The sequence below is a fragment of the Muscardinus avellanarius genome (assembly GCF_963383645.1).
Source record: "Muscardinus avellanarius genome assembly, chromosome: 4".
Lineage (NCBI taxonomy): Eukaryota > Metazoa > Chordata > Mammalia > Rodentia > Gliridae > Muscardinus > Muscardinus avellanarius.
In genome coordinates this window covers 70,309,098-70,368,860 of record NC_137789.1, presented here as the reverse complement: position 1 = coordinate 70,368,860, position 59,763 = coordinate 70,309,098, and the positions used below count along the sequence as shown (strand labels likewise).

At 38.3% G+C, this 59,763-nt stretch overlaps 1 protein-coding gene across 1 annotated transcript; it reads left to right on the top strand.

The window, feature by feature from the left end:
• Positions 1-541: 541 nt before the first annotated feature.
• On the top strand, positions 542-54,953 carry MCMDC2 (minichromosome maintenance domain containing 2; the record flags this gene model as incomplete). Its single annotated transcript, XM_080695334.1, has 14 exons — positions 542-635; positions 728-858; positions 928-987; positions 2,871-3,066; positions 3,910-4,032; positions 4,153-4,257; positions 15,583-15,708; positions 17,629-17,866; positions 30,530-30,735; positions 39,888-40,054; positions 41,414-41,593; positions 46,268-46,410; positions 51,672-51,781; positions 54,787-54,953. The coding sequence occupies 14 exons, from the start codon at positions 542-544 to the stop codon at positions 54,951-54,953; spliced, it is 2,046 nt and encodes a 681-aa protein (XP_080551460.1).
• Positions 54,954-59,763: the final 4,810 nt, after the last annotated feature.

The following is a 59,763-nucleotide window of genomic DNA, read 5'->3' as shown; positions in this document are numbered from 1 at the left end:
CCCAGTACTTAGGAGGCTGAGACAGAAGGATCACAGGGCGAGGTCAGCACATGGTGACTTGGTGAAGGGGTTTCAAAACAAAAAAAAATTAAATAGGGCTGGAGGTGAGGCTCAAAGGTAAAATGTCGTTGGTTTCCACCCCAGCACCACACATATGCAAAAAAAAAAAAAAAAGTATTTGAGGCTGATTAGTGTAGCTGAGTGATAAAGCACATGTTTAACATATGTGAAGCCCTTGATTCAATCCCAGGACCACCACCATCACCTTCAAAAAGAGGGGGAAATGTTATTTGGTAAAAGAAAAAGTTTTATTTCCCTTTGTGTAGGAATTCTTTTACAATTGGAAATGTTACCTAGTTTTATTTTACTCTCAATTATAGGTTTAATAGTTTTATAACATCAGAGGTCTTCAAAAGTCAATTTTCTTTATTTTTTATTCCTAGGTTTTCCTCTCTTTTACATGAGTTTATCACCTGCAGTCTTTATCGGCAACTAATGCCTTAATTAGTTGGTAGTAGAAAAAATTATTAACTAGGAGAAAATGGCGAATCTAAAAATGAAAGAGGCAGCCCTTATCTATCTTGATAGAAGTGGAGGTCTCCAAAAATTTATAAACGATTGCAAGTATTACAATGGTATGTTCAGTAAAGTTGACCTTATATTTGAAATATTTAAATAAACTTCAACATATAATTATCCTAACTTTCAAAATTGTGTATTTTCACAGATTCAAAACAAAGCTATGCTGTCTATAGATTCAATATTTTAATAAATCCTTCTGACATTGTCGAATTAGATGCTGAACTTGGAAATCACATATTACACCATCCTTTAAAAGCTGCTCAAGTTTTTCAATCAGTAAGTGAAAGAAAGAAAGATTTTTATGCTTCATGAAATTTTTGGTAACTTGTTTGTTTGACATCACAGGTCTGTTTTATTGCTGTTAAGACTCTCTCATTAATTGGACAACTACAAACTGAAACTCAAGTAAGTTTCAATTAACTTTAACAAATAAAATTCAATGACTTATACATTAATATTTCCTATTCATAGTTTTTTGTTTGTGAAAAAGTATACTACATTGTTCAAAGTTCAATGGACCTAGCATTCGGGAGGCTAAGACTGGAGGATAGTAGTTCGCAGACAGCCTCAGCTACTTAGGCTCTTTGCAACTCAGTGAGACCCTGTTTCAAAATAAAGGATTTAAAAAAAATAGGAGCCTGTTTCAAAATAAAGAATAAAAAATTTGCAGACATTTTGCTGGATTGGGAGGATGAATCAACCATTTCCTAGAATTAACTATTTCCTCCTTTCCGCACTAAAAGGAACCAGTGGGAAAAAAATATTTTGATATCACAGTAGTGTTCTTTGTTTCTGGGTGGACATTTTAAAATTATTATTATTTTTTTGTGTGTGTGGTACTGGGGTTCCTGGAAGCCCTTCTGCCTCGGGGCTACACTCCCAGACCTATTTTTACATTTTCATTTTGGAAACAGGGTCTCCTAAGCCAGCCCACAGCTGGCTTCGAACCTGCGCCATCCTCCTGTCTCCGCCTCCCAAGCGCGGGGATTACAAGCGTGCGCCACCACGCCCGGCCTTAAATTATTTTTAAATGTGCCAAGAAATGTATATTTTTAAAGAAAAATAAGTTCATAATATAGTCTTAATCAAAATGTTAGATTATGTTTTTTATTTCATTAACTTTTTTTTGTGGTACTGAGGATAGAACCCAAGGGCCTTCTACCTCAAGGCTACTGTTGGACCTGACGGCCCCCAGGAAGCACGCACCCTCCCAGTAATCACTCACAGGCAGAAGTCGATGCAATTTGCAAGAGGTTTTATTATGTCCAGCGCTGGGGTCGCCTCTCAAGTTGAGGAATCGACCCTTAGCAACAGATGTTGGCAGCTTTTATACACTTTAATTACAGAGGCGTGGTTAACATTAGGTGTTTTATTATCATTGGTTCTTATTTCTAACCTGTCTCAGGATTGGGTGGTTTGGCCAGAGATAACATTTTTTAGCTCTAATGACAGTTTGTGGTAACCAAGGTCCTGTTATTCTGGTGAGTGGAAAGTCCCTGAATTGTTACTTTTGTCTTCTAACAACGGTTGATGGGGAGCTAGTTCCTGGAACACAGGGAAGTAAAGTCCTAGTAACGGCAAGTCCCAGTACCTGCAAACAGGGGCACTGGGGCGGAAAGTTCCGAATGCCGAGGCGGTTGGGGTACTGGGGTCCTACACTACATGCCCAGACCTATTTTTGTATTTTTTTTTATTTTGAAACAGGGTCTCAATAAGTTGCTGAGAGTCTCACTAAACTGCTGAGGCTAGCTTTGAACCTGCAGTCCTCCTGTCTCAATCTGCCAAGTACTGGGATTACAAGCATGTGCCACCATGCCCAGCATCATTAACTTTGTGTGTGTGTGTGTGTGTGTGTGTGTGAGAGAGAGAGAGAGAGAGAGAGAGAGAGAGAGAGAGAGAGAGAGAGAGAGAGAGAGAGAGAAGAGAAGAGAGGGAGGGACTTGGAATTTAACTAAGGGGCATTCTGTCTCCAAGCTACACGCTCAACCTTTTATATTTTTTGCCTTGAAACAAGGTCTTACTAGGTTGCTGAGAGTTTTGCTAAATTGCTGAGGCTGTCCTCAAACTTTGGTTCTCCTGTCTCAGCCTCCCAAAACTGGGATTACAAGCATGCATCACCACACCCAGATTACTTCTTTAATTTTGAAATTTTGCTCTAAGGCTTAAAATTTTGCTAACAACACTAACAAATCATTTACTTGCTTTACTCTGCAATATACTTACTGTATGATAAAGCAAATTCAATTGGATTTGTAATTTTATCAATACCATTTTTATGTTCTTACCAGATTAATATAGTGCTGAAATTAACACATTTACCTCTTCTGCCAAGTTATCACCTTGATCTTTGTGAGTTTCCATTTGATTATACATCTCAGAGATTTTATATGATGCAAGGAATTGTGATTGCCTTGACAACAGTAACCAAGTATACACAAGGTGCAAGATTCCTTTGTTCAGATGAAGCATGCCCTCTTTCAAAAGGTAACTATAAAAAATAAAATCTAACAGCAAACAATTTGTTTAGTTCCAAGCCATGCTTATAAGTTGCTAGATATTCACAAAGTAGAATGAATATAAAAATTTGATATTTCCTAATGTTTATAAATTTACTTTTCATAATCTTGAAATACATTCTCCCCCTTCACAATTTAACAAGTGCTCTTATACTGCTGAAGTACTTGTTTTTCTCATACATTATATACTAACTGTTTCTGCTGTTCCCTCTTCATTGTGTTGCTGTGTTATCTTAACCCTTTAGTTTAACTAGTTCAGCCCTTCTCTAGAGCATCTTTTCTATCTCCCAGCCATTGAGTTGGATGCCCTCCTCTCCTCTCTGAACATTCTTCAAATGAATTTCACATATTGAAAATATCTGGCGGACTTGGTGCTGCATGCTTGTAATCCCAGCATTTAGGAGGAGGAGACAGGAGGATCATGTTTCGCAGACAGCCTCAGCTATTTAGTGAGGCCCTTTGCAACTTAGTGAGACCCTGTTTCAAAATAAAACATTAAAAAATGGGGCTGGGAGGGGTGTAGCTCAGATGTAGAATGTCTCTGGATTCCACTCCCAGTACCGCAAAAAAAAAAAAAAAAAAAAAAGAAAGAAAGAAAATAGCTTTCTCATTGCCACATATATTGCTTGTTTAAGCATCCATTTTACCAGTGCCTTAGGACAGTGCCTGGCAAAAAATAACCATGGAATAAATAATGGATCTACTCTGAACCCAAGTACAAATTGAATTAATTATACCTTGAATTAGAGTAATAGTGATTTAAAATAGATAAATCTGAAAGCAAATTTAGCTTATGACTTTTTTTTTTCAGGATTTCAGTATATAAGAGTACACATGCCTGGTGCTACAGAATCTGCAACAGTAAGAAATGACTTTTTGTGTAATCTATGTTCATCTTCACTTCAAGAAGACAGAAAATTTAGAGTACTTGGTGGTAAAAAGAAAAGCTCTTATATCTTACAATTATAATTTTCAAAATATATCATATTTTAATGTGAATTAAATTGAATTGAATATATTCTAATAACTAATTTGTTTTGTTCTTTGCTTGAAGATAAACAGATAGTTGAAATAATTACCACAAAAGCACTTCATGCTTTTCAGGGATATTCTAGAAACCAGCCATTTAGGTTTCAGTCTCTTACAATTTTCCTAAGAGGTATGTAAATTCTGTTTGAACTCAAATTACTATAAGATATGGAATTGACTTGCTTATTCTTATGTATTATAAATGTACTTCTCTATCTTAAAAATTGCAAATCATCTTATTCTTGAGTGTTTTTGTTTAAAAGAAATATAATTAGCTAGTATATTAATTATTCATTTAGGCATACAGTCACTTAAAAATATATCAACACCTGCTACGTCCTGAGTGTTATACTAAGTGCCAGGGTCACAGTCATTTTAATGTAAGTATCCCCCATTATTCTATATATACATGTCTTATACTGATAACAGGATTATTGAGCTAGAATATAAGCTTCAAGAAAGTAGAGACTTTGGGTTTTTTACTTCTCATAGTAAAAATGTTATTTGTTAAATAAATGAATGAGCATTCACATATTACTAATTGTTGAGAATTGTGTGGGTAAGTACCTCTGTGTAGACAGTCTATCATGAAAGAGAAAATCATGATCAGTGTCAGTCACTGGAATAAGTGAGTCTGTATTGAGAAGCCAGTGTGTAAAAATGAGGGTGGGACTCATCAACTGGAGACATTAAAACTTCAGAAAGCCAGATGAGGTGGCACACGCTTGTAATCCCAGCATTTGGGAGGCTGAGACAGGAAAATCATGGTTTGCAAACAGCCTCAGCTATTTAGTGAGGCCCTTTGCAACTGAGTAAGACCCTGCTTCAAAATTAAGAATAAAAAATAGGCCCGGGAGTGTAGCTCAGAGGTAGAATGCCCCTGGGTTCCATCCCCAGTACTGAAAATTTAAAAAAAAAAAAAAAACTGTTCAGAAAGAGAGATCTTGGAGATCTTGCATGGTGATGTATACCTATTATCCTAGTTCTTGGGAGGCTGAGACAGGATTGTAGGTTTGAGGACAACCTCAGCAACTTAGCAAGACCCTATTTCAAAATAAAAAAGACTAGGAGTGTAGCTCAGAGGTAGAATGCCCCTGAATTCAATCCCCAGTACCAAACACAAAACAAGACAACCATGTACATATGGGAAACACAGTAGTTAGGAAAGTCATGACTCAAGAACTCTTTTCATATGCCTGTAATCCCAGTATGTGGGAGGCTGAAACAAAAGGATTGCAAGTTCAAGATCAGTCTCAGCAACTTAGTAAGACACTCAGAAACCTATTGAGACTATTTCAAAATAAAAAATAATGGTTGGGTGTGGTGGCACACACTTGTAATATGAGTACTTGTGAGGCTAAGACAGGAGGATTGCAGGGTTGCAGCCAACCTTAGCTACTTAGTGAGGCCCTCTGTAACTTAGTGAGACCCTATTTCAAAATAAAGAATAAAAAATAGGGATGCGGATATAGTTTGGGTTAGAATCCTCCTGAGTTCAATCCCTAGTACCACAAAAAATAGAAATAAAAAAGAATTCGGGTGTGGTGGAGCACACCAGTAATCCCAGTACTTGGGAGGCTGAGACAGGAGGATCACAGGTTCAAGGGGAGCCTCAAGAATTAGTGAACTTCTCATCAACTCAGAGAGACCTTGTTTCAAAAATGAAAATAAAAAGGGCTAGGAATATAGCTCAGAGGTAGAACAATCTGGGTTTAATTCCTAGTAACATAAACACACACATACACACACACCCTCTTTTCTCAATGGGATAGACATGTAAACCCAGATGACAATAAATATTTTTTACATAGCAATTACTATGTGCCAGGCATTCTAATATACATATATATAAACTTATTTAGTTATAGCAACCCTATGAAGTAGGTTCTGTTATTATCTCCATTTTATAATGTGAAAACTGAGTCACAGATAGAGAGGTTAAGTGACTTGTCTAAAATCACACAACTAGTAAGTTACACAGCCAAGAGTCAAACTCTGGCAATCAGCCTCAAAGCCTGTACTTTAAATTACTTCATTAATTATATACTATATATAATTATATACATATAAACCATACATTGCAATATAGAAATATAAATGGCTATCCAACTATTGTAGAAATCCTTTTCTCTAAATAAAACCCTTCAAAAGAACCCAAATACATGTTTAAAATTAATCAAGTAGCTGAGCATGGTTGTGCACCCTTGTAATCCCAGCATTCAAGAGGCTGAGACCAGAGGATTCCAGTTTGCAGACAGCCTCAGTTACTTAGCGAGGCCTTTCACAACTCAGTGAGACCCTGTTTCAAAAAAAAAAAAAAATAAGACTAAACCAAGCATAGTGGCCCACGTTTGTAATCCCAGCACTTGGGAGGTTGAGACAGGAGGATTGTGCAGGTTCAAAACCAGCCTTAGCTACTTGGTGAGGCTCTCAGCAACTTAGTGAGACCCTGTTTCCAAATAAAGTATACTAAAAAAAAAAAAAAAAAAAAGGTCTGGGAGTGTACCCTTGGAGTAGAAAGCCCATGGGTTCCATCTCCAGTACCACACACACCAAAAAAAAAAAAAAAAAAAAAAAAAGACTAAAAAATAGGGCTGGGGGTATAGCTTGGAAGTACATACATGCCCCTGGGTTTCATCCCCAGTACCGCAAAATATAGAAAAAAAAATCAAGTAAAAGCAGGCCTTTTGGGTTGACATCAGAAGAGGTTTGCTAAATTCCCAGCCTCTTTGTCTTTCTCTTGACCTTTAGTGACCTCATGACATACACACCTAACTCTGAAATTCCATGTAATAGTTGAAAACTATTCATTTAGTGAGATGATTGTCTCTGTATCTTTATTTTCCTTTTGTACTTCAATTTTACATTTTGTAGGGGCTTTCTGATGGAACCCTGGGGCATTCAACCTCAGAGCCACACCCCCTGCCCTATTTTTTATTCTTTATTTGGAAACAGTCTCACTAAGTTGTGGAGGACCTCACTAAGCAGCTAAGAATGTCCATGAACCATGAACCGTAATCCTCCAGTCTCAGCCTCCCAAATACTGGGATTACAAACATGAGCCATCATGCCCAGCTCTGTAGGGGCTTTTTGTTTGGCTGTTGGTTTGGGGTTTTAGTGTTTGTTTTTGTTTTTCCTTTCTCAACTGTAGAGCCTGGTTCTTACCTTTTAGGTCTAAAAGGTACATCAGTATCCTCTCTAGAGCTAAATAGGTGGGGAGAAGAAAATCACTATTTGATCTTCTGTACAGAGAAAACTTAACCCTTGCTTTCCTTGTAAACCTTTCTTTTATAGCTTAACTGCTAACCAATATCTAACTGTGGAATGGAAGATTAAAATTTTGAGTATATTTTTATTTTATTTTTTGCAGTACTGTAGATGGAACCCAGAGGCATTCTACTCTGAGCTATATCTCAAGCCCTATTTTTTATTCTTTACTTTAAAACAAGGTCTCAGTAAGTGCCTCACTAAGTAGCTGAGGCTGGTCACAAACCTGTGATCCACCTGTCTCAACCTCCCAAGTACTGGAATTACAAATGTGTGCCACCACACCGAGCTTTTGAGTGTTTTTTTTGTTTTGTTTTGTTTTGTTTTGTTTTTTGTTTTTGTGGTACTAGGAATGGAACCCAGGGGCATTCTACCTCTGAGCTACACCCCAACCCTATTTTTTTTTAGCCTTTTTTTTTTCTGGTCTGGGGATAGAACCTAGGGGTATTCGACCTCCGAGCTACAACCCCTGCCCTATTTTTATTCTTTATTTTTTGAAACAGGGTCTCACTAAGTTATGAAGGGCCTCACTAAGTAGCTGGGGCTGTCCATGAGCCACAATCCTCCGGTCTCAGCCTCCCAAATGCTGGGATTACAAGCGTGCACCACCACACCAGCCTTAAGTGTATTTTTATTTTTATTTATTTATTTATTTTTATTTATTAATTTTTGGTGGTACTGAGGTTCCTGGAAACTCTTCTACCTCCGGGTTACACTCCCAGACCTATTTTTATATTTGTATTTGGAAACAGGGTCTCTTAAGCCAGCGCAGCTGGCTTCAAACCTGTGAGATCCTCCTGTCGCTGCCTCCCAAGTGTGGGGATTAAGTGTGTGCCACCACGCCCGGCTTAAGTGTATTTTTAAAAATAAACATTGATTGAATGGCGACTGCGGGATGCGGCACATCTCAGTAGCTGAAACAAATAAAGTTCAACTACTAAGAAGGCAGCGTCTAGGCAAGCAAAATACAGTTTATAAACCAAAACAGAAACAGGAAACCACAGTGGAAGGAATTTAATAACTCTGAACTATGAGACCCATTGCAAAAAAACCCAAGCTCAGGACACACCTGCTACGGACAGGCCACTGGCACCACCACGGGCCATAGGCCCAAACCGCATATCTGATCTCTGGCCAACACCAGTACAGCAGCCCCAAGAACTTCAGAAAAATAATCCAAGTGCTTGAAAGCAGCCACAGACCTCCAACATCTTTTTTTTTTTTTTTGGTGGTACTGGGGTTCCTGGAAGCCCTTTCTACCTCTGGAATACTCTCCCACGGGCTACACTCCCAGACCTATTTTTTAACTTTTTTATGTGGAAACAGGGTCTCTTAAGCCAGCAAGGCTGGCTCTGAACCAGCGTGATCCTCCTGTCTCGCCTTGCAAGCGCGGGGATTACAAGTGTGCGCCACCATGCCCGGCTGACCTCCAACATCTTAAGCGGCAAGCAGTGCCAGAACCAAAAGCCTATGTGCTCACCAAAGGTGGCTCCCGCGGCAGCACAGCAAGCTCTTCAGAGACCCGGAGCAGGACTAGGTAATCGTGTGCGCCCAGAAAAGCCGCAGGAACCAGCAGCACAGTGAGCCCTCCAGAGACCCAGCCAGATAACCATATGTGCCCAGAGAAGCCGCGGGACCTGCCACTAAACCCAGTGGGCTAGCCTGGTTGGAACCTCCAGAGACACAGGAAAGGTGCTCAAGGCATAATACCTGCACAGAGTCACAGGGGGTTGGGCCAAGTCTATATTAGATGCCCTCCACACAAACTGGCAGAGGCGAGAGAGGGGTTTAAGCAGAGACTGTGTTCAAAAGCTGACAATAGAGTACAGAGCAAATAAGAGACATTGGAATATACTCCAGAATCTACCACAGTGATCAGACATACAGATATTACACAAAACCCATATTTGTAAATTAGTAGGACTGGTTTTTGTGTTGTTGTTGATCCATTTTTTTTCTTTTCTTTTATGTGGGTTTTTTGTTGGTTTGGTTGTTTGTTTTCTCACATTATCACTAGTTCTTTTTATTTTATTTTTGTCCTTTTTTATTTTTTTCTCTTCTCATTTCTTTTTTCTTTTGTTTTTTTCATTGATGTATAATTATTAGCTTTTGTATCTTGTTTTGTTACTTTATTCATGTTTGTTTGCTTCTTCCCCCATTTCTTTATTTTCCCTTACTGAATCTCTATGTTTAACATTCAAGGTATTTCAAATCTCCATACTTAAATACTCTACTAACTACAAGAGTCCTACTATCTAACCTTCTCTCATTTTCAACCAGATACTACCTTAATGTACTTAAATTCTTACTCAACCTAATCATATCCTCTACCTTACCCAAATTCTGTACCCATCACCTCAGCTTCTCCCCCATTATCCAACCCTCACCATTGGAAAAAGCACTGCTTACCTGCTGACACCTCTAAATTCCTAATAAGATTGGATTAAACATAATACCCACAAAAGATGTGAGGACATCAAAAAAAACAAGCCTGAGATCCTTGAAAATAAGAGAACTAGGAATAGTGAAGAGACAACAGAAATCATGAATACTGACCTACAAGAAATATAAGAAGGGGAATTTCAAATCCTGATCTACAATATGATGAAAGGCTTCAAAACAAGTGTACAGAAAATTAAAGAGGAAATGGAGACACTAAGAAAGAATCAGAAAGAGGTCTAGAATTAAATGAAAGAGTCAGTAAATGAAATGAAAACAGCAACAGAAAGAAATTCTGGAAGATTAGATGAAATGGAAAGTAGAATATCACTGTTAGAAAACAGTTCGTTTTAAACCAAAAACAGTCAACAGCATACAGAAGTCATTACAGTAACAAAACCTAAACATCCAACAACTATGGGACAATATGAAATGTCCTAACTTACAGATAAAAGGCATTGAAGAAGGGGTGGAGGTACAGACCAAGGGCATTCATAATCTCTTCAGAGAAATAATTTTAGAGAATTTTCCAAACATGGAAAGAGACTTATACCTATATGTCCAGGAGACATATAGAACATCATTAAGACAAGATTAAAGGACATACCCACACCAAGTAATAATCACAATGACCAACATAGTGGCCAAGTAAAGAATGTTAAGAGCAGTGAGAAAAAAGGAAGGGTGGCACATAGGGGCAAAACAATAAAAATTACCCCACACTATACAGCCCAAGTCTCAAATGCCAGGAGAGACTGGTATGATGTGATCCAGACCCTGGAAAAAAACAACTTCAAACCAAAACTGCTATGTCCAGCAAAATTAATATTCAAAATTGATGGAGAAACAAAAGTGTTTCAAGATATGCAGAATCTCAAAAAATTCATGAATTCAAAGCCAACACTAGAGAAAATACTTAAAGAAATAAACCATAAAGAAGAAAAAAGCAATTTTCAGAATCAGAGAAGAGATGAAGTTGATCAACAGGGCATCTAAGTAAAAAAGAAATAATAACAGGATACCAAAGGGAAGACAAAACACAAAATGACAGGAAACAAAAATCAGATTTCAATAATAACTCTGAACATCAAAGGACTTAACTCACCAGTCAAAAGACATAGACTGAACTGGATGTGGTGGCGCATGCTTGTAATCCCAGCATTTGGGAGGCTGAGACTGGAGGATGGCAGTTCGTGGACAGCCTCAGCTACTTACTGACACTCTCCACAACTTAGTGAGAACCTGTTTCAAAATAAAGAATAAAAAACAGGGCAGGGGGTATAGCTCAGAGGTCAAATGCCCCTGGATTCCATCCAAAAAAAAAAAAAAAAAAGACATAGACTGGCAATGTGGATTAAAAAACATAATCCAAATATATGTTGTTTGCAAGAAACTCATCTTACAGCCAAAGACATTCACAGACTGAAAGTGAAAGGATGGAAAAAGATATATCATGCTAATGGAGACAAAAACGGGTAGGGGTAGCAATGCTGATATCCAACAAAACAGACTTTAAACTAAACCACATCAGAAGAGATAAAGCATGACACTTACTTTGGTTAAAAGGAACAATCCACCAAGAAGACATCATGATAGTAAATGTTTATGCCCCAAATGTGGGTGCAGCCACATTTGTAAAACAAACCCTTCTGCACATCAGATCTCAAATAGATCCAAATACAATAATATTGGGAGACTTCAACACACCTGTCACACCACTAGATCGATCTTCAAGGCAAAAGATGAGTAAATACTCTTTAGAATTAAAGAAAACTATAAGCCAAATGGACCTAATAGACATATACAAAATATTTATATAGAACAACAGAATACACATTCTTCCCAGCAGCCCACAAAGCCTTCTCCAAAACAGATCACATCCTGAGCCACAAAGCAAGCACCAGCAAATTCAAAAGATGTAATATAATTCCTTGCATCTTTTCAGACCATAATGGAATAAAAGTAAAAATCAACAAGAAATCCAAAAGAAACTATTTAAATACATGGTGATTGAATGATACACTATTGAACAATAAGTAGGTGAGATCAGAAATTAGGGAAGAAATAAATTTTCATAATAATTGAAAATAGAGAAACAACTTACCAAAATTTATGGGACACTTTGAAGGCAGTGTCAAGAGGAACACTTATATCATTGAGTGCCCACATAAGAAGAACAGAGAGTTGCCAAATAAACAACCTAATGACACATCCCAAGAACCTGGAAAGACTACAACAGTCTAATCCCAAAGCCAGCAGAAGGCAGGCAATTAATAAAATCAAAGCAGAAACTAATAAGATAAAGAAGAAAAAAATAATTTAAAGAATCAAAAAACAAAAACCTAGTTCTTTGAAAAGATTAATAAGATTGACAACCCCCTGGCCAACCTAACCAAAAGAAAGAATCAACTCAAATTATTAAAATAAAAAATGAAAAGGAGATATCACCACAGACAGTGAAGGAATTTAAAGGATTACCAGAAACTATTTTGAAAATTTATACTCCAATAGCCTGGAAAACATGGAAGAAATCATTAGATTTCTAAGCACATATAACCTACCTAAACTGAACCAAGAGGACATAGCAAGCCTAAACCAACCAATAGCAAGCAAAGAAATAGAAACAGCAATAAAAATTCTGCCATCAAAGAAAATCTCAGGCCCTGATGGGTTTCCAGCTGAATTCTACAAAACCTTCAGTGAAGAACTAATCCCAGTACTTCACAAATTGTTCTGTGAAACTGAAAGAGATGAAATTCTCCCAAATTCCTTCTATGAGGCCAGTATTACATTAATCCCCAAACCAAATAAAGATACCGCAAGAAAAGAAAATTACAGACCAATATCCTTGATGAACATAGATGCAAAAATTCTAAACAAAATACTAGCCATATGCATTCAAAACTATATCAAGAGAATTGTGCACCACAACCAAGTTGGTTTCATCCCAGAAAAGCAAGGCTGGTTCAACATATGCAAATCAATACACATTATTCACCACATAAATAGAATTGTGAACAAAAACCACATGATCATATCAATAGATGCTGGAAAAGCATTCGACAAAATCCAACACCCATTTGTGTTAAAAACATTGAAGAAAATTGGAATAGAAGGAATGTATTTCAACATCATTAAGGCAATATACAATAAACCCAAAGCCAACATCATTTTGAATGGGAAGAAACTGCAAGAATTTCCTCTAAAATCAGGAACAAGACAAGGATGCCCACTATCACCACTCCTTTTAAACATAGTCCTCAAGACTCTTGCCATAGCAATAAGACAAGAGAAGGAAATCAAAGGAATTCAAATAGGAAGAGAAGAATTAAAACTATCCTTATTTGCAGATGACATGATCCTTTATCTAGAAGACCCAAAAAACTCAACCAAAAGACTACTGGAGCTGATTAACCAATTCAGCAAAGTTGCAGGATACAAATCAATCTAAAGAAATCAGTTGTTTTTCTTTATGCCAACAATATATCTACAATGAAAGAAATGAAGAAAACAGTTTCATTCACTATAACCTCTAAACCAATAAAATACCTAGGAATAAACCTAACCAAAGATGTAAAAGACCTCTATAACAAAAAAATATAAAACATTAAAGATAGAAATTGAAGAAGATGCTTGTAATTCCCGCTTTTGGGAGGCCGAGACAGGAGGATCTCACAGGTTCAAAGCCAGCCTCAGCTACTTATTGAGGCTCTCAGCAACTTAGACCCTGTTTCCATAAAAATAAAATTGGTCTGGGAGTATACTCTGGAGGTAGAAAGTCCCTGGGTTCCACCCTCAGTAATAAACAAACACACACACACACACACACACACACACACACACACACACACAAAAGAACCTAAAGAGAGAGCCTACACAATGGTAGAAGATCTTTACCAGCCACCACTCTGATAGAGGGCTAATATCTAGAATATACAAAGAGCTCAAAAGACTCTACCAAAACAAATAACCCAATCAAGAAATGGGCAACTGAACTGAATAGACACTTCACAAAAGAGATACAAATGGCCAATAGATACATGAAAAGATGTTCAACATCATTAGGCATCAGGGAGATGCAAATCAAAACTGCACTGAGATTCCATCTAACCCCAATCAGAGTGGCAAGCATAAAGAAATAAAATAATAACAAATGCTGGCTAGGAAGTGGGGAAAGAGGAACTCTTACACTGTTGGTGGGAGTGCAAACTACTTCAGCGGAGTGCAAACGAGTTCAGACACTATGGAGGTCAGTGTGGGGATTCCTTAGAAAACTGGGAATAGATCCATCATATGATCTGGCTGTACCTCTCCTGGGTATTGTCCAAATGGGTTGAAATCAGAGAACTACAGTAACATATGCATACCCATGTTCATAGCAGCACAATTTGTAATAGGTAGAATATGGAACCAACCTAGGTCTCCATCAACAGATGAATGGATTGCAAAATTATGGAAAATACACACAATGGAATTCTACTCAGCTATAAAGAAGAACAAAATCATGTCATTCACAAGAAGATGGAAAGACCTGGAGAACATTATGTTTAGTGAGATCAGCCAAGCACAGAAAGAGAAGGGACTTATGTTTCCTCTAATATGCCCAAACTGAGGAGTATTAGGGGTACCAGAGTGACTCCAGATAATGGAGGAGAAACCTCACCAAAACTAGAATGGAAGGATAGGAGAGGAAGAAGGCTGAGATTGATTAATGAAAGAGCTACATCTGAATTTGTGTAAAAATATAAATGTAACATGATTGACTTGGAACTCATTATTGGGAAGGGGAAGTGTGGGGGGGAGGGCACCAAGCACATTCTGAATATATGCCATTTTTAATATGTTTCATATAAAAATAAAAAATAATAAAAATAAATGCAAAAAAATTGAAATCCAGATGTGCTGGTGCATAATTGTAATCCCAGTTCTTGGGAGGCTGAGACAGAAAAATCACAGGTTCAGCAACTTGTGAGGCCCTCTGAAATTTAGTGAGACCTTGTTTCAAAATAAAAAATAAAAACAGGATGGGGGTATAGCTCTGAGGTAGAAGACCCCTGGGTTCAATCCCCAGTACCACAAAAAATAGAATAAAATAATAAACATTGAACTCACACTAAATCTTTGTCAATCTGTAAGGTATTAGAAAATAACCTAGTGTAGTATATAAGGGTAGACTTTGGGGGCAGGCTGAATGAGATGTGAATATTACTAGTTATTGCCTTGTACAAGTTACTCATGCTATCAGTGTCTTCATATGTAAAATGAGATATGAATATCCTGGTGTCACATGTTTCTTGAAGACACTATGTCACATGCCTCCTGTTGCACACAAGTATCAAAATTTACCAGCAATAAGCCAGGCATCGTGGCACATGCTTGTAATCCCAGCATTTGGGAGGCTGAGACAGGACGATCGTGGTTCTCAGACAGCCTCAGCTACTTGATGAGGCCCTCTGCAACTCATTGAGATCCTGTTTCAAAATAAAGAATAAAAAATAGGGCTGGAGGTATAGCTTGGAGGTAGAATGCCCCTGGGTTCCATCCCCAATACCCCCCAAAATAAAATAAAAAATTTAACAGCAATAAAACTGCCTCAGTTTAAATTGTTACCATTGTATATTGATATTATAGTAAACAAGTTAAATATTTCATTACTAATTCAATTGTTACTGGTTCTGAATCTCTGAACTATATAGTCATGTTTAAGTTTCATTTAGTGAATACTGTTTTCTGTGTTGAATCATTTTAGATGAATTAGTGAATAAAATGAATATAGGCAATGAATATAAAATTATTGGAATTCCAGCCTGTGTCAAAACTTCACAAACTGCTATCTGTATAGAAGCAAACAGCATCACTTTTTGTGATCCAAAAGGTAAGAAAAATTATATATTAACAAATAGTTAGCCAGGAGTAGTGGCTGAGACAGGAGGATCTTAGTTCACAGCCAGCCATCAATCTCAGTAATTGGGAGGCTGAGACAGGAAGATCAAAGGAAGTTTGAGGCCAGCCTCAGCAACTGAGCCCCTGTTTTAAAATAAAAAATAAAAATGACAAGGACTAGGGATGTAGCTGAAAAGTAGAATGTCTCTGGGTTCAATCTCCAGCACTAAATAAACAAATAAATAATGTTGCAGAAATCAAGCACTAATGGGCCACAGTGATATTTTTATATTTCCTACTGTTAATTATTTTAGGGTGTTAGTAACAGAACATGACTTATTTGTATACTTCCTTATGATAAACTCCAGAATTACTACCCAGATTTAACCACCAAAATGTTGCAAGAGCCTCACTAAGGTAAGCCTCAGTCCATGAGTATCAGTGAACAGAGAAAATCATGATGACATCCATGATGGAAGCCCAAGAGGAAGGAGAAAAGGACTGGGTTATTCATGCAAACCATTCCTCCCAAACTGACCAGTTGGAAAAATAAATCACTTAACCTTTTCAAGAGTTGGAGAAAGTCAACAGTGGGAGAGTGAAGACGATCTAGAAATTTATAGTGTAATACAGCACAATGCTTTCAAAGTAGTAGGTCTAGAAATTTACAATACACTACAGCACAATGCTTTCAAAGCGTAGATCTAGAAATTTTATAGTACAATTCAGCACAATGCTTTCAAAGTATTGGAATATAATCTTTTCTTTAAAGATTTCAGAACTTCCCATTCTTCTCATTAGTCTTTACAGAAGTTAATATCCTTTCAAACACAGAAAAATAGTAGTAAATTCATAATAAAGAAGCTCCATGAGCTAGCTGGGTGTGATGGTGCACACTATAATCCCCGCACTTGGGAGGCGGAGACAGGAGGATCGTGCAGGTTCGAAGCCAGCTTTGCTGGCTTAAGAGACCCTGTTTCCAAATAATAATAATTAATAATAATAATAATAGTAATAATAATAATATATACATACATATATATATAGGTCTGGGAGTATAGCCCGGAAGTAGTAGAAGGGTTTCCAGGAATCCCAGTACCACAAGAAGAAGAAGAAGAAGAAGAAGAAGAAGAAGAAGAAGAAGAAGAAGAAGAAGAAGAAGAAGAAGAAGAAGGGCAAGAATTGAAGAAGCAAGCAGCTCTATGATATCCTTTAAAAGAGAATTGAAAGAGGAGGATCGTGGTTCACAGATAGCCTCAGCTACTACTTAGTGAGGCCCTTTGAAACTCAGTGAGACCCTGTTTTAAAATAAAGAATAAAAAATAGGACTGGGGGTATCGCTCAGAGGTAGAATGCCCCTGGGTTCCATCCCCATTACCACAAAAAAAAAAAAAAAGAAAGAGAAATTTGCCTTAAACGCACAGTCAATCTATGTAGGTACAGGGAGGTGACTACTTCCTTTTATTACATTCTGTGGGATGGAAAAGATAGACAAGAATGACCTCTGATCATAATTTAATATAATTATAAAAGTTTGCATATAACATCATTAAAAAGTATAATTTCATAGTATTTTGAATAAATAAAATCAAGGATGGGGGGGTACTGGGGATGAAACCCAGAGGCATTCTACCTCTGAGCTACACCTTCAGCTTTATTTTTTTTCTTTTTCTTTTCTTCTTTTTTGCACATCTGGGGATGGAACCCAGGGGACTTCAACCTCCAAGCTATACCCCCTGCCCTTTTTTAATTCTTTATTTGAAACAGGGTCTCACTAAGTTGCGGAGGGCCTTACCAAGTAGCTGAGGCTGTCCGCGAATGGCAATTCTTCTGTCTCAGCGTCCCAAATGCTGGGATTACAAGTGTGCACCACCACGTCTGGCCAATTGCTGTTTCTGTTACTTATTTTCAGCTCCTTCAGGAATTAGTGAGAACTTCAGATGTCTCCTCTCCTTGACTTCTAACTCATGCTGGAAGTTTACAGCAATACTTGCCAATATCTTTGCATCAGAAATTATTCCTCCTGGGACTTACAATTTGCTCAAACTCTGTTTGTTGATGAGCTTAGTACAGACAAGTGACCATAACAAGAAACTAGAAGATTTTCTGGATATTTTAATTATAACAAGTGATACTCTACTTGTAGACAGGTAAAATATATGCAAAGAACCTTTCCAAATTAGAAACTGATCATAGAGTTGCATAAATCCTATTAGTATCATCACTAGATTACTCTGTAGAATATAAGTATTGTAAGTATTTAAATCAGCTTTTATCAGTAAAGTCTGGAACTTAAAGATGAATTGAAAATTAGAATCATCGCTTTCAGCTGGGCATGGTCGTGCTCATTTGTAATCCCAGCACTTGGAAGGCTAAGACCGGAGGATCGCAGGTTCAGCCAGCACATGGTAATTTAACAAGAGCCTCAGCAACTTAATGAGACCCTATTTAAAAATAAAAAGGCTGGGGGTATATCTCAGAGGTAGAATACCCCTGGGTTCAGTCCCCAGTATCACACCCACACACACAAAAAGAAAAGAGTTGTTGCTTTCAATGATTTCCCCATTCAGACCTTTACAAATAAACTCATCTTTCTCAGGCTTCCTTTTCCCCATTCCCTACCTCAATGTTTAGTGTTCAGCTTCTCCCTAAAAGCCAACAAACTATTTTATTTTTCTTTCTTACAGATTTCATTAAATAATATTGATTCACTGTACACCAATGAGGCTGGAAGAAAGACCAAAATTACTGGGATCTTTTGTGGGGGGGAATCAGAATAAACTTCTCTTTAGCATTTTGGGGCTCCCCACTAGCAAGTACACTTTTTTTAAAGTTACTTAAATGCTCATGAAGTTTTTTTTAAGAAATTGCCAATATATTACTTATATTGATATCTTATATGCAATTCTAAACCAAAATAAATTTGTAGAATGAATTTAAAATTTTTAAAACTTTAAATTAACATTAAATTAACCTAACATATGATGTTTTGCTAAAATTAAATCATCACTGGCAATGTAAATATGGTGTCAAAGCTACAGCTTGCACTGATTGATTCCTCTACTAATAGAGCATAAAGTATTTGCTTCCTCAGGCTCTCCAACTCTGAGTATTGTCAAACTTTTAAGTTTTGCCATCTGTTGGGTGAAATGGTGTTTTATTTTAATTTTAATTGGAAATAAATTTCAGCATAATTTGGAGCTTATTAAATACTTGCAATGTTTTTCTACAAACTTCTTGTTCTTGACCTTACCTATTTTTTTTTTTCCTCTCAGTACTGGGGTTGGAACCCAGGGGCATTTTACCTCCAAGCTATACCCTCAGTCCTAATTTTTTATTCTTTATTTTGAAACAGGGTCTCACTGGGTTGCAAAGGGCCTCATTAAGTAGCTGAGGCTGTCCAAGTACCACGATCCTCCTGTCTCAGCCTCCCAAATGTTGGGATTACAAGCGTGCTCCACCATGCCAGGTTTCTGCCCATCTTTTATATTGAAGTTGTTAATGTTTATTACTGAGTTATGATACCTGTAAAAAATTAAGGCCTTTGTTATTCTTTATCATCAGTCTTTTGGCTTTCCTTATGGTGTTTGGGACTGTATGGGAAATTGATTTCTTATTTCTCTTAAAAAATTATATATAGTGAAATAATTAGATCATTATTATTATTAAAAACAATAAATTTTGACAAATTCATACACTCCTATAACTACCACCAAAGGAAGACAGAATATTCTTATCATTCTAGAAATTTGTCTCATTTTCTCTTTCAGATGGTTCTTATTTCCACAGGTGATTTCTGTTATCATAGATTAATTCTTCTTTTCTTGAACTTCATATAAGTGGAACCATAAAATGCATTGTTTCTGTGTATAGTCTCCCTTGCTCAATATAATATTGTTGAGATTGATCCAATTTTGTATACATCAAGAGTTCATTTTTTTGTTTGTTTTTGTTTTTGTGGTACTGGGGATGGAACTCAGGGGCGTTCTATTTCTGAGCTAAACCCCAGCCCTATTTTTTTATTCTTTATTTTGAAACAGGGTCTCACTGAGTTGCAAAGAGCCTCACTAAGTAGCTGAAGCTGTCTGTGAACCACGATCATCTTGTCTCAGTCTCCCAAATGTTGGGATTACAAGCGTATGCCACCATGCCCAGCTAGTTCATTGTTTTTATTGATAAATAGTAGTTCATTATACGACTATACCACAATTATCTCTTCTAGTGATGAAAGTTTTGATTTTGCATGTTTTGAATATTATGAATAAATCTGCTGTAAACTTTTATTTTGGGTGGTAATGGAATTGAACAAAGGGACATTTTACCTCTGAGCTATAGCTATATCCCTATCCTCCCTCTCTTTCTTTCTTCTTCCTTCCTTTCTTTCTTTCTCTCTCTCTCTCTTTCTTTCTTTCTTTCTTTCTTTCTTTCTTTTTTGCAATACTGAGAATGAAGCCCAGGGGCATTCTACCTCCAAGCTACACCCCTAGCCCTATTTTTTAATTCTTTATTTTGAAACAGGGTCTCACTGAGTTGCAAAGAGCCTCACTAAGTAGCTGAGGCTGTCCATGAACCGCGCGCGATCCTCCTGTCTCAGGGTCCTGAATGCTGGGATCAAAAGTGTGCATCACCACACCCAGCTTCTTTCTTTTCTCTTTCTTTCTTTCTCTCTTTCTCTTTCTTTCTTTCTTGTACTGGGGATTGAACCCAGGGTCATTCTACATCTAAGGCCTATTTTTTATTCTTTATTTTGAAACAAGTTCTCACTAAGTTGTGGAGATCCTCACTAAGTAGCTGAGGCCGTCTTTGAACCTGTAATCCTCTTGTCTCAGCCTCCCCAGTATTGGGATTACTAATATGCACCACCATGCCTGGGTACTGTAAATTGTGTGTGTGTGTGTGTGTGTGTGTGTGTTGCTAGGCCATACACATGTTTGGGTAGTGCTCTACCACTGAGCTATATGCCCCTAGCCCTGCAGTAGGCATTCTAACATAAGTCTTTTTGTGGATATGTGCTTTCTTTTCCTTTTTTCTTTTCTCTCTCTCTCCCTCTCTCTCTCTCTCTCTCTCTCTCTCTCTCTCTCTCTCTCTCTCTCTCTCTCTCTCTCTCTCTCTCTTCCTCTCTCTCCCTCTCTCTCCCTCTCTCTCTCGCTTCCTTCTTCCTTTCTTTCTTTTTGTTTTGTGTGTGTTGTACTGGGGATTGAATCCAGGAGCATTCTACCTCTGAGCTATACCCCGAGCCCTATTTTTTAACTTTGAAACATAGTCTCACTAGGTTGATTAGAGTCTCACTATTTGCTGAGGCTATCCTCAAACCTGTGATCCTACTGTCTCAGTCTTCCAAGTACTAGAATTAAAGGCCTGTGCCACCACTCCCAGTTTAGACGTGTTCTCTCTCTCTCTCTCTCTCTCTCTCTCTCTCTCTCTCTCTCTCTCTCTCTCTCTCTCTCTTTGCGGGTCTGGGGATGGAACCCAGGGGGGCATTCTACCTACGAACGAGCTACACCCCCTGCCCTATTTTTTATTCTTTATTTTGAAACTGGGTCTCACTGAGTTGTAGAGAGCCTCACTAAGTAGCTGAGGCTGTCCATAAACTGCGATCCTTCAGCCTCAGCCTCCCAAATGCTGGGATTACAAGCATGCGCCACCACGCCCAGCTCTAGGCATATGTTTTCATTATCTTGAGTAAATACCCAGATCATAAGGTAGATTTAAGTTTAGCTTTTTAAGAATTGACAAGCTGGGCATGGTGACACACACTTGTAATCCCATTATTTGGGAGGCTGAGACAAAGTGAATCACAGGTTTCCAAGCCAGCCTCAGCATCTTAGGGAGACCCCCTGCAACTTAGTAAGATCCTGTTTCAAATAAATAAAAAAAATAAAATAAGGCTGGGGTGTAGCTCAGAGGTAGAATGCCCGTGGGTTCAATCCCTAGCACACATATAAAAAGAAATTGCCAAACAGTTTTCAACAGTAGTTACTCTATTTTACATTCCTACCAACAATGTAATAATTCTATCTGTCCCCATTCTCACCAACATTTGGTGTGGTTAGTCTTTCATTTTAGCTGTTCTAGTAGATGTGATATGGTATCTTGTGGTTCTAAGTCGTATTTCCCCAGTGACTATTGTGTTTATTGGCCACTCATATGTCTTCTTTTATGAAATATTTCTCTTAACTTTTCTTTCATTTTTTAGTTGAGTTGTTCTAGATACATGCCCTTTGTCATCACATTTATTACTGTAAAATTTTTCTTCCATTCTAAAACATGTTTTAGCCAGGCCTGGTAGTGCATGCTTATAATCCCAGCATTTGGGAGGCTGAGATAAGAGGATCTGGGTTCACGGCCAGCCTCAGCTATTTAGTGAGGCCCTTTGCAACTCAGTGAGACCCTGTTTCAAAATAAAGAATAAAAAATAGGGCTGGGGTATAGCTTGGAGGTAGAAGGCCCCTGGGTTCCATTCCCCAGTACCTTTTTTTTTTTTTTTTTTTTTTTTTGCGGTACTGGGGATGGAACCCAGAGGCCTTCTACCTCTATTTTATATTTTATTTGGAAACAGGGTCTCACTAAGTTAATGAGAGCCTCACTCAGCAGCTGAAACTGGCTTCGAACCTGTGCAATCCTCCTGTCTCAGCCTCCCAAGCGCTGTGATTATAAACGTGCGCCGCCATGCCCAGCCCTGTAAAAAAAAAATTTTTATTTATTTATTTTTTTTTGTGGTACTGGGGTTCCAGGAAACCCTTCTACCTCCGGGCTATACTCCCAGACCTATTTTATACTTTTTTTTTTTGAAACAGGGTCTCTTAAGCCAGCATGGTCCTGCATGATCCTCCTGTCTCTGCCTCTCAAGCGGGGATTACAAGTGTGCACCACCACGCCCAGCAAAAAAAAAAATTTTTTAAAGTAATTTTACTTTTTTACATTTATTTATTTACTTATTTACTTATTTATTTATTTATTTTTGGTTCTGGGGATTGACTCCCAGCCCTACTTTTTTGTATTATTTTTTTGCGGGTCTGGTGGTGAAACCCAGGGGCATTCGACCCCCCCAGCTATACTCCCTACCTTATTATTATTTTTTTTTTGAAACAGGGTCTCACTGAGTTTCAAAGGGCCTCATTAAGTAGCTGATGCTGTCGGCAAACCGTGATCCTCCTGTTTCATCCTCCCAAATGCTGGGATTACAAGTGTGTGCCACCACGCCCAGCTCTACTCTTTATTTTGAAACAGGATCTCACTAAGTTGCAGAGGGTCTCCAAGCTGGATGTGAACCCAGATCCTCCTCTCTCAGCTTCCCAAGTACTGGGATTACAAGGGTACACCACCCGGCTTAAAGCATGTTTTAAAAAACTTTTATTGATGCATTGTAGTTATGCATCATAGCTTCAAACTGATATTTATATACCCACACAGCATCTTTTGATGTGTTTCTTTCTGTACCCCAACCCCTCTCTGTGCTCCTTCCCAGTACATGCTAGTGAGATTGGTAGTGAAACATTTATATACAAACAATGTTATTTGGTCTTTTTCCTTTCTCAAGCTTCATTTTTCCCTTCCCCTATTCCCTCTCCCAGTTCCCTTCCACTTTTCTACTGGTCTCTCCTCATTCTCCTCCCTTTCCTTTCCTTTTCTCTCTCTAGCTTCTGTATATGAGAGAAGACATGTGGCCCATGATTTACTAAGTCTGACTGATCTCACATAGCATGGTGTTTTCTAGTTCCATCCATTTTCCTGCAAATGATGTACTTTTGTTTTTTATTGCTGAGTAAAACTCCATTGTGTATATATGCCATATGTTCTTTTTCCATTTACATATTATGGACATTTAGATTGGTTTCATAACTTAGCTATTATGAATTGTGCTGGGTACACATGTGCTGGGTAAACATGGGTATGCATGTGTTACTATAGTGTTATAACCAATTCTTTTGGAAAGATACTGAGGAGTAATTTAGCTGGGTCATGTGATGATTTCATACAGATCTCCCTAATGGTTGTACTAATTCACACTCTCACCAATAGTATGTAAGTATTCCTTTTTCCCCACATCCTTGCCAGCATTTGTTACTATGTATCTTGAAGATTGTGATTCTGACTGGAGTCAGATGTATTATCAGTGTAGATTTGATTTGCATTTCCCTGTTTGCTAATGATGATGACCATTTTTTGCATATTTTTGTTGGCCACTGGTATTTCTTCTTTTAAGAAGTGTTTATTTAAGTCAACTGCTCATTTTTTTTTTTTTGTAGTACTGGGATGGAACCCAGGGGCATACTGCCTCCGAGATACACCCCCAGCCCTATGTTTTAGTCTTTTTACTTTTGAAACAGGGTCTCACTGAGTTGCAAAGGCCCTCACTAAGTAGCTGAGGCTGTCCGTGAACCGTGATCCTCTGGTCTCAGCCTCCTGAATGCTGGGATTACAAGCATGTGCCACCACACCCAGCTAATTGCCCATTCTTAACTGGGTTACTTTTCTTGATATTTTGTTTTAGTTCTTCCTATATTCTATATATTAGTCCTCTATAAGAGGAGTAGCTGGCAAAGATTTTCTCCCATTTGGTAGGCTCTCTTTAGACCCTTATATCTTTTGCTCTACAGAAGCTTTTTAATTTGATGTTATCCCATTTATCGATTCTCAGTTTTGTTTTCTGAGCTTTGGGGATCTTATTTAGGAAGTTTTTACCAGAACCTATGTATATTTTGGAGAGTTGGTCATGTGTTTTATTCTAATAATTGAAAAGTTTCTGGTCTACTTTTTAGGTCTTTGATCCATCTTAAATTGACTGTTGTATGGGGTGAGAGATTAGAGTCTAATTTCATTTTTCTCTCTAGGGGTATCCACTTTTCCCAGCACCATTTGTTGAAGAGGATGTCATAGCCAGGTGTGGTGGTGCACGCTTGTAATCCCAGCATTCGGAAGGCTGAGACTGGAGGATCGCGGTTCGCAGATAGCCTCAGCTACTTAGTGAGGCCCTCTGCAACTCAGTGAGAACCTGTTTCAAAATAAATAATAAAAAAATAGGGCAGGTGGTGTAGCTCGGAGGTCAGATACCCTTGGTTTCATCCCCAAACCCCCCCTCAAAAAAGAAAAGGCTGTCATTTCACCAGCATATGGTTTTTCATTCCTATGTAAAAATTCAACTGTAGAAATTTTGTGTAAAAATCAACAAAATTTTTGTGGGTCTGGGGATGGAACCTAGGGGCATTTGACCTCTGAGCTATATACCCCTTGCCCTATTTTTTATTCTTTATTTTGAAACAGGGTCTCACTAAGTTTCAGAGGGCCTCACTAAGTAGTGAGACTATTTGCAAACTACGATCCTCCAATCTCAGCCTTCTGAATGCTGGAATTATAAACATGCGCCACCACTCCCGTCCCTACCATGTTCTTGAATAGGCAGAATAAATACTGTCAAAATGGCCATACTACCAAAAGCATTCTACACATTCAGTATAATCCCTATCAAAATACCAATGTCATTTTTCACAGAACTAGAAAAATTGTTCCTAAAATTCATATGAAATAACAAAAGAACCAGAATAGCAAAAGCAATTCTGAACAATAAGAACTGTTAGTTAGCTAGAAGGCATGGTGGTGTACACCTGAAATCCTAGTACTTGGGAGACTGAGACAGGAGAATCACAGGTTTTAGAACAGCTTCAGAAATGTAATTAGAACCTCAGCAACCTAGTAAAAGACCTTGTTTCAAAACAAAAATAAGCTGGGTGTGGTGGCACACACCTGTAATCCCCGCGCTTGGGAAGCGGAGACAGGAGGATTGCACTGGTTGGAAGCCAGCCCCGCTGGCTTAAGAGATCCTCTTTCCAAAAATAAAAAAGTATAAAATAGGTCTGGGAGTGTAGCCTGGAGGTAGAAGGGTTTCCAGGAACCCCAGTACCACCAAAAAATAAAAATAAAAAAATAAAAAGGGCTGGAGATGTAATTTAGAGTTAGAATGTACCTGAGTTCAATCTCCAGTAACACACACACACACACACACACACACACACACACACACACACACATCCTTCACATCCTTATTTCAAATTATACTACACAGCTGTGCCGGGGATGGTGGTACATGCTTGTAATCCCAGCATTCGGGAGCATTGCAGTTTATGGTTTGTGGACAGCCTCAGCTACTTAGTGAGGCACTCTGTAACTTAGTGAGACCCTGTTTCAAAATAAAGAATAAAAAACAGGGCAAGGGGTGTAGCTCAGAGATAGAATGCCCCTGGGTTCCATCCCCAGACCCACACACAAAAAGAAGTAAAAACAGCATAATATTAGCATAAAAAGATGCAGACCAATGGAATCTAAGATACAGAGACAAATCTCCACACTTATAACAAATGTGCGAAAAATTTTAGAGGAAAAACAGCTTTTCAACAAATGGTGTAAGGAAAATTGAATATCCATATATAGATGAATAAAACTAGATTTATATCTCTCACTTTTTATAAAAGTCAATTCAGAATATATCAAAGAAAGGCAGCCAAGGTGGTGCATACCTGCAATTCCAGTATTGGAGGTTGAGTCAGGAGGATCACAGGTTCAAGACCAGCCTCAGCAATTTAGCGAGTTCCTGTTTCAAAATAAAAAATAAGCCGGGCGTGGTGGCGCATGCTTGTAATTCCAGCATTTGGAGGCTGAGACCCGAGGATCGTGGTTCCCAGACAGCCTCAGTTACTTAGTGAGTTCCTCTGCAACTTAGTGAGACCCTGTTTCAAAAATAAAGAATAAAAAAAATATGTCAGGGGTTGTGGTTTGGAGGTCGAATGCCCCTGGGTTCCATCCCCAGACCCGCAAAATAAATAAATAAGTAAATAAATAAATAAATAAATAAATAAATAATAAAATAGTCTGGGCATGGTGACACACAAATATAATCCCAGTGCTTAGGAGGCTGATACAAGATGATCACAAATTTGAGGTTATCCTCAGCAATTTAGCAAGACCCTCAGCAACTTAGTGAGACCTTATTTCAAAATAAAAAAACAAAATAGGTCTAGTAGGGTGTGGTGGCTCATGCTTATTATCCCAGTACTTGGGAGACTGAGAAAAGAGGATCCAAGTTTGTGGCCAGCCTCAGTTACATAGTGAGGCCCTCCACAACTTAGTGAGACCTGTTTCAAAATAAAGAATAAAAAAATTGGGCTGGGGGTATAGCTTGGAGGTAGAATGCCTCTGGATTCAATCCCTAGCATCACAAAAAATAAATTAATGGACAGAGGGGCGGGGTGTAGTTCAGAAGTAGAATGCTCCTGGGTTCAGTCCTCAGTACCACAAAATAAATAAAATAGGACTGAGATATAGCTCAGAGATAGAAAGCCCCTGGGTTCAATCCCCAATAACACACACACACACACACACACACACACACACACACACACATACACACACACACATACACAGTATATATATATATATATATATACACACACACTATATATACACTATTATAATCACACTATATATAATATATATACACACTATGCACACTACATACATATGTGTATATATTCACACTATACATGTAGTATGAATATATATATATATATATATATATATATATATATATATATATATAAAATCAGAGGCCTATAAATTAGACCAGAAACTACGAAATTACTAGGAGAAAACATAGGACTAACTCTCCAACATATAGGAACTGGCAGAGACTTCCTTAATAAGATCCCTAAAGCCCAGGAAATAAAGCTGGGATGGCATCAAATTAAAAAACTTCTGAGCCGGGTGTGGTGGTGCATGCATGTAATCCCAGCATTTGGGAGGTTGTGACAGAATGATCATGTTTCATGGACAGCCTCAACTACTTAGTGAGGCTCTTTGCAACTCAGTGAGACCCTGTTTCAAATTAGAGAATAAAAAATAGGGCTGGGGGTGTAGCTCTGAGGTAGAATGCCCCTGGGTTCCATCTCCAGTACTGGGGGGGGGGGGGGTCTTCTGGCCATGTGTGGTGGTTCATGACTGTAATCCCAATACTTGAAAAGCTAGAGACAGGAGAATCTAAGGTTTGAAGCTAGCCTCAACAACTTTTTGAGACTCTCAGTAACTTAGGGAGAACCTGTTTTAAATAGGGCTAGGGGTCAGCCAGGCGTGGTGGTGCACACTTATAATCCCAGTGCTTGGGAGGCTGAGACAGGAGGGTTGCACATGTTCAAAGCCAGCCTCAGCTACTTAGTTGAGGCTTGCAGCAACTTAAGACCCTGTTCCCAAATAAAGTATTTTTAAAATAGGTCTGGGAGTATAGCCCGGAGGTAGAAAAGCCCCTGGGTTCCCATCCCCAGTACCACTAATAATAATAATAATAATAATAATAATAATAATAATAATAATAGGCTAGGGGTGTTGCTCAGAGATAAAAAGTAAAATGCCCCTGGGTTCAATCTCCAGCACCACTAAAATAATAATAATAAAATAATTTCTGCACAGCAAAGAAAACAAGAACATGAAGAGAGAGCCTACAGAATGGAAGAAAACTCTTTTTTCATTACTGGGGATGGAACCCAGGGACATTTTACCTCCAAGCTACACCCCTAGTCCTACTTTTTATTCTTTATTTTGAAACAGAGTCTCACTAAATTGCAGAGGGCCTTTCACTAAATAGCTGAGGTTTTCTGCAAACTCGGATCCTCCTGTCTCAGCCTCCCAAATGCTGAGATGACAAGTGTGTGCAGCTATGTCCAGCTTATTCTTTATTTTGAAACGGGGTCTGACTGAGTTGCAAAGGGCCTCACTAAGTAGCTGAGGCCGTGAACCACAATCCTCCTGTCTCAGCCTCCCAAAAGCTGGGATTACAAGTATGCGCCACCACCCAGGGCTTGGAGAAAACCTTTTAAAGATTTTGATTGCTACTGCATTTATCTTATAAATAAATTTTGGACAAAAATTTCCCAAATACTTAACAATATTAAGTATCCAATCTATTAATATGGCATATATACCCATTTATTTCTTTAATCTCTTTCTGAAATGTTTTATAAAGCTATCATATGGCTTTATTAAATTGACTTTAAGCCAGGTGTGGTGGCTCACTCTTGTAATCCCAGCATTTGGGAGGCTGAGACAGGACAATTTCTGTTCTCTGACAGTCTCAGCTACTTAGTGGCCCTTTGCAACTCAATCAGACCCTGTTTTAAAATAAAGAATAAACAGTAGGGCTGGAGGTGTGGCTTGGAGGTACAATGCCCCTGGGTTCCATCCCCAGTACCCCCGTGCACACACACACATGCCAAAAAAAAAAAAAAATATATATATATATATATGTGTGTGTGTGTGTGTGTGTGTGTGTGTGTGTGTGTGTGTTTCTAAATGTTGTTTTTTTTTTTTTTCTTCAGTACTGGGGATGGAACCCAGGCATTCTACCTTTGAGCTACACCCCTAGCCCTATTTTTTTTTTTAATGGTACCACACACAAAAAAAGAAAAGAAACAATAAGAGCTGGCAAGGATGTGGGAAAATAGGAATTCTTTGTCTTTGGGGAGGGAGTACTGGGGATTGACTCCAAGGGACATTCTGCCTCTGAAGTGATATAAAATGCATGCACACAGCACTTGGTGCATTGCCCTCTGTATGCCAGCTCACTCCTCCTTCCTCCCTCCCCACATGTTAGTGAGATTGTTAGTGAAACATTCACAAGTGGACATAACCTTATTTGAACTGCTTTCTTCCTCATGCCACATTTCTCCCCTCCCCATTTCCCTCTCCCAAACACCCTTTACTATTCTCTCCTAGCTTGACTGAAGTCCTTTTTGTTTGCCACCACGCCCGGCCTTCAGGTGGTTATATACGGTAGAGAGCAACCAGACGTGGTGGCAAAGGCTTGCAATCCCAGGACTTGGGAGGCCAAGACAGGAGGATTGTATATGTTTGAAGCCATCCTCAATTACTTAGTGAGGCTCCCAGCAACTTAGTGAGACTCTGTTTCCAAGTAAAATATAAAATAGGTCCGGGAGGGCAGCCTGGAGGTAGAAAACCCCTGGGTTTCATCCCCAATACCACTAAAAAAAAAAAAAAAAAAAAAAAGGCAGAGAATCACTGCCTGATGGACTTGTAAAGTTCCTTTCTAAAAATAATTCCTTTATTTTATGTATTCTCAAACTAATGTTCAGATTCTTTGGCATGGCACATACACTAGACATATTTTATAGCATCTGCCTATCCATGTCTAAGGGATACTCTCTTAGCCTCTTTTGCATTGCAAGTATTTATCCCCTCATTATAGTTTATTGCATCAGCAAGCTATTATTTTTGTGGCAAGGATTTTAAGCTAAAGAAAGATAGTAATATTCCTTCATTATAATTTGAATTTGAGAAATGAAGAGATTGAGGCAATTAGCAAAGAAGTTAGAAACCCAAAGGGTGTGTCAAGAGTTGCCAGGATACAAAAGCAGCCAGAATAATCATGATGGAACATTGGCAAGCCTAGTGTAAAAATTCTGGATATGCAAAGAAAGCAATCCATAAAAAGAGAATGGCCCAATTCAAATGTTGTCACTCTAGCTTTCTCTGACTCATTTCCAGGAAGACATAATACTCACTTATGGGTGTTCTCATGACAATATTTTAGTACCTATCACATTGTATGTTATTTTATTTTATATCTCTTTAGGTTGTGAAATATTCAAATTAGGACCAAGTTTCATATTTTTATGTATATTATTGCATAGCTTAGTATACACAGGTGCTTAGTAGACAGAACCAAATTTAATTGTGTGGCTGTTAACACTTTATAGTTTCTGGAAATAAAACACTAAATGGTAGTAATGAATAATTTATTTTTTCCCTAGACTTTTGAGTTTTAGCATAAAACTTTTTCCCCGTGGCATACATCATCCAGTCGCTACTGAAATTTTTCCTACTCTATCCAGAAATAAATATGGAACTGGAGCATTTAGCATTCAAGCTGGCAGTGCTTTGCTAGCTAAAGGTGGTGTCTGCTTTATAGGAAACTTGGCTTCACATAAGAAAGATAAACTGGAACAACTTCAATCAGGTGAATAATATTTTTATCAAATTAATTTTTCCTGTTCAACCTATTCTTATCAATTACAAGGAGTTAAGTTGATATTGATATTAAGTTAAGACTGATATTTATTTAAATATTGCACATATTTTAGGAGTTGAGATTAACTGTTACTTTTCATCTCAGTTTTATAAGTAAAAATAGGAGTTTAATGTGTAAATTTAATTGCTTTAATTAAAAGTCCCCTTTGCCAGATGTGGTGGCACATGCCTGTAATCCCAGTACTTGGGAGGCTGAGACAGGAGGATCACAGGTTCAAGACCAGCCTCAACAATTTAGCAAGACTCAACAAACTAGTGAGACCCTGTTTCAAAACAATAAATAAATAAATAAATAAGGCTGGAGGTGTAGCTCAGAGTTAGAACATCCCTGGGTTCAATTCCTACTACTACTACTACTACTACTACTACTACTACTACTGCTACTGCTACTGCTACTACTACTATTACTACACACACACACACACACACACACACACACACACACACACACCCTCATTAAACTGGGCATTATAATGCAGGCCTGTAATCCCAGTACGTGGAAGGCTAAGACAGGATGATCCCAGGGTTGAAGCCAGCAAGTACCAATTTAGTGAGACCCTATTTCAAAATAAAATAGGTCAGAGGTAGAACATCCCTGGTTAAAAACAAAAAATGAAAGAAAGTCCCTATTAAAAACATACACGCTTGTAATCCCAGTTTACAGGAGGCTGAGACTGGAGTATCACAGTTCTCAGACAGCCTCAGCTACTTAGTGAGGCCCTCTGCAACTGAGTGAGGCCCTGTTTCAAAATAAAGAATAAACATATATATATATATATATATATATGCACACACACACACACACACACACACACACATATACATGGCAGGGGGTGTGGCTCAGAGGTTGAATGCCCCTGGGTTCCATCCCCAGACCTGCAAAAAATAAAAATGTGAATAGCTAAGAACTAAAAAATTTTGATACAAAAAATAAATTCAAAATGGGCTATTAACTGGGCATGGTGGCGCACACTTGTAAACCCAGTACTTGGGAGGCTGAGACAGGAGGATAGCAGTTCCTGGCCAGCCTCAGCTACTTACTGAGGCTTTCTGCAACTTAGTACAACCTTGTTTCAAAATAAAGAATTAAGAAATAGGGCTGGGGGCTACAAGCTCAGAGGTAGAATGCCCCTGGGTTCCATCCCCAGTACTACACAAAAAAGAAAAGAAACAGTAAGAGCTGGCAAGGATGTGGGGAAATAGGAATTCTTTGTCTTTGGGGAGGGAGTACTGGGGATTGACTCCAAGGGGCATTCTGCCTCTAAAGTATACCCTCAAGTCTATTTTATTGTTTGTTTTGAAACAGAATCTCACTAAGTGGCTGAAGGTCTTGCTAAATTCCTGAGGCTGGTCTCCAACCTGTAATCCTCCTGTCTCAGCCTCCCAAGTACTGGGATTGCAGGCATGTACCACCATGCAAGGCAGAAATAGGAACTCCTACATACTGTTGGTGAGATTGTAAATTAGTGCAATCAATCACTATGGAGATCAGTATGAAGGTTCTTCAAATGACTAGGAATGGAACTGCCATATGACCTAATGATACTACTCCTCAGTATCATTCCTAAAGAATTAAAGTGAGAATACTATTTGTGTGTGTGTGTGGTGCTGGGGATTGAACCCAGGTTTATTCTACCTCTGAGCTATAGCCCCAGCCCAATTTTTTATTTTTTATTTTGAAACAGGGTCTCACTAAGTTGCGGATGCCCTCACTAAGTAGCTAAGGCTGTCTGTGAACCCGGTTTCTCCTGTCTCAGCCTCCCAAATACTGGGATTACAAGCGTACGCCACCAAGCCCATCTTAGAATACTATTATGATACATGCATACCCATACAGAAGCACCATTCACAATAGCCAAATTATGGAGCCAACTCAGGTATCTGTCAACAAATGAATGGATAAAGAAAATGTGGTATATACACACAATGGAATTTTCCTTAGTCATAAAAAATAAAATTATATCACTTGCAGGAAAATGAGTAGAACTAAAGAATATTATGCTACATAAGTCTCAGAAACTCAAGGGTCATGTGTTTTCTCTCATATGTGGAAGAAAGCTAGAGAGAAAATAGAAAACAAAAAGGACTTCAGTCAAGCTAGGAGAGAATAGTAAAGGGTGTTTGGGAGAGGGAAATGGGGAGGGGAGAAACGTGGCGTGAGGAAGAAAGCAGTTCAAATAAGGTTATGTCCACTTGTGAATGTTTCACTAACAATCTCACTAACATGTGGGGAGGGAGGAAGGAGGAGTGAGCTGGCATACAGAGGGCAATGCACCAAGTGCTGTGTGCATGCATTTTATATCACTTTGGATCTCACTGTGATATATAATTATAATGAGAGCCAGACGTAGTAGTACATGCTTGTAACCCCAGCATTTAGAAGGCTGAGACCAAAGGATCACAGTTCATGGACAGCCTCAGGTACTTAGCAAGGCCCTTTGCAACTCAGTGAGACCCTGTTTCAAAAATAAAAACACTAAAAAAAAAAAAATAGGGCTGGGGTGTAGTTCAGAGGTAGAATGCCCCTGGGTTTCATCTCCAGCACTGCAAAATAAATAAATAAATAAACAAATAAATAAAATGCACCCATGAAAGTATTAAAAACACGAATATCTAGCTAGATGTGGTGGTGCATACCTGTAATCCCAGTATTTGGGAGGCTAAGACAAGAGAATTTCAGGTTTGAGGCCAGTGGTAATTTAGCAAGATTTTGTTTGAAAATAAGAAATAAAAAAGACTGGGGTATAGCTCAGTGGTAAAATGTCCCTGGGTTCATATCCAGTAAACACACACACACACACAAAAAGAAAAAGAAAAGAATGTGTGTGTGTGTCTGTGTGTGTGTGTGTATACATATATATATACACACACATATATGTATATATAAGTGTATATATATGCACACACATACATATATATACACATATACATACGTGTATATATACACATATACGTATATATATTCACCCCAGCCCTTATTTATTATTTATTCATTCATTTTATTTATTTTTGTGGTACTGGGGATTGAACACAGGGTCATTCTACCTCTGAGCTATACTCCCAGCCCTATTTTTTTTTTTAATTTTGAATCAGATTTTCACTACGTTGTGGAGGCCCTATCATAAACTGCTGAGGCTGCCCAACAACCTGCGAACCTTCTGTTTCAGCCTCCCAAGTACTGAGATTACAAGGCATGCAACCACCACACCAAGCTTATTTTTTATTTTGAAATAGTCTTGCACCTTGGTGTACTGGCACATGGGAGGCTGAGACAGAAGGATGGCTGGTTTTCAGCCAGCTTCAGCTACTTAGTGAGGCCCTCCGCAACTTAGTGAGACCCTGTTTCAAAATAAAGAATAAAAATAGGACTGGGGGTGGGGGTTGGGGGTGGTAGCTTGGTGGTAGAATGTGCCTGGATTCACCTCTCGGTACTGCAAAAATAAAAAAGAAAGAAAGAGCCGGGCGTGGTGGCACAGGCTTGTAATCCCCCGCGGAGACAGGAGGACCGCACAGGTTCGAAGTCAGCCCTGCTGGTTTAGGAGACCCTGTTTCCGAATTTAAAAAGTATAAACATAGGTCTGGGAGTGTAGCCCGGAAATAGAAGGGCTTCCAGGAACCCCAGTTCCACCAAAAAAAAAAAAAAAAAAGAAGAATGGAAAGAAGAAAAGAGGATCTTGCTAAGTTGCTGAGGCTGGCCTCAACAATAGATAGGTTTTACATAGGAGACTATATATATATATATATATATATATATATATATAATCATAGAAACAATTAATTTAAGCCAATAATTTAAAATAAAAAGAAACCTTTGGGCTCAGTAATACAGTGCATGTTTAACATGAGTGAAGTCCTAGGTTCCATCCCCAGCACCAAAACAAATAATTTAAAAAGAACCTAGCAAGCTAGGCATGGTGGTGCACACTTGTAATCCCAGCACTTGGGAGGCTGATACAGGAGGATAGCGCAGGTTTGAAGCCAGCCTCAGCTACTTAGTGAAGCTCTCAGCAACTTAGTGAGACCCTGTTTCCAAATAAAATATAAAATAGGTCTGGGAGTGTATGGGGTGGCGGGGAGTAGAAAGCCCCTGGGTTCCATCCCAGTACTGCAAAAAATAAAAAATAAAAAAATAAAAAAAATAAATAAAAAGAACCTAGCAAAAAAAATAGGTAGATTTGCATAGTGACTTTACAAAGTAAGATAGACAAGATAACCAATAAACGCATGAAAATGTGTTAAGCATCAGTCATCATTAAGGAAACAAAAACAATAACCTCCATGAAATACAAATACTCATGAGCAGAACATGGAACAAGTAGCTCCCTCTAAAGAGCATGGAATTGAATTAAAAAGTATGCTATCAGCCAGGCACAGTGGTCCACACCTGTAATTCCAAGTGTTTGGGAAGCTAAGGCAGGAGGATCACAAGTTCGAGGCCAGCCTGGGCAACTTAGTGAGGCCCTGTCTCAAAATAAAATAAAAAGGGCTGGCATGTAGCATAGAGGTAGAGCTCCCATGGACTTAATCCATAGGATCACACACACACACACACACACACACACACACACACACACACACACCATGAGAAAGAAAGAAAAAAGAACAGAAAATGAAAGAAAAGGTAGGGAAAGAGAGAAGACTCTGCTTCATCTCATCAATATTTATTTATTTATTTATTTATTTATTTATTTATCATTTTGTGGCACTAGGGATCGAACCTAGGGGCATTCTACCTCCAAGCTATATACCACAGCCCTATTTTATTTTTTATTTTGAAACAGGATCTTGCTAAGTTGATGAGAGTCTCACTACTCTCCGAGGCTGTCCTCGAACCTGCAATCCTCCTATCTCAGCCTCCCAGGTAATGGGGATCACAAGCATGCACCACAAAAAGTTCTCACTAAATTACTGAGGCTGGTCTTCTACCTGAGATCCTCCAGTTTCAGCCTCCCAAGTGTCAGTGTATGCCACCACACCTGGAAAACTCCTCAGTTTTGGGGGTTTTGTTTGTTTTGTTTTGCTTTGCAGTACTGGGGATGGAACCCAGGGCATTCTACCTCTGGGCTACACCCCCAGCCCTCTTTTTTATATTTTATTTTGAAACAGAGTCTCACTGAGTTGCAAAGGGCATCACTAAGTAGCTGAGGCTGTCAGCTAACCAAGATTCTCCTGTCTTAACCTCTCAAATGCTGGGGTTATAAGCATGCACCACCACACCCGGGTTTGGAAGCCTCTTAAAATTTTTAATGACTTTATCTTTGAACTTGTGTTTACAAGGAAGTTGAGTGAGATGGTGGAGCTTAAGCATGAGCAGAGGAAACATCTATGCATAGTACCTTGCCACCCTATATCTTATAGCATTTACAGTCACTGCACAGCTTCCATAGCACAAAATCGATTCTCACTTGGATACTCCAGATCAACACATTTTCAACTGCGTAAAAAAGAGGCCACTAACAGTCCCTAGGAGACCATGTCTTCCATTTCCCAAACTTGCCTTTTGTTTCTATGAATTTGCCTGTTCTGTATATTTCATATAAATGAAATCATACTATACGCGGGTTTTGTAACTGTCTCTTTTCATTGAGCGTGTTATCAAGTTTTGCCCATGATATAGCATGTACCAGTACTTCATTCCTTTTTTTTTTGGTGGGGGGTACTAGAGATTGAACTGAGAGGCATTCTACCTCCAAGATATACTCTGGCCTCTTTTTATTTTTTATTTTGAAACAGGTTCTTACTAAGTTGCTGCTAAGGCTGACTTCAAACCTGTGATACCCCTGTTTCAGCCTCCCAAGTACTGGGATTATGGCTCATTTCCTTCTTTTATTAAAATAAAATAACACATAAAATAAAATGTGCCACTTTGACCTTTTTTTTGTTTGTTTGTTTGGGGTTTTTTTGTTTTTGTTTTGTTGTTGTTTGTTTGGGTTTGTTGTTTTTTTTAGTACTGGGGATAAAACCCAGGGGCATTCTACCTCCAAGCTACATCCTCCCCCCCAGCCTTATTTTTTTATTCTTGAAACAAGGTCTCACTAAGTTGCAGAGGGCCTCACTAAGTAACTGAGGCTGTCCAGGAACCCAAGATCCTCCTTAGCCTCCCAAGTACTGGGATTACAAGTGTGTGTGCCACAAGGTCCAGCTCTTTGACCGTTTTTAAGTATATGATTCAGTGGCAGTAAGTGCATTCACAATATTTTGTTACCATCACTATTGTACATTTCTAGAACTGTTTCATCATTCCAAATCGAATTATATATTCATTAAACACTATAAACAGTAACTCTCTATTCTCTCCTACCCGTGGCTCCTGTTAACTTCTATTCTACTTTCTGTCTTTATGAACTTGCCTCTTTCTTTCTTTCTTTCTTTCTTTCTTTCTTTCTTTCTTTCTCTCTCTCTCTCTCTTTCTTTTCTTTTCTTTCTTTCTCTCTTTCTCTCTCTTTCTTTCATTCTTTTTTTTGTGGTACTGGGAAGAGAACGCAGGGGCATTCTACTGAGCTATACCCGGAGCCCTCTTTTTTATTCTTTCTTTTGAAACAGGGTCTCACTAAGTAGCGGAGGGTCTCACTAAGTAGCTGAGGCTGTCTGTGAACCTGCAATCCTCCTGTCTTAGCCTCCCAAGTACTGGGATTACAAGCATGTGCCATCACGCCCAGCTTGAACTTGCCTATTAATAGAATTTCATCCATTTTTATTTATTTATTTATTTATTTATTTATTTATTTATTTATTTATTTAGTGGTACTGGGAATGGAACCCAGGGGCCTTCTACCTCCAGGCTACACTCCCAGACCTATTTTATATTTTATTTGGAAACAGGGTCTTTTAAACCAGCTGAGGCTGGCTTCGAACCTGCGCGATCCTCCTGTCTCAGCCTCCCAAGCACTGGGATTACAAGCGTGCGCCACCATGCCCGGCTAGAATTTCATCCATTTTTATAGCTGAGTAGTATTACACACACACACACACACACACACACACACACACACATCACTTTAAAAAATCTATTCACTTGTTAATGGACACTTTATTTTTTCTACTTTTTGATATCTGTGAATAATTCTGCTATGAAACTTGGTGTACAAGTGTTTATTTGAATCTCTGCTTTCAATTCTCTTGGGCATATAACTAGTAGTGGAAGGTAATTCAACATCTAACTTTTTTTTTCTTTTTTTTTTTTGCAGGGGTAAGGTTGGAACCCAGGGGCATTCTATCTCTGAAAGACACCCCCAAGCCCTATTTTTTTAGTCTTTATTTTGAAACAAGGACTCACTGAATTGCAAAGGGCTTCACTAAGTAGTAGCTGAGGCTGTCCTCTAACTGCAGTCCTCCTGTCTCGGCCTCCCAAATGCTGGGATTACAAGTGTGCGCCACCACGCCTGGCTAACATCTAACTTTTTTTTTAACATCTAACTTTTTGAGGAGCTATTAACTGATTTTCACAGGAACCACACCAGTCTATATTCCCACCAGTAATGCATGATGAATATAGTTTCTCTACATCACTCTTATTATATTTTATATGTAATAAAATATTTTTGTGGCACTGGGGATTGAACCCAGGGGCATTCCACCTCTGAGCTATACCCCCAGCCCTATTTTATTTTTATTTTAAAACAGGGTCTACTAAATTGCTGAGGAGGGTCTTGATAAGTTGCTGAGAGTGGCAGGGAACCTGCTATCTTCCTGTCTTGACCTCCCCAATACTGGGATTACAGGTGTATGTCACCATGCCTTGTTTGAAAGTTATTGTTTTTTTTTAAGGAAAAAGCTTTGTATATTAGTATTTAACAGTAATATTTTTCTTATTATTTTAACAAGAGACTTAGATTTTGTTTTACATTGGGCCCCATGAACTATGTAACTGGCCTTGCCTATTACAATGGTAAAAATTAAAAAATTGACAATAAAAAATGTTATTGAGGATGTGGAGATTCTGGATTCTCATATATTGTTGGTGGGAGTATCAAATGGTAAAGACTTTTTTTTTTTTTTGGTGGTACTGGGGTTCCTGGAAACCCTTCTACCTCCGGGCTACACTCCCAGACCTATTATACACTTTTTTATTTGGAAACAGGGTCTCTTAAGCCAGCATAGCTGGCTTCGAACCTGCGCAATCCTCCTGTCTCTGCCTCCCAAGCAGGGATTACAAGCGTGCGCCACCACGCCCGGCTGGTAAAGACATTTTGAAAACTGCCCTTTCAGTTTCTATAAAATTAAATATACAGTTACCCCGTGATCTAAGAGAAAGCTAAACATGGATGCAAAATGCCATTATCATGAATGAAAAGAAAGTCAATTAGAAAACACTTCAAAGGTAGAATCCTAGGAGCAGTGTTAAATCCAAATTGGTTATAAAGGTGAAGGAAGGATAGAAAGGAGAATAGGATGGTTATATATTTTATTTATTCAATTGTTTATTTATTCAATTATTAATTTATTATTATTTATTCAATTATTAGTTACTTATTTTGCTCTTAGGGGAACAGGGTACAGGGGGTTGAACCCAGTGGCACTCTACCTCTGAGCTACACCCCCAGGCCTTTTCATTTTTTATTTGGAAACAGTCTTACTAAATTGCAATCCTCCTGCCTCAGTCTCCCAAGTGCCTTTACATTGTCATTTTGTTTGGGTTTTAAGTGGGTGGATGGTATATCACTAACTGTGAATAATGAACAAGAACCATGGAGAGAGGGGGGCAGATTATGGATTTTGTTTTGAATATGTGGAATTTGCAATATACTTTCAATCATTATTGTTGGTATTTTCTGTTTTTTCCTCTCATACTCCCTCCCACATGATCTGAACACTTTCTATAATTTTTTCCCACGTAAAAGACATCATTTAATTTCAGCTTACTTGTAAACCTGCACTATTTGACTAGTCTCCTAGACCTCTGCCTACTCCTCTCAGATGTCCAACCACAATTCCAGCTACATGCTATGGACTGTGATTCTATTCAAGTCAGGATACACTATGAAATTTTGACAAATTTTTATATAATATATTGGTATCAATTTGTAGATATATACACTAAAATTAACTTAAATAACAAATGGATAATGTCTTCTGACTTAGTTCTGGAGAGCAGAAGCACTACAGTATACATCCCAGGAAAGAGGTTTGGGGATGATATTGATCAACAGATGACTTTTTCAGTTCAGTGCAGTTTTTGGTCTTTTGTTGATATGGAGTCATCTTCAAGGAGAAGCACACAGAAAAACAATGCTCTAATTGGCCAGATGGTAAGGCATGTTTGTCTTATCCTGAGTGTTGTTCAAGGATTTTCTTCCTTCTGCTTTCCTTCCTCCCTCCCTTCCTTCCTTTCATGATACTGAGGATGGAACCCAGAGGTACTCTACCTATGAGCCACACTCCCAGCCCTATTTTTATTCGTGTGTGTGTGTGTGTGTGTGTGTGTGTGTGTGTGTGTGTGGTACTGGGGTGGAAACCAAGGGCTTTCTTCCTCCAGGCTCTACTTCCAGACCTATTTTATACTTTATTTGGAATCAGGGTCTCACTAAGTTACTGAGAACCTCACTAAGTAGCTGAAGCTGGCTTTGAACCTGTGCAATCCCTCCCAAGCACTGGGATTACAAGCATGCGCCACTATGCCTGGCTTTATTCTTTATTTTGAAACAGGGCCTCACTAAGTTACTGAGGCTGGCCTCAAAACTGCAATTCTCCTGTCTCAGCCTCCCAAGTACTGGGATTACAAGCATGTGCCACCATGCCCAGCTCTCAAAAATTTAATGTCACAAATTTTTATTATGTCTTTATGTTCTTGTTTATTAACCCATTTTGTTATTAATCAGTTTTTCTTTTTTGGTACTGAAGATGGAACGCAGGGGCATTCTATCTCCAAGCTATACCCTCTAGCCCTAATTTTTTATTCTTTATTTTGAAACAGGGTCTCACTAAGTTGCAGAGGGCCTCACTAAGTAGCTGAGGCTGTCCAGGAACCGTAATCCTTTGTTATTAACCTATTTTTATATTTTCACAACAACTTAACAATAACCCAAGCTGGGCATGGTGGTTCATGCTTGTAATTCCAGTAGGTGGGAGGCTGATACAGGAGAGTCGCCAATTTAAAGCCAGCCTCAGCAATTTAGCGAGACCCTGCTTCCAAATAAGAAAAAAAAAATGGGATGGGGGTATAACTTGGAGGAAAAATCCCTCTAGGTTAAATCCCCAGTACCACAAAATAAATAAATAACCTAGTTGTTTAAGTGTTTTACTTATTTACTTATGTAATACTAGGGATGGAGCCCAGAACCTCATGCGTGCTAGTCAAGTACCCTATGACTGAGCTACATCTGCAGCCCTGACATTTTTAGTGTATTTTAGTCCTGCAAATCAGATGTCTGCTCAGTAGAAATTTCTTTTTGAATTCCTAGTTGGGGAATCTTTAATAATGTGTAAGAAAATAGCCAAGTAAGAGTTCTCTACAAGTTCCCAGGCTATTCAAATACTGCTTTAAATTATAATTAATAATAAAATAATGCTTTAATAATAAATGATATGACTAATATATAGTAAATTATTTCTAAATTGTGGAAATTCCAGAGCTTACTATTTACCTATTTCCTTTTGGTTTGATGTAGGATTGCAGTTTGATTTCAGCTAACCTTGTGGAGGCCTTTGGATTATTGATTAACTGTAATGAATCATCTCCTTGCCATCCACTTCTTTCTACTGTGCAACACACTTTGAAGAAAGCCATTGATCCTAATGGGCTCTTTTATTTAGCCTCTAAAGAGTTCACAACTGAAGATTTTGAAAAGGTAAAGGTAGATATGATGCTTACCTAGAATGCCTATGTTAATATTTCTCAATTTAAATAGAAGTCTCTGAGCATTCAATTTTCTTCATATAGGATTTTTATTCCAACTTACTTTCAGGTGTTAAACATTTTAAGAACATTGTATAGAAATTATTTAGGATTATAATTAAATAAACACCTATGTAAGAAAATGGATATTAAAATATTGAATTTAGGAGCCGGTATAGTGGCATGGAGGATCACAGTTTGCGGACAGCCTCAGCTACTTAGCAAGTCCCTTTGCAACTCAGTGAGACTCTGTTTCAAAAGTAAAAACAAAACTAAAAACTATGGCTGGAGGTATAGCTCAGAGGTACAATGCCCCTGGGTTCCATCCCCAGTACTTCAAAATAAAATAAAATAAAATATTAAATTTAAACTGAGTGACACAACTTCTTGTAATCCCAGCTACTGAAAAGACTAAAGCAGGAGGATCACGAGTTTGAGACCGACCTGAGCAACATAATGAGACCCTGTGTCAAAAAATATGTCTATAATATTGAATTTATTCTTTGTTTCACTGTCCAAATCAGCATAGTTTAGCAGGGTGTGGTGGTGCACATTTGTAATCCCAGTACTTGGGAGATTGAGACAAGAGGAGCACAGGTTCCTGACAAGCTTCAGCAACCTAAAAAGGCCTTCAGCAATGTAGTGAGACTGTTTCAAAATAAAACATAAAAAATAGGGTTGGCGTGTATCTCAAAGGTAGAATACCACTGGGTTCAATCCCCAGTAGTATAAAAAAATTCACTATAGCTTAAGGAATGTCAGTGAAGAGAAAACCAGAATAAAATATTCTATTAAAATTGTGATAGTCTATACAGATACAGTTATTTACATTTTAAAAACTATTCAGAACTGAGTGTGATGGCTCATGTTTGTAATCGGAGTACTTGGGAGGCTGAGACAGAAGATGGAGATTCACAGCTAGCCTCATCTATTTAGGCCCTCTGCAACTTAGTGAGACACTGTTTCAAAATAAAGAATAAAAAATAGGACTGGGGGTGTAGTTCAAGGTAGAATGGCCCTGGGTTCAACTCCCAGTACCAAAGGGGGGTGGGGGGGGACTATTCAAAAGACTATCCCTTATATGAATGCCTTTAGAGTTTTGACTTCCAGAAATATCTAGGATTATTTAACCCATAATGTCTTTACATTATGAAAACATGTTCAGAGAACCTGAGAGCTAAAGATATAAATGTAGTCATGACTGTCATAGCTTATTAAAGGCATTCAAAAGCTGGGCATGGTGGTACACACTTGTAATCCCAGCATCCGGGGGGCTGAGACAGGAGGATCACTGTTCACAGACAGCCTCAGCTACTTAGTGAGACCCTGTTTCAAAATAAAGAATAAAAATAGAGCAGGGGTGTAGTTTGGAGGTCAAATGGCCCTGGGTTCCATCCCCAGACCCGCAAAAAATAAATAAATATATAAACAAATATTAAAAAATAAAAAATAAAGGCATCCAAGCATTTATGCCTGAAACCCTTTTAAACTATATTATCTGTCTATCATAAAATATTTGGTAGGACAGATAAAAGAAAGGAGATATTAGGGAGTAGAAGTTCATGACTATTAAAAATATTTTTCTTAACTGAATGTGGTGGCACATATTTGTAATCCCAGTACTTAGGAGGCTGAAACAGGAGGATTGCAGGTTTGAGATCAGCCTCAGCAACTTAGTGAGACCCTGCTCAAAATAAAAAATAAAATAGGACTGAAGCTGAAGCTCAGAGGTAAAATGCCCCTGGGTTTAATTTCAGTACCAAAAAGAAAAAGTTAAATAGCACTGTAGTGTAGCTCAGAGGTAGAATGCTCCTAGGTTCAATCCTCAGTTGGAAGGAAGGAAAGAAAGAAGGAAGGAAATAATTTATTCATGTAGATATAGATTAGAATTTTAAAAAGAATGTTAATGATATGATAAATTTTGTGGCTGGTTTTTTGTATGTAAGAGAATTAATTATCTAAGAATTACTAAATTATAAATATAGGCACTAAATATAGACAAAGTATGACCCAGTGAAACTTTTGTCCATTTTTTCCCCTGAACAGCAAATGAACAATCATAAAACTATGGATTTATTAGTCAGGTATTTGCTGAATACTTCACATTAATTTGCCTGTTTCTATTCTTTTCTAGTCTTAAAGATATAGAAAACTTTCTTCTTTAACTAATAAATCACTTGAGAGTAAACAAGATATATGAAATAATTAAGGAACAGCTTAGAGTGCTAAACTGAGTGGTACAAACTATAAGTATTTTAGGAATTCAGAAATGAAACATCAGTGTAGAATGTAAAAGATGAGAAGAAACCAGATGTGGTGGTACACACAGCAGGAGGATCCCGGGTTCAAGATAGACTCAGCAATTTAGTGAGGATCACAGCAACCTAGTGAGACCCTGTTTCCAAGTAAGAAATATTATCAGTCAAAAAAAAAAAAAAAAAGGACATGTTCATTCCAGGATAGTGCCATATCCTTTTTTTTTTTTTTTTAAAAAAAAAGGTTATGTTTAAGATAAAAATATTACACCTGTAATCCTAGTACTTGGGAAGCTGATAGGAGTATTGCAGGTTCCAGGCCAACTTTAGAAAAAATTGTTTTCCGGTTTTGGGGATGAAACCCAAAGGCATTCTACCTCTGAGCTACACCCCCAGCACCCCCCCTCCCCACTTTTTGCGGGTCTGGGGATGGAACCCAGGGGCATTCGAACTCCGAACTACACCCCTCCTCTATTTTTTATTCTTTATTTTGAAACAGGGTCTCATTAAATTACAGAGCTGAGGCTGTCTGTGAACCGTGATCCTCCAGTCTCAGCCTCCTGAATGCTGGGATTACAAGCATGTGCCAACATACCCAGCTCCCCTATTTTTTATTCTTTATTTTGAAACAAGGTCCCACCATGCCCAGCTTTTATTGGTTTTTGGGTTTTTTTTTTTTTTTTTTTTAATTACTGAGGTTGGAGCTGGGTGTGGTAGTGCACACTTGAAATCCCAGTACTTGGGAGGCTGAGACAGGAGCATCACGCAGGTTCATAGCCAGCCTCAGCTACTTAGTGAGGCTCTCAGCAACTTAGTGAGACCCCGTTTCCAAGTAAAGAATAAAAATAAGGCCGGGCGTGGTGGCACACGCTTGTAATCCCCGGGCTTGGGAGGCAGAGACAGAAGTATCACGCCTCTCTGGCTTAAGAGACTCTGTTTCCAAATAAAAATATAAAACAGGTCTGGGAGTGTAGCCCAGAGGTAGAAGGGTTTCCAGGAACTCCAGTACCATTAATAATAATAATAATAATAATAATAATAATAATAATAATAATAATTGGGGTGTAGCTCAGAGTTAGAATGCCCCTGGGTTCCATCCCCAGTACCACAAAAATAAATAAATAAATAAATAAATAAATAAATAAGCACAGCACTCAGAAAACAATGGTAAATTGTGTTGTAGAATTATTCTCTATCCAAATCTTCCTGTATTTTTAGGGCCCATCTTATTAGCAGTTGATACAATATGCCTTTTTCATTGCAAGTGTTCCATTAAGTGGGTTTTTTTGTTTTGTTTTGTTTTTGCGCGGGTCTGGGGATGGAACCCAGGGGCATTCAACCTCCGAGCTACACCCCCTGCCCTGTTTTTTATTCTTTATTTTGAAACAAGGTTTCACTAAGTTGCAGAGGGTCTCACTAAGTAGCTGGGGCTGTCTGCAAACCGCGATTCTCCAGTCTCAGCCTCCAGAATGCTGGTATTACTATTGTGCGCCACCATGCCCCGCTTCAGTTAAGTGTTTTTTATTTTTTATTTATTTATTTATTTATTATTTTTTGGTGGGACTGGGGATGGAACCTAGAGGCTTTCTACCTCCGGGCTATACTCCCAGACCTTTTTTATATTTTATTTGGAAACAGGGTCTCACTAAGTTGCTGAAAGCCTCACTAAGTAGCTGAGGCTGGCTTCGAACCCGTGTGATCCTCCTGTCTCCGCCTCCCAAGCACGGGGATTACAAGCGTGCGCCACCACGCCCGGCTCAGTTAAGTGTTTTTTAAAAGGAAGGAAGGAAAGTTAGGAGGGCAACTAGCTCTAGAGCCTATGAAATTAAGTTATGAGGAAATAAACTGTGGAAGAATTAAAGTTATTCAAAAGAGAAATGAACTTCTGACAGCCTTACTTTCACTGGAAGCAAAGATGAGCTAGTCATTCAAATCCATGTTATACAGAATATTTCTGCACTGCAAGGGAGGAGATTATTCTAGGTAAACTTTAATATTCTTTGCAAGTGTGTGTGTGTGTGTGTGTGTGTGTGTGTGTGTGTGTGTGTGTGTATTATTGGGGGTTGAATCCAGAGGCATTCTACCTTTGAGCTACACCTTCAGCCTGATTTTATTTATTTGGAAACAGGATCAGTAGGTTGGTGAGTCTCACTACTTGCTAAGGTTGTCCTTGAACCTGTGATCCTCCTGTCTCAGCTTCTTAACTACTGGGATTACAAGTATGGAAGCGCTCAGTGACCTCCAGAGATGTTTATTCAATTTGTAAACTATGAAAACTCTTAAAAATAAGATACTAATGAGATACTTTGTACTTTTTTTATAGATTCTATAATAAAACTTAAATCTCTTAATTTTTTCACATTTTAACATAGCTACTGGCTTTTGCAAAGAACTTGGATATAGAATTCAGTGTGGAGGCAGAAAGAATGATTCATGGCTATTATCTAGCAAGTCGCAGAATCAGAACAGACTTTATATGTGGATCAAAACTGTCAGCATCTGCATTAAAATACTTGTAGGTATTCAAGATGGTAAAGACAGTAGTGATTTGGTGTGTTTAGTTACCTTATCTATTTCACTTGTTTCTGTGTATGGTTAGTGGTTTGCTGGTTTATAATTTACCTTGTCCCAAAAGAATTTAAGATAGCTTAATAATTTCTATTGTTATATTTTTAGCTCTAATAATTTGAACTACTAACACTTCTTTTCACTAAATTACTTTTATATTTCTTATATGTGTATGAGAAAAATGCACAAAATTCAAATGCAAGTTATTTGGAGTTTTTTATATGTTTAGCATATCTACCACTTTATGTTAATATGTTAAGCATATATAAGCATATAAATGTATATCCTTTTTACATAGATGGGTGTGATAAATATAATCATGTATGTACAAAAAGAATGACATTATCCCATTTTAATTTTATTAATTCTATTTAACAAAACTGCATCACAGTTTTACTATATCGCAATGTGGCTTTACCATAATTTATACAATTCTCTTGTGGGGTTTTTTTTGTGGAACTGGGGATGGAATCTAGGCACATCCTGCCTCTGAGCTGCACCTCCAGCCCTATATTTTATTCTTTATTTTTTGAATAGGGTCTCACTGAGTTGCAAAGGGCTTCACTAAGTAGCTTAGGCTGTCCATGAACCACGATCCCCCCGTCTCAGCCTCCCAAATGCTGGAATTACAAGCGTGCATCACTGCACCGAGCTGAATACAATTCTCTATTGATAGAACATTACTTCATTTGACATATTAAAGTATAATCTCAATAAAATTCTAAGCAAGACCATAAGTAAAATAATTATATAAATACAGTATTTTCTTATTATTGCAATATAAAATAAGATAGATGAAGGACTGGGAGGGCCAGACGTGGTGGTGGCACATGCCTGTAACCCCAGTACTGTGGAGGCTGAGACAGGAGGATTGCAGGTTCAAGATAAGCCTCAGCAACTTAGTGAGACTCTCAACAACCTAGCAAGACCTGTTTCAAAACAAAAAATAAAAAGGACTGGGATGTAGAATGTCTGTAGGTTCAATCCACAGTATCCACTCCCTCCCCCATATACACACAGGAACTGGTAGGCCATCAAGTATAAGTTTTTAAAAGATAAATGTTTAATTTCCCCAACTGTGTATTTATTTTTTTAAAGGTAAAAATACAAAAGAAAAACCAAGGTAGAAATCAGCTCATAAATGTTTTAAAATAATCAACAATTATGTAATGCCTTTCTTTTCTAGAGTAATATTTAAGATACTTATATTAAGCAGGGTATGGTGGTGCATGTCTGTCATCCCAGTACTTGGGAGGCTGAATCTGGAGGACCACAGGTTCAAAGCTAGGACCAGCAACATAGAGAGGCCATTAACAAACTTAGTGAGACCCTGTTTCAAAATAAAAATAAAATAGGGCTGGGGGTGTAGCTCAGAGGTAGACTGTCCTGGGTTGAATCCCCTGTAACACACACACACACACACACACACACACACACACACACACACACACACATAAATAAAATTTACTGACTCAAACTTTAGAAAGTTTTATTTTCTCTGGAGTCCCACTGGTATCCTTTGTGTTTCCTAGTTTGGGCATATTAGAGGAAACATATGTACCTTCTCCTTCTGTGCTTGGCTGATCTCACTTAACATGTTCTCCAGGGCTTTCCATCTTCTTGCAAATGATATGATTTTGTTCTTCTTTATGGCTGAATAGAATTCCATTGTGTGCATTTCCCACAGTTTTGCTATCCATTCATCTGTTGATGGTGATCTGGGTTGGTTCCATATTTTGGCTATTACAAATTGTGCTGCTATGAACATAGGTATGCATATGTTGCTGTATTTCTCTGAATTCAGCCTCTTTGGAAAGATACCCAGGAGTGGTATAGCTGGATCATATGGTGGATCTATTCCCACCTTTCATAGGAATCTCCACACAGATCTCCATAGTGGCTGAACTAGTTTGCATTCCCACCAACAGTGTAAGAGAGTTCCTCTTTCCCCACATCCTCGCCAGCATTTGTTGTTGTTTGATTTCTTTATGCTTGCCACTCTGACTGGGGTTAGATGGAATCTCAGTGTAGTTTTGATTTGCATCTCCCTGATGGCCAGTGATGAAGAACATCTTTTCATGTATTATTGGCCCTTTGTATCTCTTCTTTTGTGAAGGGGGAATACCAGCAACGTTTGAATGGAAAGATAGGAGAGGAGGAAGGCTGATCTTGATTAAAGAGGGTCTACATCTGAACATGTGTAAAATTATGAATAAGACGTGGTTAACCTGGACAACCACTGGTGGGAGGGGGGGAAGGGAAAACGGGGGCAGGGGGAAGAGGGCACCAAATATAGTTTAAATGTCTACTATTTATGTTCAATAAAAAAATTGTTAAAAAAATCAATTTTTTGGCCGGGCGTGGTGGCGCACGCTTGTAATCCCCGCGCTTGGGAGGCAGAGACAGGAGGATCACGCAGGTTCGAAGCCAGCCGTGTGCGCTGGCTTAGGAGACCCTGTTTCCAAATAAAAATTTAAAAATTGGTTTGGGAGTGTAGCCCAGAGGTAGAAGGGCTTTCAGGAACCCCAGTACCACCAAAATAAATAAATAAATAAATAAAATAAAATAAAAATTTTTTATTGGTGCATTATATTCAAACATCATATTGGGGTAAAAAACTTATGTGTACAAACATGTACTCATCGCTGATTTAACCCCTACCCAATTCCCACCCCATTCCCTCCCTGTCCCTCCTTCCCTTGCTTGGCTTAGTGATTGACTTCGATATGTTTAAGTACATTGTGTGTTTTAGAGATCTGTATATCTTCTTGTTAAGGTCTCTGCTCACTTTTTTAAGAAATAATTTTGCAAATATTTCTCCCAGTTTGGCTTGTCTTTGCATTCTCTCAGTGTCTTTTGATATTTGCAAAAGATATGTTATAAAAAAAACTGTTAGCCAAAGTATACAAAGAACTCTTGAAATCCAAAAATAACAAATAACTACAGTAAATTGGAAAATTTTTATTTTAATAAAGTCCAGTTTATCAATTCTTTCTTTCAAAAAACTTTTTATTTTCTCATAATTTATTTTTGTCTATAATAAAAACTTTGTATTTAAACTCATATAGACTGTTTTTATATGACTATATCGATCCAAAATTAAAGCAGAGTTTTATTTTTATTTATACATACTAATAGGGTTCAGTGTGATATTTTCATTCATGCATATAATATGCACTGGCCAAATCCAACCTCCCTTTTCCACCTCTCCTCATTGCTCTAGTCATCACTATTCTGATTTCAGTTCAACTTTTTTTTTAGCTTCCACATAAGAGATTTGCTATTCTAGAGAAGTAAAGCCAAACATTACTTTCTTCTCTTTATGTAAGAGGCTCTATACATATTCTGTACTGATCAACATTTTGAGAAAGAGCTTAGATGAGGACATCAGGAACAGGATAATCAAATATGTAAATAAGCAATACTGGAGAGACCTTCACAGGTTGAATTATAAGCTCAAGAAAGAAATAAAATTAAAGCCTTCAATTAAGTCCCCAAACTCCTTAAAACAAGTATGAATGTATGGGAAAAGGATGATGTGGCTTAATATGGAAAGACTTGGTTTCATTCTACTTATGTTTATATGAATAAACACTGTAATATAGTTGTTATAATACTGAGATTTGGGAGTTGTATTAATAGAATATATATCAAGAGCAAGGCAATGCTGGTTCTGCTTCTTCTCCACTCTGATAGAGAAATCACACATTAGTACTATACTGAAAAGGAAGATTAATCAAATCTGGTCACAAGGAGAATGGCTAGGACAATGAGGGACTAAAAATTATGTCTCATGACATAGTACTTTTTTTTTCTGATGCTATGGATAAAATCAAGGGCCTCAGGCATGTTAGGCAAGTGTTCTACTACGGAGCTACACCCCACTGCTTCTGACATATTAAAGGTACAAGGGAATTTAGCTTGGAGAAAAGAAAACACAGGGCAACTACAAAAGTCACCTGAGTATCTGAAGAGCTGTCACATTTCAGAGGTAGTTCTGGCAGACAGAACAAAAGACCAGTGGGCAGAAATTGCAGCACAACTAATTTCAGCTTAGATTTATGGAAGCCTTGTAAGCTGTATGCAAAATTTTCAAATGACTTTACTTATCCCTGTTTATATCTGAGTTTTATGAGAATCTCAGAAGCTGGGTGTGGTGACAGACACTTGTAATCCCCGCGCTTGGGAGGCAGAGACAGGAGGATCACGCAGGTTCGAAGCCAGCCATGCTGGCTTAAGAGACCTTGTTTCCAAATAAAAAGTATATATAAAAAGACATAGGCTGGGTGTGGTGGCGCACGCTTGTAATCCCCGAGCTTGGGAGGCGGAGACAGGAGGATCGCGCAGGTTCAAAGCCAGCTGCGCTGGTTTAAGAGACCCTGCTTCCAAATTAAAAAGTATAAAAATAGGTCTGGGAGTGTAGCCCAGAGGTAGACGGGCTTCCAGGAACCCCAGTACCACCAAAAAAAAAAAAAAAAAAGAAAGAAAAAAGAAATAGGTCTTGGAGTGTAACCCGGAGGTAGAAGGGTTTCCAGGAACCCCAGTACCACAATAATAATAATAAGAATAATAATAATAATAATAACAATAACAACAATAATAGTATCTCAGAAATAAAATAATTCATATAAAATCACAGCTGAAGTCTAGAGACTTAGCCTAGGTTTTCTGATTTTCAAATCCAGCAGTTATTCAAGTACATTACATCTTCAAATGAAGCTTAAGGGAGATTTTCCAGGTAACAAAGCTTATTAAAAAATTTAAAAACAAAGAAACAGATTGCCTCATGAAGCAGCAAATACTGAAAGGTTCAAAAGAGACTGGATAATTGGAAAACTCACTTATTTGATATGTTTGAACTTTGAACTCTAAAATCCCTTCTAACCCTGAAATTGCAGGATTCTATGAGGACTTCAGATCTACCTGATGAAAACATCAGGGATGTGTCTATAAGAGATATTTGTTTTTTTATATTATTATTATTATTATTATTAGTGGTGGTTGTACTGGGGTTCCTGGAAGCCCTTCTACCTCCGGGCTACACTCCCAGGGTCTCCCAAAATTGCTGAGGCTGTCTCAGCCTCCCAAATCCTGGGATTACAAGTATGCTATTCTTTAACTTGTGGCTAATGTTCATGTATCTTTTTCCTGGCAATATAATTTTTGTAATATCAACATATTTTTACTAGCACCAATTTTCTTTTTTAGAGTTTCCTTATCTGAAGCCCATGCTCGACTAAGCTTAAGGAATAAAGTGCTCACAGAAGATGTACTAATTGCAGTATTGTTATTTGAAACATCTCTCACATTGAAATATGGTAATGTATTAAATTATTAATGATTCCTACAAATAATTTTGCTTAAATTTAAATACTCAGCTTATTAAACTTATATATTTTAATATTAATTAAAATATTATTTTAAGCCACGCATGTGGTGCATGGCTTGTAATCCCAGCATTTGGAAGGCTAAGACAGGAGGATAGAGGTTAGTCGCCAGCCTTCACTACTTAGTGAAGCTCTTTGCAATTCAGTGAGACCCTGTTTCAAAAATAAAGAAAAAAAAAATAGGGCTGGGGGTATAGCTCAGAGGTAGAATGCCCCTGGGTTCCATCCCCCATACCAGAAAAATAAAAATAAATAAAAAATAATATAGGGCTTGGGTATAACTCAGAACAGAAAGCCCTGGGTTCAATCCTCAGTACCACAAAATAATAATAATTAGTAGTAGTATTAATTATTATTGTTGTTATTTTAAGAGTAACAAAAATCAGCAGGGTGTAGTGGAATACACTTGCAATTCCAGTACTTGGGAAGCTGAGACAGGAGGACCACAGGTTTGTAGCCAGCTTGAGCTACTTAGTGAGGTTCTTTGTAATTCAGTGAGACCTTGTTTCAAAATAAAAGAATAAAAAATAGGGCTGGGAGTGTAACTCAGAGGTAGAATATCCCAAGTACCAAAGGGAAAAAAAACCAAAATCAGGTAAGAATTGTTAGAATTTAAACATTTACTAATAGGTATCATCTGATATTAACTTTGTTATTGTTTCTATACTTGAATTTTTGTGTTGAATAAAAAATTATGGGAAAATGTACTTAATACAACACAAAAATTATTTTAATTTATATTCCTTTTAAAATAACGTGCAACATTGCCGAGTGTGGTGTTGCACACTTGTAATCCCAGCATTTGGGAGGCTGAGACAGGAGGATCGCAGTTCGAGGCCAGCCTCAGCTACTACTTAGTGAGGTCCTTTGCAACTCAGTGAGGCTCTGTTTCAAAATAAAGAATAAAAAATAAGGCTGGGGGTGTAGCTCAGAGGTAGAATGTCTCTAGGTTCCATCCCCACTACCACAAAAAATAAATTAAAAAAAAAATGCAACCTTTATCGAGCAATCCTCCACAGTGGAGTTAGGCACTTAGCCAAAATTACAACCTTCTCTGAACTGCAAGATTTAGTATTGACTACATCAGTGAATCATTTGAAATGAATGACACTATGCTTTTACTAATAAAAAATACAAAAGAGCTCTTAAGGTAAAGGCAAGAAAGTTTTTTTTTAAAGTTTTTGTTATGTCAGATGAGACATTGATATTGATGAGCAGTATTACCTCTGAACCAAATTTTTGTTCCAAACCTGGGCTTTGAAAGCCAATCCTGGCTTTTCTGTGTTTAAGTGACCAAATTTGCTTGAAATGAACTTATATTGTATTAACTTTCACAAAGATCCAGTAGAAGGTCTAATTATTTCTAAGACAACTAACTGTTCAGCAAGAAACTAGAGGATTTGGAGATACTTGGAGTGTGCTACAGGACTAACCTTGAAGAAGTGGGGTTGATAGAGAGAAAAGGAGACTGCAAAAACAGAAGCTAGAACATAGAAAATGAAGTGTGGTGTTACAGAAACCAAGAAAGAGGTCTTCTAAGAGAACAGATTGGTCAACTTTATCACATGCTGCTGAGTTTTAAGATTACATTTGGTAACCTGGAGGTTGTAGTGTTCATGACCAAAGCTGCTTAGAGAACTGGGAATGGGACTTGAGTAGGAGATATGGATATAGAGACAGCATACCTAGACAACTTCAGAGACATTGACTACGATGTCAAAAGAAATTGTAGTATCAAGTACAGGATGGGATTTGTGTGTGTGGTGCTGGGGATGGAACCCAGAGGCACTCACTCTACCTCCAAGCTACACCCTCAGCCCTATATTTTTTAGTCTTTCTTAAAATTTGAAACAGGGTCTCACTGAGTTGTAAAGGGCCTCACTAAGCAGTAGATGAGGCTCTCTGTGAACCATGATCCTCCTGTCTCAGCCTCCCAAATGCTGGAATTACAAGTGTGCACCACCACACTAGGCTGAAAACCCATCTTCAAAAAAAGAAAAAAAAAAGAGCCCACCTAAAAAAAAACAAGCCGGGTATGGTGGCGCACACTTGTAATCCCAGTACACGGGAGGCTGAGACAGGAGGATTGTGGTTCACAGCCAGCCTTGGCTACTGCTTAGTGAGGCCCTTTGCAACTCAGTGAGACCGTTTCAAAATAAAGAATAAAAAATAGGGCTGGGGGTATAGCTCAGAGGCAGAATGCCCCTGGGTTCCATCCCTAGTACTGGAAAAAAAAAAAAAGGAAAAAGAAAAAAGGTAGGGGATCAAAGGAGTTAAATCCTTATAAAGATGAGAGGACACTGAATCCAGAGTACTGAATTTGACCTCTGGTTAAAGAGTCACTTCTTGATCTTATTAAAGGAATAGATACATGCCAAGTATGGTGGCACATGCTGGTAATCCCAGGCTAAAAATGGAGGCTCACAGGTTCTTGGCCAACCTCAGCAATTTAGTGAGGCCCCCTGCAATTTAGACCCTATTTCAAAATCCAAAAAATAAAAAATAGGGCTGTGCGTGTAGCAAGAGGTGGACTGCCCCTGCATTCCATCCCTAGCACCAAAAAAACAAAGAAAGCTATAGAATTTTTACTCAAGGTCATATTTTGGGTTCAAAAAAAGTCAGATTTAATGCTGGGCATGGTGGCACACGCTTGTAATCCCCATGCTTGGGAGGCGGAGGATTGCGCAGGTTGGAAGAGACCCTGTTTCCAAATAAAAAGTATAAAAATAGGTCTGGGAGTGTAGCCCTGAGGTAGAAGGGTTTCCAGGAACCCCAGGTACCACCAAAAAAAAAAAAAAAGTCATATTAAGTAAGGATTAGTAAAATACTCTTACTAGGTTAGAACTTGACTTCTAAATTTGCATTAACCTATTTTGGTTGAAATGTCATATTTAGCATTTTAAATATTTCTCATTTTCTCTACTTGCTTCATTTAGGGGCCACTGTGTTTTGTGTTGCTCCAAACGCAGTATTTCCATTCGAATTGTATGATGAAGAGTACTTAGAACAAAGAGATCTCTATCTGACCCAGTGCCAACAACAGCTCCAACAGTTTATTGCTACATATGGCCCTGGAACAGCTGTTTTCTCTAGTGATGAATAAGCAATTTAAGGAAAATTTCCTTTTTTCTATTTGGGTAAAAGTGATTTTGATATAGTTTCAGGTAATACTGTGTACAGGAATACATTGGAACGCCATTTAAAAATATAAAACGTGGTCCCCTTAAAAATTAATGGGATAAACACTAATCCAAACTCTCAAACCAATAGAAATTTAAAATTTAGAACAATGTGGATGATTTAAATGGTTTAAATTAAGTTTAGGTTGTCAAAAAGAATCCTATTTTTTTTTTTAAAAAAAAGTTCTGGTTAGGGCCAGCTGTGGTGGCGCACGCTTGTAATTTCAGTACTTGGGAGGCTGACACAGGAGGATCACAGGTCTGAAACCTAGTGAGACCCCGTTTCAAAATAAAAATAAAATAGGGCTGGGGGTGTAGCTCAGAGGTAGAATGCCCCTGAGTTCACTTTTTTTTGCAAAAAAGATAAAAACACGATGCAATGTGAAAAATGTCAATTTATGTCAAACTCATAAGATGGCAACTTTACCTATGAATTATTATGTCATTTTCTTAAATTTGTAAACTTGCCAAACTGATAAGGCTAATTTTTATAGCCATTGCTTTAGAATCATATGGACTCAGTCTAGGAAATTTTCCTTATTATAATCCTAAAATCCTGGTTTGCTTTTTTCACCCTCTCCTACTATAATTATATGTGGCTATGCAAGGAGTGGGGGAGCAATACTATTTTATAAAACTAGGACCCATACAATAGCCTCAATCTTCTAAGTGGAAAGTATTAAACACTGAATAGGAAAAACAATGGTTTTGCATCTTGGGAAAGGAACCCAGGAACATTCTACCTCTGAACTAAACCCTGCCCAATCTCAGTTTTATTTTGAAACAGCATCTCCCTAAGTTGCTAACACTGGTCTTGAACTTGTGATCTACTCTCATCCTCCCAAGTACTGGGATTACAGGCACGTACCATCACACTCAGCTAAAAGATGGTTTTAAATATTCCCTGATGGGAAATGATTAGGATATCATGTCACAAATTCTATGAAGTTTAAGTGAGCCTGCCACATGCAAACTATACCCTTGATAACTTATAAACTCAACAGGGCTAAAGATTTGTCTAAATTCAAGCCTTCACCCAGGTAGTTGAATAAATTCTTGTTAATTCTTTAGTCCTGACAGACCTGCCTGTCTGGTTAATATTTCTCTTAGTAAAACACACGGCTAGTTATTACTTTTATTAGGATTACTTTTAGTTTTAAAAAAAAAAATCTACAGGTCATAAAGAGGTAACTCCTTGCTGGCTATGGTGGGTGAGTACTTGCCACCCCAACTACCAGGGAGGCTGAGGCAGAAGTTTGAGTTTGAGGCCATTGGGAGAATATAGACCTTCAAAAAGAAAAAGAAAAATAGTGCCTTCTTTACTTGTAAGGTAAATTTGATTGCTATTAGTACTTGAGTAGTTCAGGAGATTCTAGCCAGTTTAGGAACAAACAGTATCTAGTGCCTGAGCCAGAAACCCTCCAAACTAGGAGAAGGTACTCTAAATACATCTTCCCAAATGATCACCTCAATGGGACTCACCACCCACAAATGAGCTAGCTATTGACAAGAACTTAAAAGTAAATTAAAAATAGGCCTATGTTTTTTAAAAAACAAAATTTATTAAAGCAATTCAAGCATGTATTTTTCTACGTAATTTATTATCAATATCAAATAAAATACTGATTTTCATCATTTGCTTCTGTTCAAGTTTTCTTAACTAAGAATTCTTCATTCTTCCTTCTGAGGGTTGAAGACCACATCTCAAAACAAAAGCAAAACAAAAAGTCAGAAGCCAGTGAAAAATCACAACTCAAACTCAAAAATTAAGTTCTCAGTAACTTCCAATATTGACTAAATGCCCCTCAAAAAATTAATGCTGAGATAAGGAAACCATAGCCCAAATATGCAAAAGCAACTTCCAAAGAAATAGGCCCACCCCCTGAAGTTATCAGGTACTTCTGAGCCATCAACAGATGTGGCTGCTTAAGAAGGCATACTTACTTGCAGCAATTTTGAACACCACAGCCGAGGACTCATGCACTGATCTGCAGTTACCCTAAATGAAAAGAATATCATCACCCATTTCAATAAAAACATTGCACTACAATTCAGTAATTGACACAATATATTACTGGCATCTCAGTCTTGAAATTATTTCTTCAAAGAAACCCTCAGCTGGGTAAACGGCAAAATTTGAGTCATCATTGTGCCAAGCTATTAAACTTATCGTCAATAAAGTGTCATACATTTTGGCTACTGCTTTTTAGTGAGAATATAACAGACAATAAAAAGCATACATTACCTTTAGGTACCTTCTAACATGAAGTTGCGTCCTACTCATTTTTTTCAGTCATCATCTATGACAATTTTTGGAAAATGTTGTGAATTTCATACACCTTCAAAACACATGGGTTCTCCTGCACCTAGAAATTAAATATTTGGTTGTGAATTTTCACTTGTACTTCTGTTTCACACCTTATGTGGAACAGTCCAGTGAGAATTTCATTCCTGTCAAGGGCCATTAACCCAAATGTACTTTGCAACCTGACTCTTCAACATAAATAAGCCTTCCAAACTGTAAGGTAATCATTAGCAGGGGCAGGAAAAACAGTGGCAACATTTTACTCTATCCTCCACTGTGGCAGTATTGATTTCAAGGCATGAGGGTCTTATGAGTATCAAGTCATTACTTTTTGCTGAGCTTGACAGGATGAACTATAAGCAGAGTAAAGGTTACATGCACAAATATAAGCCCACAGACCTTCATCTAAAAAATATGGCAAATCTAGTAGTTTTAGACAATTCATATCTTACAGTGCCACAAGAGGGTAAATCATTGAACCAAAAAGTTCAGGCAAATGATTAAGACAGATAAAGATGGAACTTGCAAAATAATTTATCGCTTTCATGCATTTTAGCATTTCAGGGCACACAAGCAGTATTAGGAACCTGGAATCAGGATGATATGAGGAGAGAAATACATCAAGTGATATGTGCATACATTTATTGGGCTATATTTCCTTATTTCAGCATGAATTTTTTGAGGGGCATTTAGTCAATACTGAAGTTACTGAGAACTTAATTTTTGAGTTCGAGTCAAAGTGATTTTTCACTGCTGGCTTCCGACTTTTTGTTTTGAGATGTGGTCTTCAACTTTCAGAAGGAAGAATGAAGAATTCTTGGTCAAGAAAACGAACAGAGTTTGAGTCTCACTATGATATAATAGTTACAATGCACCAATGAATGCATATTTTAAAAAACCTGAATACAAACTTGGTAATGAATAGTTCCAATCTGAAAAGTTTATTATAATTTACAGAAATCATGTAATATGCACATCCTATTTTTTTTTTTTTTGGTGGTACTGGGGTTCCTGGAAACCCTTCTACATCCGGGCTACACACCCAGACACCTATTTTTTATATTTTTATTTGGAAACAGGGTCTCTTAAGCCAGAGAGGCTGGCTTCGAACCTGCGTGATCCTGTCTCTGCCTCCCAAGCACGGGGATTACAAGCATGCGCCACCACAGTGGGCTACACATCCTATTTTTTTTTTTTTTTGGTGGTACTGGGGTTCCTGGAAGCCCTTCTCCCTGTGGGCTACACTCCCAGACCTATTTTTATTTTTGGAAACAGGGTCTCTTAAGCCAGCGCGGCTGGCTTGGCTTTGAACCTGCGCGATCCTCCTGTCTCGCGATCCTCCTGTCTCCGCCTCCCAAATGCGGGGATTACAAGTGTGCGCCACCACGCCCGGCTTACACATCCCATTTTTAAAACCTTAAGGAAACAAAGATTCATATGCATAATAAAACTGCCAACAACCCCCTTCCCCTCAAAGAAATCAAGAGACAGCAGGCCACAAAAGATAGCACCTGTAATCCCAGCAATTTAGGAGGATGACGTTTGAGGCCAACCTCTGCAATTTAGTGAGACCCTGTCTTAAAATCAAAAGGGCTAGCCCGGAGTGGTGGCACATGCTTGTTTAATCTCAGCATTTGGGAGACTGAGAAAGAAGGATCCGTTAACAGATAGCCCAGTTACTTAGTGAAGCCTTTACAACTCAGAGAGACCCTGTTTCAAAATAAAGAATAAACATTAGGCTAGGGGTGTTACTCGGAGGTAGAATGTCCCTGGGTTCCATTCCCAGTATCGCAAAATAAATAAGTAAAATAAAAAGGGCTGGAGACATTGCTCAGTGGTAGAGATCTCCGAAGTTCAATTCCCTGTACACAAAAAGCCCACTATAAGCTGAGTACTTCCAGATAAAACACTCTAATATTGGTAATACAGTCTTTTTTTTTTTTTTTTTGAGATTGAACCCGGGGGAATTCTACCGCGGGGCCACACCTACAGCCCGATTCTTAGGGCCTCTAACCAGCAGACCCTCCTGCCTCAGCCTCCCAAGTATAATGATAATAGGAGTGCACAATCTGCCCGGAAATCGTCATTAATGAACTCGCGGTGCTTTTGTGTTTATTAACTTAGACGCGTCGTTACCATCAAGATCCCTCTATACTTACACAGTTCTTCAGCTTCAAAGCCTCCTCTTTCGATCATTATTTCCAAGGGAGAGGCAGGGGAAAAGCCGGCGGGCTCTGGCGCGTTGAGCCCAGCGCTGGCTGTGAGCCCGCTGCGCGCCTTAATGTCTAGGAGAATCACCGCCCTCTTTCTAAAACGCTCCTTTGAGAAGAGAAGGCCGCCAATTACAGGCGCCTCCAACTCCGAGGTCGGGCGGCAGTTTCGCCGGGGACTCACAACAGTGGGCGGCGCCGGCGGCCTCCTCCGGGCCT